This window comes from Nuphar pumila, chromosome 11 (genome assembly GCF_984573655.1).
Source record: "Nuphar pumila chromosome 11, dmNupPumi1.hap1.1, whole genome shotgun sequence".
Classification (NCBI taxonomy): Eukaryota; Viridiplantae; Streptophyta; class Magnoliopsida; order Nymphaeales; family Nymphaeaceae; genus Nuphar; species Nuphar pumila.
Genome location: NC_143259.1, coordinates 85,654,266 through 85,726,354, shown reverse-complemented (window position 1 = coordinate 85,726,354; position 72,089 = coordinate 85,654,266). Strand labels below are relative to the sequence as shown.

The following is a 72,089-nucleotide window of genomic DNA, read 5'->3' as shown; positions in this document are numbered from 1 at the left end:
CTTCAGGTTAAGGGATAAACCTGAATCATTCTTTTTCTAAATTCTCTTCAAAAATGTCTATTCTATTTCCCCTTTAGGATAAGGGATAATCCTGAAACCCCGACCATTCTTCTTGCTTCGATCTCTAAATATTTTAAATAGGCCGATCTCCTTCCCGACTCTCAGTTGGAAAACCTAGTGCTCGCACTGGTTATTTTGCTAAAGATTTTAAATCTAAAGATCAAGTTCAGTCCTCGTACTGGTTGTCTTTCAAAAGTCTCAATCTTAAATCAGGTCGTTAAATGATTAAATGAAATGTCCCAGCTACTTCGCTGGTCGTTAAATGATTAAATGAAATGTCCCAGCTACTTCGCTGGTCAGTAAATGATTAAATAAAATGTCCCAGCTACTTCGCTGGTCGTTAAATGATTAAATGAAATGTCCCAGCTACTTCGCTGGTCAGTAAATGATTAAATAAAATGTCCCAGCTACTTTGTTGGTCGTTAAATGATTAAATGAACTGTCCCAGCTACTTCGCTGGTCGTTAAATGAAATGTTCCAACTCCTTCGTTGGTCGTTAAATGAAAGGTCCCAGTTTTTTCTGGTCATTAAATGAAATGTCCCAACTACTTCGTTGGTCGTTAAATGAAATATCCCAGCTACTTCGCTGGTCGCTAAATGAAAGGTTCCAGCTACTTTGCTGGTCGTTAAATGAAAGGTCCCAGTTTTTACTGCTCGTTAAATGAAAGGTTCCAGCTACTTCGCCGGTCGTTAAATGAAAGGTCCCAGTTTTTACTGGTCATTAAATGAAATGTCCCAGCTACTCGTTGGTCGTTAAATGAAATGTTCCAAACTACTTCGCTGGTCGTTAAATGAAATGTCCCAACTACTTCGTTGGTCGTTAAATGAAATGTCCCAGCTACTTCGCTGGTCGTTAAATGAAAGGTTCCAGCTCCTTTGCTGGTCGTTAAATGAAAGGTCCCAGTTTTTACTGGTCGTTAAATGAAAGGTTCCAGCTACTTTGCTGGTCGTTAAATGAAAGGTCCCAGTTTTTACTGGTCGTTAAATGAAAGGTTCCAGCTCCTTCGCTGGTCGCTAAATGAGAGGTCCCAGTTCACTGGTCAGAATGTCCAAAATCATAAATTGCAACTAAAGGTCGTATCAAAATCTATATTGAGTGATTATTTCACAAAGAATTCATGAAAAAATTGCCAATTTGCTAAAAGTATTTGTTGACTCCAATATTCTTAAATGCACAAAAGAATCACCTCAGATTACCTCTAGTATTTCTTTCCAAAAAGGTGAAACTTTTTGCGAAAAGAGATAAAATTCAAATCTTTTCCCTGTTTGATCAACCAAAAGGATGAAAGAAATATCCTCAGTATGATTGGCGAAAGAAGTATTCGATGACATTGAAAAGCCGGAAGCGAATTGATATTGATCATAGCTATGGTGCATGTTTAAAGACGATTTTCTGGCAATTAGACAGTGGAAATATCCCGAGCCATAAAAGAATCCACTTAATCCATATCACCTTATCCAGTTTAAAGCTGTAATCAAATATCGGCAAAAGGGATCTCTCAATTGTCGTCAAGATGAAGGCGAATTAAGCGAGTAGACCCCTGGGGCCAAAGAAGATTTGAAACATCTCCAAGATGATGGAATTTGTGACGGATCCTTCCAGGGAAAGTTCGGATCACCGTCGAGATGAAGGCGGATGTGATGGACCTACCGAAAAACCCTAAATGATATTTGATTTCAGCTATCATCTAAAGACCTTTTGAGCCACCATCATATATAATCCCTGAGAAAATGAAGGACCGAAGCATCTCCGAGATAAAGGAGTTTGTGACGTACCCTTCCCTGAAAAAAGAGAGAAAAGTCAGGACATCTCCAAAATGAAGGATGATGTAAAAAGCCCGAAAAAGCCCAATGACTCAAAAAGAGTGCAAGAAGATCATCATGAGAAAACACTCAGATATCAAACTGCCTAAATTGCCAGAAGTCATCTTTTCTTATGCGAAATTCTTTTATCAATATCCTTTCACTACTTGTTTTTATGAAATTAAGAATGTTTCTTCTCCTCTCATATCAGGGAAATGGATAACCTCCTTGAAGAAAATCATCAGAGATAAAATTCTGAATTTGACTCTTAAAAACCAAAGAGTTAACCTCGATGGAGGAAATACTCTAGGTAAAAGAGGGAATATCTTTTGTACACATATGCACATTTTCAAGCGTTGAAGCCAACTATAAATTTATCTTATTGGCAAAATTTTCTAGACATTCTATGAAATAAATATTCAACATCCATTTGGATGCAACCTAGAGTTGTTTACATTCTCCGTCTTTCGCTTGTCGAGAGACTCGCCTTCTCCTTGATAAAAGGATTGCCTTCCCCGTCTTTCGCTTTGTCGAGAGACTTGCCTTCTCCTTTCTAAAAAGGATTGCCTTCCCCGTCTTTCGCTTTGTCGAGAGACTTGCCTTCTCCTTGATAAAAGGATTGCCTTCCTCGTCTTTTTCTTTGTCGAGAGACTTGCCTTCTCCTTTCTAAAAAGGATTGCCTTCCCCGTCTTTCACTTTGTCGAAAGACTCGCCTTCTTCTTGATAAAAGGATCGCCTTCTCCGTCTTTTTGCGTTGTCAAAAGATTTGCCTTTCTCCTTGATTAAATAATTGCCTTCTTTGTCTTTCGCTCTGTCGAGAGACTCGCCTTCTCCTTGATAAAAGGATTGCCTTCCTCGTCTTTCGCTTTGTCGAGAGACTCGCCTTCTCCTTGATGAAAGGATTGCCTTCCCCCGTCTCTTGCATTGTCAAAAGATTTGCCTTTCTCCTTGATTAAATGATCACCTTCCTCGTCTTTCGCTTTGTCGAGAGACCTGCCTTCTCCTTGTTAAAAGGATTACCTTCTTCATATCTTACATTTCGCCTTCTCCTTACCAAAAGGATTGCCTTCTTCATATTTCACTTTTTGCCAAAAGGATTGTCTCCTTCATATTTCACATCTTGCCTTCTCCTTGTTAAAAGGCTAACCTTCTTCATATCTTACATTTTACCTTCTCCTTACTATTGCCATCTTCATATTTTACCTTCTCCTTGCTAAAAGGATTGCCATCTTCATCGCCATCTGCATATTTTCGCTCTCACCTTCTCCTGTCCAAAGGATTTGTCTTGTTCCATCTTTTGCCTTGTCAAGATATTCGTCTCCTTGATAAGAGGTTCGCCTTATTCATCTTTTACCCCATCGAAAGATTCGCTTCCTGTTACCTTATTCATCCTTCATTTTGTCTCACATCTCCTTACTATCTCTCACATTCCAGAAGAGTTGCATCATTCAGTTGAAGTATCTCTCTTGTCCCATCAAGGTTTTGAGAAATCCGTATGGTTGTTCCCACTCAGGTTAAGGGTGAAAACCTGTACTTCCTGCGAGAGGTCATTAAATTCAAAAGCCGATTTCAGTCTCAGCAATGAGACACCCAAGTTCATCCCTTTTTCAAGCTTTAAGGAACCCCATTTCCTTCCTCCTTTCGCAAACCCCTTTCGGATTTGTTCGTCCAAACTCCGAAGGTCCCATCATGGTCTCTTCACTCGAGGATTCTGTATGGTCGTCCCTTTCAGGTTAAGGGTTAAGCCTGAACCTCGTACCTTGAGGTATCTTCCTTCTTCAGGTTTGGGTTAAACCCGAGTCTCGTTTCGACGAGGTGTTTCTTCCTCCAGTCCCATCAGGGTTCCTCTCATCAAGGAATCCATGCTTTGTATATCCATCCATAATAAAATCCTACTTGAGCTTCATCTCATGAGGCATTTTCTCTCATAAATGTCCCATCAAGGTCCTCATATATTCCCTTCCCCATACAGGTTATTTTGAGATATCTTCGTCCCATCCAGGTTAAGGGCTAAACCTGAGTCATTCCACAAGGCTGATCTTGTCTCGCCCACAAGACTCGATCAAACTTCTTATCTTTCATCATTTCGGGATCATCACCCAAAGTCCCACCACGATTTTCTCATTTCTATTATTCAGTCATATCATTTTCGAGGATTTCGTCTCCCCCAAGCCATTCAAGGATAAAGTTTTAAAACCTGAAAAACCATATCTTTCAAATAAATTCTTCCACACCCAGTTCAGATCTGCTGACTGGGGCATTTTCAAAATTTGGAGTGTTATCTTTGGCACTAAGCTCGGCTTTCAACCAGCTTAATAGCAAAGAGGGGCATCTGTGAACACCCCAAATTTTTCAAAATCTTTTAAATATTCCCTTTTTGCCCATAAATTCATTTTTGGAGCAAATGAGTCATTTTAAATCTAAATTCCAGTTCGTTTCTCAGGCTTTACTGAAATTAAATTTTCTTCTATATGTCTGACTTAATTTCGGATCTGGATCCATTATCCAAATCCAAATCTGAGTCTCATTACCCAAATTTTAAATTAAAATTAAAGAAAATACCAAAAATAGTTTTTTTTAGCTCGGATAATCCATCCGATATCCGTTTGGATCCATCACATTGTATTTCTCGATTCGAGTGTCAAAACTCGAACATTTTCTCAAAACCTGGGTTCAAACCCATTCTTCTGAAGAAACTTTCCCCGAAATAACCCTGATCTTTCAGAAAAACCTTTCTCTTATGAACATTTTGAAATTTTGTAAAATTAGTATTAATTTTCTTAGTTTTAGTGTTTTTTTTTTTTTTACAAATATATGTTTAAAAAGAAAAGAACAAAAAAATAAGAAAATAAAAAATCCAAAATATTCAAAAACTATGCAATTTACCTTCCTTTTTAAACCTTTTTTTTTTAAAAAAACCCTCTCTTGAAACCCCTTTTTGAAAACAAAACCATTTTTAAAAAAAAAAAAAAATTATGAAAAGAAAACCCCTGTAGGGAATTTCAGAAAAATTACAACGGCCACTCCCATCGCCTCTTCTTCCCCACCGAGTGACCATCCATCCACAACCGAACCTCCATCGACCCTTAATCTCTAACAACTCGAGTCGGCTTCTTCTTTAAGAAGGGGTCGCCTGTGCCTCTTCAAGGGGTCGTCTTCTACCCCTCCACATTCTCCTCTCCATCGGCATCCAACATCGCCCCTCCATCCGAGTCCATCATTCTCGATCGCCTCTCCTTCCTCCTTCAGAATTCCTTCAATATCAGGTAAGAGTTTATTCTTTTCGATTCTTCATGGAAACTTCTTCTAAGTCTCATCCATCTGTTGTTTTCATTTTTTTTTTTTAGCAAAATCGTGCGATTGATCTGCATGTAGCAGAATCGATTCACTCCTTTGCAACAGTAAATGGGACTCTCATACTCCCAACATTCTTTTTTTCTTTTACATCTCATCGTATTTCTTCAGGATCACGATTAGCTTCTGAGCTCGTTTTGTTTTTTTCTTTTTTTCATTATTTTCTTAAGCTTGACACCCATTTCTTTGATTATCAAATCTTTGTTTATAGTTTAAATTTTCCTTTAGATCCTCTGTTTACACTTTTTTTTTTCCTTCTTGTTTCTCTTCTTTCTTTGATTCTGAATGGTTTTCTCATGATCATATGATTTGCTGATTAGTCATCTATGTACTTTATCTTGTTGTTTTTTTTTTTTTATTTGAACTTTTATTTTTGCATATGTTCGATCCCCTTTTGATAGAAAATTTCGCTGTCTTCAATTTATGTGGCATTCAGTATCGTGTTTTAGTTTCATTGCTAAGAAATAATCCACTTGAAGGTCCAATTTATCATCCCTAAAACCCTATTTCCTTCTATATGTTGATGTATTCAGAGAGGGGTTCAGGACCTGTGCGTCAATTTGATGTCCACAGGGGAATGGGCCCGATTTAAACAGGAAAGTCGCTGCATATTGCCTCCTCTGAGACCCAGCCCACTCCATCAATCGGGATAGTTTACACTTATAGTGATACCATCAGTTGGGAATTGAGGATGTCCGGTAATGGTATCTCCAGTTTACCTGGATTTCGAAAAGCAAAATCATCAGCTCCATAACACTCTTTCTCACAATGGGTAGATTTGAATATCTGTTCATAGTGGGTCTGATAATCCCACCTTAGCGTCATGACCATGGTTGTGAATGTATATTACCCATCCATTGAATCCCATTTTCATAATTTTTATCATGCTTTGGTTTTATATACAGAATGTATAAATCCCTCAAGTTGGATATTAATTCATCGTATCCTTTATTAGCTTCTGATTTAGTGTTTTTACAACATTTTTGCTTCATTAGCATCCCTGGGTATGCATCTTATTATTAATCGCCACACTTTGATTCATGCTTTGATTAAGTGTTGTACATATAGGGTAAATATATTCCAAACACCTCTGCTAAATTAGATCACCTTCAGGATATGAAGTGGTTCAACTCATATCAGAGTTAGCCACATCCACACCTATACCCGAGTATTGGTAAGGACTGACTCTGATATCCTGCACTCCAGATGGTTTTTCTTATTCTTGTCAATAAAATCAGGGGAATCAATTATCTTCTTGAAATATCAGTATTGCTTCCTAGAAAATAATTCGTAAAAACTCACTCATGACCATGTACCCAGAGCATGGGATGTAGTTGATATCTGTAAGACTTTCTCTGAGATTAGTGAGAGTAGTTCAGTTTTATTTAATGTTATGATATTTGCACTATGTTCCAGTCATAATATTTGTAGGATCTAGCTAACTGGATCTTTATATTATTACATTCAATACATATCCTGCTACTGTGCATATGTCTGCATATCACTTTTGTCACTCTCATGAGCTGTGCAAAACCATTAAAAAGGGGTTCGAATCCGAAAGGCCAATAAGAGAAAAGTTCTAAGCCCTGGCTGTGATAAAAAAAAAAATTCAGATTTGTCCGCTTTGCTGGAGCCTGAGAGAAAACCTTTTGATCAATTCATCTTCGGATATCGCTGCCAAGTCAATTGAGTCCATACCTTGCCATAGGTGCGTTGATAGCTCCAATCTTGTTATTATTATCATATTTTTTTTTTCTCTTCTTTCTTCTTCTCTTTGAGTGTAGTCGTATACAGATATAGTCAATATGAAGTGGTCATCTATTCCACCACCTTTTACAAAGCATTCTGTGTAATCACAACATAACAGGGACTGTTTACTCTTGCCTTGCACAAACCACCTCATTTAGCCTTATTCACATCTATACATAATTCGCATCCAATCCCAAATATCCATTTCCACTATATTCTTCCCATTGACTGTGTATATATCTCCAATTCACCCTCCCTGTTTCAATCTCCTGCTATACCGCTCAATGGCATGACCATCTTTCATTGAACATTATAGAACGTTGCTGCTTCACTCACAGTCTTGCCTCCATCGGTTACAGCTCCCCCCTTTACTTCACCATGGGCCACTTGCCATTTGACTGCTGCAGTGAGGTTCTGTTCCTGCACTCACACAGCCTTCCCTCCCTACCATTCCTTGTACACTTTCCTTGCTTCTGTCCCGCATATCTTGCATCACTCACATTGCCATCACCATCAACATTGCCATCACTCTCACCTGCACCTTGCACTACACAAGTACACGTGCATAGCATATCACTGTGCACCTTTCTGCAATGCTGTGCATTTCTCACTGCCAAACCCACACCATCTTCAGCATGCTCACCACACAGTCGTGGGTTGCTTCACATCTCCACTTATGTCAATCACCTATTTTAGCATCTCCAGCTTCCCCCACATAGCCATTTTGTTGGCAACCTCATTTGCCCAACACAACCTCCATTTTCTTCAATGTAGCACCCATCATCCTTCATCAATACCGCCAGTCCCTTCACATCTACACATTCACCCAGGCTGTCATCTTCCATGTTTTACTGTTTATGCCTTGTTGCACAGCATATCTCCTTTTTATCTATATACAACCCTTCATTATTTTTCAATTCCCTGCATCAATGTATAAATCCTAGCCGCATGTACACACAACCACCTCCATCATTTTGACCATAGTTTTAGCATCACACACCCTTGCAGCATCACCATCCCCTTACACTTTACTGTTTGATTTCTCTGCACCCATGCCACATCAGTCTATCCAATGTATATCCCAAATTCCTCCCATTGCAATATATCACTTCCAATGCAAAACCAAATGATGTATATCTATATCTATATCTATATATATATATATATATATGCATGTATATATGTATATAGATACATATCAGCTCCATCTTTCCATAATTTAGACCTTAAAAACCTTGGTATGTGAGCATTTTTTTTGCCATTAATGTTCATGTGATATGTGCAAATTTGCCTCTATTTTTATACTAACCAAGTGTTTTGCAGGAAATATGTTGAATATATCATCATTAGGAGTTATAAATTCAATTTTGGTGTGTTGTAATAGTTAGAGCTTAATGAAAAATTATATTTTCAGTTTTAGCTAGAATGAATGAGCATTGTAGATATCATGAATTACTTGTTTTTCATGCATCTTTACCTTTATTTTTCAAATTCTCACATTGGTGAAACACGAATGGCACGTGCACCATTTCGTAAGAGGTAAATCAATCCTAAGTTGATGATCCACATCAATGGCCATAGTCAGGGTGTGGACAAAACTTAGGATTTTTATCTTTTACGAAATAACACCGGATCCACACTGGATCCATTTTCAAAATTCATCATATTTTCCTTAAATATCTTCTTCTTTTATTAGAATTTAACTTAAAATTAATTCAAAATATATACCAATGGCCATAGTCAGGGTATATTGAGAGTTAATTTCATTTTAAATTCTATAAAAGCACCAAATGTGTTTTATTCTTCACCTGAATTTAAATATAGATTATCATATAATACATTCAATGACCATAGTCAGGGATATATTATATCTTCAGTCTTATTTTAATTCATTTAAAGAATGGAATAGCTTTTCAAAATCCCATTTCAAAAATTTAAATTCATTCATCATTTAGATAGAATTGCATCATATTTTTAAATTCTTTTTCATAAATCCAAGTAATTCTTTTCTTCATTTCTCAGATCAAATCCCATTCATAAATTCAAATTCAACTCTATTTCTCAAAAGAATTCAAGAATCCAATTTCAAGGTCCCATTTGACTTTGAAACTTCAGAATCATCTTGTATTTCAAATTCCAAATTCTAAATCCAATTTAACTTTGAAATTCATTTGTATGTTCAAGATCCAAATTCTAAAATTCATTTTCCAAGTTCAACTTAAACTTGGAAGTTCTTGATTCATCTTCTGAATTTAACTCCAAATCCATTTTAGGATCCAGGATTCAACACTCATATTTGATCTCAGACTTCAGATCCAATTCCTCTTTAGGATCCAGAGTCCAACTCCACTTTTGGATCTCAGACTTCAGATCCAATTCCTCTTTAGGATCCAGAGTCCAACTCCACTTTTGGATCTCAGACTTCAGATCCAATTCTCCTTTAGGATCCAGACTCCACTTTCACTTTGGATCTCAGAACACACATCCAAATCCATGTTAGGATCCAGAATCCAACTCTACATTGGATCTCAGACTTCAGATCCAAATCCATGTTAGGATCCAGAATCCAATTCTACATTGGATCTCAGACTTCAGATCCAAATCCATCTTAGGATCCAGAACCCAATTCTACATTTGGATCTCAGACTTCAGATCCAAATCCATCTTAGGATCCAGAACCCAAATTTTTATCGGATCTCAGATTTCAGATTTTAAATCCATCTTTAGATCCAATTCCATTCCCAATTTTATATTTCAAATCCAATTCCATTTTCGGATCTAATCTGAATCTCTTAAATCCATTTCTATTTCTTAAATACCATTTGATTTTCTCAGTCCATTCCAATTTCAAACTTCAAAATCTAAATTCAATTCCATCTCAAGTGTTCATTTCCCTTCCTAAATTTAAGTTCAAAACTCAAAGTCCATTTCTGACTTTGAAACTTCATTTCCTTTCATTTCAAAACTTCAGATCATTCTTTCTCAAAGCCAAGATCTATTCTTCCAAACTCTAAATTACTTCAAAGACTTAGAACTTCTCTGATCTATCTCAAGTTATAAGTTGGATTCAATCATTTCTTCACTCGCTTATCAAGTTTATCTCAGAAATACTTGGAAATTTCTAAATCAAATTTCAAAAGAGCATACATCCTTGCATTGCACAAGCATGATTCTTTGTGCATTTAGATCTTTAGGATAAATTCTTAGATGATATTTAGGCAAAGCAAAAGGCATAGATTCGATCCTTGGTTCGATTACCCCTGGTAAAGGTGCCAGGAACGGTCGAATCTCGTACCGACGAGCGAATCCCGTCTCTCCATTTTTCCCGCAATATTTTAAAACGTTGGCGAGTTAAAATTCTAAATATCTTTCAAATCAAGGTCAAGTGAAAACCCGCAAAAGAGTTCCTCTTCTCTCTCTCTTTCTTTCTTTTCTCTTCTCTCTTTCTTTTCTTTCTTTTATTCTTCTCCCTTCAAAAAGGAGGAAAATAAGAGGTTAGAAAAGGAAAAGAGAAGGAAGAGAGAGAAAACCATAAGAGAGGAAAAAATTTACGATGATCACAGTGCCTATTGCACACTAAGTTGAGAAATGTGCATACACTGAGTTCACCCCGAGTGTGGGTAGCGGTTTTTGAAAATCTCTTGTGGTGTAATGACTTGCACATAAAAATAAACAAGAATGAAAAATATGCACACATAACCTAAATGGGGGATTCTGGGTATACCTGAAAGACGATATATGTTACCGGTTTCTCAGGATACTGGGTATACTTGAAAATGATATATGTTACTGTTTTCCAGGGCTCTGGGTATATCTGAAAGATGGTATATGTTATCGGCCCCAAGGTCTACCTTAGAGAGGGTAGATGGTACAAGCTCCGTGGGACAATTTTATTTTTGTGAGAGCTAGGTGTCTCACTTGGTCCCCAGTCCTCAGGTTAGGGGGCCAGGACTACCAATGCGTCCTAGGTGGTAGATCCAAGTTTTCTACAGAAGTTACAAGGTGCATCCCAATTCTAGTTCTAGCCATTGGGGAGTACTCTCTTGATCGTGAACCATCCACTTTGGACCTTCGTATGGCTAGTCATAAGGGGTATTAATTGGAAAAGCATAATAAACCACTGTGTGGTCTCGGTCCGCTATGATGTCGAATGTCTGTCTGTACCCACAGGGTAATTAACAAGAGAAACATAAAGTCATTACACTTTGAGAGTCTTCAAATATTGACACTTGATGTTGCATTTGTATGATTATGATTCACTCATGTGATGCATAGCTTAGAAATGTTTTCCTTTACAAGCAAAATATGATAATCTAAATGTGATTCATTCATATGATGTGTCGTTCATTGATGTCTTTATTTTATGTAATAGATCATGAAATGTTTGAATTGAGTGAATTGTACATTCAACGCTTGTTTAAATACTGGTTATTGCTTGTCTAAATGTGTAGCACATATACTTGTACACATAACACTGAGCACATTCATATAGATAGTATGCTTCTTACTCAGATAGGGAAGTCTGACCTCTTTTGAATTAATATTTTCAGGAAAAAGATAAAGATGGGCAATTACGGTCGTCGCTGCGGACAGTGCCATGAGACCATATCTTCTGCGGATGTCTTGAGGAACTTTGACTTTAATAAATTCATTAAGTTTGTAATTTATGACTTGTAAGATTCCAATGCAAGAGTTTATTTCGCCAAATGTTATTGAGTTTGTGCTCTTACTTGTAACCTGCCCAAATGAATTGACTGGTGATTTAATAAAACATTTCTGTTGTTGTAAAAAAAAAAATTATTCTAATATTTTTTAGTAAAATATTTGGGGCGTTACACCAGGGAACTGTATAACCTATCAACATGAACCTTTACCTTCAGATTTCATCATATCACAAGTTTTGAATGAAGCTAGACCACACCTTTCCAATTTCAAGTCCTAATTTTCTTACATTAATAATAGGCATTGATATATTGAGCAATGACAAACAAAGAAAATCTAATAAAAAAAATTAGCACCTGAATTTACACTTTCCATCCATTAGTAACTAGAATAAATCTCATTGATTAAAAGACATGGACGTCACTTAAGAAGGAACGAGACAGCGATATCCAATTGGACAAGAACATATGACATAAATCACCAACATTAATGAAGATAAATCAATGTTAGTTCGTTGTATATCATCCACCAAAACTAGTTTAAAGTTTAACCACGAAGAATAGGAGGAGCCAACACAACTATCATCCCAACTACAATCCAATTTCAGCAGGTTGGATGAGACACCTCAAGAGTTTTAGAATGCTAACCAAATGATCTGAGAACTCGTCTTCAAAACCAAAAATTTTCAATTAAAAACAAAGATGGTTATCAAGTATCCTAGAATTAAGGACAACCAACATCAAAAAAGTTCAAGAATGATTACCATACAGTTCAATCTGAAACCCCAAAAAGAAAAAAAATATTTTTTCCACAGAAACAAAGCTATAATCATGGAAACTTAACAATGCAAGAATCAAACAAATTCAAGAAATGCACCACCAACAAATCACAAGCGTATACATGCCCACAAAAGAAACAATTTTTTTGGTAAAAAAATAAAAGGAAGGCTAAACGAAACGAGATCTGAGATAAATTATAGGGAGAGAATTTCTTTACCTGGTTCTTTCCGGCGGTGATTTCGAGCTTGAGCTCCTGAACGATGCTCTTGCTCTCGAGGTCCCAGATCTTCACGCTGTCCTCAGTGGTGGCGCAAAGCCAGTACCTGTTGGGGATGAAGCAGAGGGCATGGATGCTACTGCCAGCGTCGAGCGAGTAGAGTCGTTTCCCCTCGGCAAGGTCCTAGTGGAGGGTGACCCCATCCTTGCCATTGCTGACACAGAGCGATCCGTCATGGGAGACAATGACAGTGTTGACGTAACTGGTGTGTCTGGCGAGGGTTCACCTGAGCTTACAATTGGTGAGGTTCCAGACCTTGATAGTCTTATCCCAAGAGCCAAAGACGATGGTGGGGGTGAAGGTGTTGGGGGAGAATCGAACACAGCTGACCCAGTTGGTGTGGCTGTCGGCATCCTGGATGGTGTACTTGCACTCACTGAGTGTGTTCTAGAGCCTAATGGTGCGGTCGCAGGAGGCTAAGACTATCTGGCGATTGTCGAGGGAGAAGATGGCAGAGAGGATGTCCTTGGAGTGGCCGAAGAAGCAGCGGGTGGTGGCGCCGGTGTCGAGGGAGAGGATGTCCCACCCGCCGCTTCATCGACACATGGTGGTGAGAGAGATGGAGTGAGGGAAGAAGGGGGAGGTGAAGGAGAGAAATCGAGTGGTGGGTGGCGGTTGCGTACAAGGGATGAAACAAAAAGGGAAAGAAATGGGCGCACATTAGGGTTTTACGGGGGGGGTTTATCGAAAAGTAGTGATGGAAACATTCCATCTCAAACGGGGTCACTAATTAGCGATAGCGTAGCGTCAAAAAAAATTTGTCGCACATCCATCGCAAAGTTGCGATGGAGTTTGAGACAGAATGTTTCCGTCGCTAATTAGTGACGAATTTTAAGATAGAATTTTCCATCGCTAATTTCGCAACTAATTCCAATTTTAGGGACGACTGGTTTTCTCTAGCTAATCCGTCGCAAATTCGTGATGGATTATTTCTATTGCAAATTTCCATCGCTAATAATGTTTTTCTTGTAGTGTAATTTCCATCAGCATCCTAAGCTCCTTCTACTAAAATCAAGTCCAATCACAATCATATTGGATTATCAATGATTACTTACCATACATGGGGGACCATATTCTTTATGCATGTGATCAGGTACCAGCATATCTACTTTTGTTTCACTTCCGTAAAAGCATAACAGTTTCAATATTGCATAATAAGTGTAAAAATGCATGACCTTGCTTCAGTATCTATGATCACTTCACCAAGAGAGCCTTCCATTTTTTTAGAAGGTTGGAAAAGTATTGTTCCAAGTCTCGTAATTAGAAAGGTTTTGTTCCTACTTCCTCTATGCCCCTTATCAAGTTGGTGCTAAAGAGCTCAAAAGGACAGAAGGCAGTCCCATGGCAAAAACTGAGATGCTTAATGTGATCCCTAAGTAGCATGCTCTTCTCTTCTCTGTAATCATATTTCTTGCTGGGAAGGAAAAATCTTTAGGCTATTTTCTTACTCTAGAAATGTGAAAATTAAAGGATGGACTGGATAAAAATAATTATAGGAATTTGAAAGAACTTCAAAGAGGATGAAAATCTCGTATTTTGATTCTCTTGTCCACTGAGAGGCCGAACACTGTATTTATAATCATAAAGAGTTCTACAATATAACAAAGTTTTACTTTTACAAGATTTGTAATACATTATTCTAGAACACCTATGAATTATCATTTTTTATAATTCTATAAAAAAATGATAACTCCTATTCTATCAAAAACGATAATGCCAGTTTCATGAGACTCCTGATTGAGTAGATGCATTTGAGTTATCTTGAACACCTTTTATTGTTTTAAGACTCTGAGAATTCGTGGAAGCTTTATCCTTATTATGCCTTTGCTAGCTCAATGTAGAGTCAACAACGTTGCGCTTGTCACATATAAAAACAAACCTCGAAAACATAAGAGGTTTAGTGAGATCGTCAGCCAGTTTGTCAAAGGAGGAGATAAACTAAAGTTGAAGATGACCCTTTTGCACATGATCCCGAACAAAATGAAAATTAATTTCAACATGTTTGGTACGAGTATGAAAAACCAGATTTGCTGTGAGATATAAGGCTCCAATATTATCACACTAGAGAATGGGTGGAGAAGTAGGGACAACGCCAAGCTCAGTGAGAAGAGACTTGAGCCAAAGAAGATTAGATGCAGCACAAGCAAGAGACTTGTATTTGGCTTAAGTGTTGGATTGAGCTATAGTCCGCTGCTTGCAAGAAGACCAAGAAACCAAAATTAGAACCTAGAAAGACAACAAAACCACTTGTTGACTTGCGGTCATCAAGGCTTCCAGCCCAGTCAGGATCAGAGAAGGCACTGAGCTAAAGAGAAGAAGACCATGAGAGGAATAAGCCATGGTGAATGGTATCCTTGATATAGCGAAGGATGCAATGATGACAGACCAATGCGTGATCATGGGCTAATGCATGAATTGGAAAACCTTGTTGACTGTAAAGGCAATGTCAGGCCTTGTGATAGTGAGATATTGAAGACTACCCATAATGCAGCGATATAAAGTAGAATCATGAAAAAGAGGAGTATCACCTTTAGATAGCCGAGTAGAGACACTCAGAGGAGTAGAAATCAACTTCATATTAGTCATAGATGCACAACAGAGTAGAGTAAGTGCGTATGTGCACTGGCAGAGAAGAAGCTCTGATGAAGCATAATGGACTTCAATGCCCAAAAATAATTTAATCTTCCAAGATCTTTAATGGAAAAAGCAAGACTGAGGCGCTAAATTAACTGCTTGATGGAAACGGTGGAATTGCAGGTGATTATGATATCATCAATATAAACTAGTAAATAAATAACCAAATCGAGATCATGGTAAATAAATAATGAAGCATAAAAAAGAGAGACCATTTAAACATGTTGACGAAAAGACGAGTCTGCTTGAGACCATACAAGGCCCAATCAAGTTTGCATACATGCTGAGGAAAAGAGGAGTCTTCAAAACGAGGAGGTTGTGCCATATAAACATCTTCAGATAAGAGACCATTTAAAAAGGCATTATTAAAGTTCAATTGGTGTATTGGCCAATCTGACGAGACTGCAAGAACAAGAACAACATAGATGGTGGTGGGCTTCACTATGGGACTGAAAGTCTTAAAGAAATTGATGTCTTCCTCTTGATGGAAACCCTTAGCAACGAGACAGGCCTTGTAACGAGCCACAGAGCCATTAGCATGTTATTTAATTCAAAAAACCCATTTGGATCCAATGATATTATAGTGAGGCAGAGGAGGAACAAGGTGACAAGTGTGATTTTTTTGGAGTGCATTAAACTCTTCTTCCATAACTGTGCACCATTTGGGGTCAAGATTAGTCAGTTTAAACGAAGTAGGTTTGGGTGTGAGTAGGACAGTGCTAAAGCAAGCAAGAGGTAGGGGATAGTGGGTGGTGGTGAAGACATGGGGTTTAAGAGAGTTGGTCATAGAACGAGTGATCATAGGGTGGGTATGGTTAGACGGGCAACTCACGATGGAGTCAAGAAAAGGGGAATTAGAGGACACTGTCAAGGAGAAATCAGTTGGATCAGGAGCAAAAATGTGGCTCACAGGAGAAGAAAGATCATGCAAAGTAGGGGGATAGATATATCAGAAGGGATCATCGGTTAAGGAGGAGGTGGTGGAAGAGTATCAAGAGGGGGTAGGGCAACAGGAGGAGAAAGGCCCCACTCGAAAAGACTAGGCGATGGTGAACGAGCAGACGGAGAAACGGGTCCAAAAACATACTCATTAAAGTAAACATGATGAGAGATATAGAGGCGGAGTTGAGAGGGGCCGAAACAAAGGTAGCCTTTATGGCGAGAGGCATAACCAAGAAAAATACAGGGAGTAGTCTTTGGTTAGAATTTTGAGGTACGATAGGGTGTTAACAAGGGGTATCAACGGGCACCAAAGACACAAAGATGGTGATAGTTAGGGGGTTTATGAAAGAGAAGTTCATACGGGGTCTTACAATTAAGTACTAGGGTGGGTACCCAGTTAATGATGTAAATGGAAGTGTGAAAAACATCGACTCAGAAGGTATATGACAACGAGAAAGTATGTAACAAACTAAGCCTTGTTTCAATGACATGTCAATGTTTGACCTCAACAAGCCCTTTTGTTTTGGGGTACGCGGGCACAAAAAATGATGGAGTATGCCATGGTCCCATAAAAAACTTTCAAAATCATGACTGATAAATCCACCTCCATTATCAGTTTAAAAAGTCGATGGAGAATTGAAGTTGCTTTTTAGTGACATGCTTGAAAGACTTAAAACACTCAAACACTTGTGACTTAGTATGCAGTGGAAAAAGCCATGAGAAATGAGAAAAATCATCCACCATGATAAGATAAAAGTGAAAACCTTCACGTGAAGCGACTGGAGTAGGCCCCCAGACATCGGCGTGTAAAAGTTCAAGTGGAGATGTTGTAAAAGAGCAAGAGTGACCAAAAGGAAGTTTATGAGCTTTGCTAGTAAGACAACTCTCACACACTTTTATTTTGTTATTTTTATTAACAGAAACAGAATGATGAGAGTTTAAGTAAGAAACAATCTTCTTATTTGCATGCCCAAGACGTTTGTGCCATATGTCAAAAGAAGTCATTCTGTTTGCATATGTCGCCACCTGCATATGATCATCAAATTTGATTAGATATAGTCCCGCGTTGGATTTTGGTCTCCTGCGATGAATCTTGCCTGTCTCTCGATCCTTGACAAGAAATTAAAAAGGGGTGAATTAAAAAATACAATCATTATCTTTATTAAACTAACCCACAGATAAAAGGTTCTTTGTAATAGAAGGAACATGAAGAACATTCTTTAAATCAAATGAAGAGCTATGAGCTTTCAGAATAAGATTACTAGTGTGCGAGATGGGAAGCATTGGTTGATATTTTGGAAGTGATATTTTTAAAACAATCTTTTTCAATAAAATCTTTGGAAAATCGTCAACCAAAAGTAAATAACCGACTTTCCATGAAGTGGTAAGTACGGGTCGAATCCACAGGGAACGGGAGTTACTCAAATATTTCTAAGAAATTCAATTTATTAATCAAGAAACACTAGTTACAATTACAATGCTAAAACAATTACAAATTAACACTACAATTAATTAGAAAAGCTTTTCAGTCTTCTGTTGCATGCCAAGGGTATTTCTGTCTTTTCGCCAATTCTCAATTCTCAGACTTGGACAAGAATCCCTGGAAAATGGTTATGCTTTTCAACCTAAAAACACAGGAAAATACAAAGTTAGTAACTAATTCGAATAAATCAAAATAGAAATGAAACTAAACCTAATTTTCAAGAATTTCACAAAATAAATCCTAATTACAAGACAATAATCAAATAAAATATGAAACTAATTCTAAAATTACCTAATCTAAGTCTAACAATGCTGGATGATGTAGATGCAACACTTAAAATGCAGAAACTGATGAAAACAGACCGAAAATGCCTAAAAGAATGAAATTACCAATCTACCCCTAAACAGTGCAAAATAGACTTTTGACAGTTCTTTAAAAACTAACTGTTTGACAGAGCAAACGAGGTCCAATTTTCCCAAAATTTGTTCTATTATGTAAATGACAGATTCAAGAATCTGATAGTTTTTACATAATTAAAAAATGATATCTGGAACTCCAGATATAAGCGTTTCAAAACTGGGAAAAATCAGGATATCGCTGGTCCCAAAATTTTAAAATCCGAAAAAGCGGTTTTCACAAAACGCTTAAAAATCAGACCAAACCAACTCGGATCAAGCTGAAATTTGGTCTGAAGATAGTTAACACACCAACAAAGTGAATAGAAAAATAATATTTGGAAAACTCGAAATTTTTGCACATGAAATGATGACAGTGCGACAGGGAAAAAATCGGGTTTTGATTTCAATGCACTATTCACTTTATAAGTCTATTTTAAACACTAAAAATGCAATCCAACCCTAATGCAATCTAAATGACACTGAATGACAGTTAATATGCAGTTGATGAATGCAATTATGTTAAATGAATGGAGAAATAAACACAAGATGCAATTTATGACTAACACTAAGTTACGCTAATTATCCAATGCAACTAATTTAATCAATGATGCAAACCTGATTACAGAAATTAAAAGATGCAGTTAATACAAACTAACTACAGCTTAACTACATGAACTACTAACATCAAACATAATGAGAAAATACACCTTAAATAAACACTAACTTCTAAAACCTAACCAAATCAATTAAGTGAATCACTAAACTAACTTATACTAAAGCTAATATAGATTAAAACTAAATGTAACTAAACCACTAAAGACCAAAGGGAGTGCGGGTTTAGAGTTGGGATGGAATCAAGTTCACGCCTCACACAGATGATCCAACTGGGTCGACCTACTTAGACACTGCCTAATTTAAAAACCTAAAAATTAAAACCAAATTAAAATATCCTAATGACCTAATTACTAACTTATAGTTAATACACTTAACTAAAGTAATTAAACCTAATGTCAATGTAGACTTAACTAAAAAGATTTAATGTTAATGTTTATCTAAGTCAATAACACAAAGTAGACAATGGAGTGACTAATTAATCAAATCCGAATTGACAAGTGGAGAGCCTCCAAATTCGTCCAACTCAAAAAGGGTTACTCTCATTAGCAATCTTCAAAACCAAATTGGAAACCTTGAATAGTTTAAATCGTCCCGCCCAAAATAGTCTACATTAATTGACCTTGCCTTAAAAGCAATCAAACAATCTTAAATATCTATCCCAAATCCTTGAAAACTTTTTAAGAAAGGAATTTGAAATTCAAGATTAGTTTCCAAAAACGTATACAGGATAGAAGGCTCTATCCTTAGTGGGCTTGAAAAGCACTTTAGGAAACTATAAAAGAAGAAACCGTCCAACCCAAAATAGTCCACACGATTTCCTTGATTTCCAAAAAGAAAGCAATTAAATCCCTTCCAAAAATCGTGTGGAACAATTGTGGCAAGTTAATTTTTGAAATGCCTACTTATTTCCACTTTTGAAAAATTAGATCCTTGCTCACTTTGCTGGAAAATAAAACTTCTAAAAACTTCTTTGGATTGAATCAAGAAGGTCAATAGTTACCATCCACGAATTTGAAGCAATCTCACTTATCAAGAAACGTTTTTGACTAATACCCTTAATACAATGAATCTAGACACTAAATTAAATTACCTAACCAAATAAAACTTACTAAAAATTTCAATAAAAATGTCTAATACAACCAAGCTCTGATGCAATGCACCTAGACACAATAAAAACTTTCTAAATGCATAAACTTCCTACCAAACACTGCATAGAGCTCTAATGGCTGACGCCCCACCTTGGGGAAGACGACTAACTAAACCACTACAATCAAAGTTTTAATTAACACAAATAACGAATACAAAAATTAACCAAACCTCACCACGATAATGATACATCTAAATCAACAATTGAATAGAACTAACAAATTATACTAATGACAGCATAAACAAACTATTTAACATGCTGGAAATCATAGAACACATAACCAATACATCATCTACACGCCTAAACAAGAACATAAAATAGTTGAAATTAACTAACACGAAATTTACCACAAAATAAATCTCTACCTTAACTAATTATTAATCACAAATTAGGCTAATATACTAAAATGAAACTAAATGGAGAATCCTATAACCGGCTGGACAACACCTAAAACAAAGAAAACAATAAAACTCAAATTTTTAATTTTTCAATTACTATAACACACAAAACAGTAAAACACCAAAACGATATTTAGAAAGACCCGAATACGATGAACGTGACTAACACAACTTTACGAGACTGTCAAACTGCAAAGCAAACAGCAAACTACACGACTTACACAATGGACTCACACGCACTTAACCAAATTCAAACCTTCATTCAACGATTTTGGCAAAAACATTCACACGACACATAAGGAATCAAACCTCACCTAAAACGAAATTAAATGACACTGGAAACAAATGAGTAAACTCAAATCACGCAGTAAAACCACAAAAAATTTACAGACCCTAGACTTATTAAAACCCAAAGATCAGTTAGACTCAATCTAGCCGATTTTTCTTTTCTTTTTAATTGAAACAATAAGCAATCAGACCCAACAACTAAATTAAATCAAAATGCTATTTTTTAAATATGTTTTTCTGTAAAAGCAACACACTGAAACACAATGGATAGAAAATAAAATCGACTAGAATAACCTCTAGCCGATTTACACGTTTTGAGTGAAAAACGATGGAAATCAATACTCGAACACAAAAACAAGGAAACAAGATCTACCGTGCTGGTCTATGCACGAATGCTATTCTAAGGTTGAAACAATAAAAATAAAGAAAACACACAGAAAATAACAAAAGAAACACAAGCACACACGATTTAGGCTTTAACTAGAAGAAATAAGAGAAGAAGACCTACCTCAAGGGCGATCCGACGATCGTGGGGGAGAAGAGAGCGGACAATGGCCTTGGCTTGACATCCCGAACTGTTCGAGAATGCTGGAATATCACCACGAGCAGGGTATCTATAGCTGCAACACGTTGGAGATCCACCAAAGATGGAACAGGTGCCGATTCGCGATCGGAGGGCTCAGAAAACCAGATGGAGGTAGGACCGGCTCATCTTGTTGGGGTGTTTCGCACTTCCAAGCAAGATTAATGGTCTCCACCTCTGCTACACCTGCAAAAACACAACAAATGGTGATTAAACACAGCAAGGAAGATAAAGAACTGAATAAAAATGAATCGGGAGATTGAATAATGCTTGATTTCCAAGCAAAAACCAATCTTCAATGGAGAATGAGGTGGAATGAGAGGTTGGAAGGGGGCTGGAGTTAGATTCACTGTTTGAGGTGCCAATCCCAATGCCAAAGACGTCTAGGGCTCTTCTAAAAAGTATATTTATACTTTTTGTGTATTTTCAAAAACCATGTTATAATAAAAGTTTTTACCCTACGCCACTTTCTGGGGGGTTTTCTTCAAATTGTTTTCTAAATGGGTATGGATATGCGTGTGTGTTGGATTTGGGCTTTCTAAAGGTCGATCCAAAGTACAAATAGCCTAATTGGGTCAGATATGGATTCAATCCACCTCGAAATATATGCCCGAACACTGAAATAACCATAACTCTCTCATTTTAACTCTGATTTCTTTGAAATTCGAACCACAACCCCTTACTATCAAAATGCATCTAAACATGAGTTTAAAACCTTAATCTCACTACAAAATACATGAATAACTTGTTAACATGATGTGCATTTCATGCATCATCAAATACCCCCATGCTTGAATGTTTGTTAGTCCCTTAACAAACCACTAACTATGCTATGCAACAGAGGCAAGAAATGCTAGACATGTATGCATGAAAAACTAACTCACTTTCGTAGGAATCACGGTTGCATTTAGCTTATGAAACAAGCCCTTTAAACCCCTGGGTTACCCCAGTGGACGAGTAAGGTCTCGTGAGGATTTGCAAAGATGCTACCCACAAACATCAATGAAATGCAGGAATGATTTTTTTAAACATAGTAAGCAGTTAAGAAAATAGTTGAAACAAATATTTCATGTAATGGGCATTCTCAAAACAACTTCAGAAATCTCATGCCACCACAATAAAAATCTTTTTCCTTCACTTTTCTAAATTTGTAGCTATCTATGATTTTTCTCAGAAAGTCAAGTACTATCATGTTTTACTCATTTATCCTCACTTGTATATTTTCTGCATAGTAACGCACACATATTTCTAAGCAATGAACTTTTTCTCATTCAGCACATTCTTTTTCTTCTGATTTTAAATTTTTCACCCTTTTTTTTTTCAATTTTCTCTCTTGAACATTCTTCTCACATGAGCATTATTTCAAATATACAGTTTTCGTGACCCGTGTAGCGTGCTTTGGGCCAGTGACTCTCAGGCCAGACGACCTTAGGGCACTAGATACAGAGTATCCCTCGGACTTAATTGCTCGAGTCACTAGACCTTCTATTCTAATAGTTTACGTATAGTCTTCCTCTCATCATGTGCAATGTCTCTATCTCTTAGGCTTTCTATGCAGTCCATGTATTCAGAGAATTTTTTTTTACATGGGGCTTAAAAAGTTTCTAAACTGTTAGATTATGCCAAAAACAATCATATATGCTATAAACTTGTTCTCAAATGCCTACTTTAGCTACCAGACATTCTAAAAAAAAATATTTAGTGTGCATCTAAACCACCCCCCCCATGCTTGAATGAAACTGTCCCTAGTGGCATACAAAATATATAAAAATGCAATGCAAATGCACACTAAAAGACAGGAAAATAAATATGGGAGAAAGGATAAATACAATCTGATCTGTGTTGGGCTTCTGAAGTTCAATTGACTTGACTTTTTCATCTGATTAATGAATTCTTTGAAAGTTCTGCCCTGTACCTGCTAACTGATACATTAAATGTTAAATGCAACCTGCATAAACCAAAAACAGATGTCAGCACATATGGAATGAAATACTGAAATAAAAGCAACTACTGTAATGAAAAACAAACTAATGTACATATGATACATCCCTCTGGTCGAATCCTCATGCCTTCGTGAGATGCACTATCTCACACTCACCATTCTGCAAGGAATCTGAAATATAGGGTTTCAGTCTTTGCCCATTAACCTTGAATGTACCTTGGGTCATAGGATCGAATATTGTCACTGCTTCATGCAGAAACACTTCTTTCACAATGTACGGTCTTGTCCATCTCAATCTCAATTTCCCTGGGAATAAACGCAAACGAGAAATGTATAGCCAAACTTTCTGCTTCGGCTCAAACACTTTTCTGACAATGTGCTTATCATGAAATGCTTTAGTGTGAGCTTTGTATAACTTGGCATTCTCATATGCATCATTCCTGAGTTTCTATAATTCTGAGAGTTGCAGTGCTCTAGCTTTGCCAGCCTGGGCGAGGTCAAAATTCAACTTCTTGATGGCCCAATACGCTCTATGCTCCAGCTCGACAGAATGATGGCATGCTTTCCCGAATACAAGGCGATACGGGGACATGCCAATGGGAGTCTTAAATGCAGTCCTATATCCCCACAATGCATCATCTAAGCGTTGGGACCAATCCTTGCGGTCCGGGCGAACTGTCTTCTCTAGAATCCGCTTAATCTCCCTATTAGACACCTCTACCTGTCCACTGGTCTGCGGATGATACGGCGTGGTGAATCTATGATTAATAGAATATCTTCTCAGCAGAGAAGCTATCTGTGCATTCCTAAAATGCTTGCCACCATCGCTAATCATCGAACGTGGCACTCCAAAACGACTGAAAATGTTGTGCTTAATGAACTTAAGCACCACTCTATGATCATTGGTCTTGGTTGCCACAGCCTCGACCGACTTGGACACATAATCAACCGCCACAAGAATGCATAAAATTCCGAATGAAGGCGGAAATGGTCCCATGAAATCAATGCCCCAAACATCAAAAATCTCGACAATCAAAATCGGAAGCAAGGGCATCATGTCCCTCTTGGACATGTTCCCAATCTGCTGACATCTAATACATCTCCTACAGAACTCATGCGCATCCCTGTGGAGTGTTGGCCAATAAAATCCAGACTGCAAAACCTTTGCAACCGTCTTCCTACTGCTAAAATGTCCTCCACAGGCTAAAGAATGGGAAAAACTCAAAATGGACTCGTACTCCTCCTCCGGAACACATCTCCTAATGATCTGGTCTGCGCAATATCTGAACAACTCTGGTTCATCCCAATAATAGTGCCTCACTTGAGATAGGAATCTCTCGCGCTCATTCTTGTTCCAATGCTCAGGTATTTGTCTCGAAACCAGATAGTTCCCAATATCCGCAAACTAGGGTAACTGCGATGTCCTGACTGACATGATTTGCTTGTCGGGGAAAGAATCACTGATCGACCTCTGATCCTGCGTGGTCTCCACGATCAGTCTAGAAAGGTGATCTGCTACTACATTCTTGCTTTCTTTCTTATCTCGAATCTCGAGATCAAACTTCTATAGTAGCAGAACCCAACGAATGAGTCTCAGTTTGGTGTCTTTCTTATTCAACAAATACTTCAATGCAACATGATCATAATAGACAACCACCTTCGAACCGAGCAAATAGGACCTAAACTTGTCCAATGCGAATACTACAACAAGTAGCTCCTTCTCTGTCGTGGTATAATTCATCTGAACATCAGACAAAGTTCTACTTGCGTAGTAAATCATATAGGGCTTCCTATCAATCCGCTGTCCTAATATAGCCCCCATAGCATAGTTAGAAGCATCACACATAATCTCAAATGGGAGTGTCCAATCCAGAGGTCTCAGAATGGGCGCAGTAATCAAGGACTATTTGAGAATCTCAAAGGCCTTCATGCAATCCTCGCTAAAAACAAAGGGCTGGTCCTTCTCCAATAAAGTACAAAGCGGTCGAGAGATTTTGCTGAAATCTTTTATGAACCGCCTATAAAATTCTGCATGCCCTAAAAATGACCTAATCTGCCTCACAGTGGTAGGTGAAGTCAAATAAGAAATGGATTTCACCTTCGCTCTGTCAACCTCAATGCCTCTCTTGGACACAATGTGTCCAAGCACAATCCCCTCCTGGACCATAAAATGGCTCTTTTCCCAACTCAGGACAAGATTTGTCTCTGCACACCTACTCAGTACTCGAGTAACTTTTTGGAGGCAATCTTCAAATGAAGAGCCATACACCGAAAAATCGTCCATGAAAACCTCCATGACATCATCTATCATATCTGAGAAGATAGCAAGCATGCACCTCTTAAAAGTGGCTGGGGAATTGCAGAGCCCGAACGGCATACGTCTGAATGCGAAGGTGCCATATGGACATGTAAATGTCGTCTTCTTCTGGTCGTCAGGATGGACAACTACCTGGTTGTATCTTGAGTATCCGTCTAAAAAGCAATAGTAGCTCTATCCTGCGAGTCTCTCTAATATCTGATCAATGAACGACAACGGGAAATGATCTTTCCTAGTTGCCACGTTCAGCTTCCTATAATCGATGCAGACTCGCCATCCTGTAGTGGCCCTCATCGGAATTCTTTCACCCTTCTCGTTCTCCACAACAATGAGTCCTGATTTCTTCGGTACAACCTGAATCGGACTGACCCACTGGCTATCAGAAATAGGGTAAATAATTCCAGCATTCAACCACTTCACCACCGCATTCTTCACCACCTCCTTCATATTGGGATTTAACCTTCTCTGCATATCCCTCACTGGCTTAACTTCCTCATTGCAATGGATTCTATGCATGCAAAATGAAGGATCAATCCCCTTCAAATCAGCCACTCCCCAGCCAATCGCTGCCTTGTGCTCTCGAAGAATAGTCAGTAATCTCTGCTCCTGCTCCTTAGTGAGCAGTGACGAGATGATCACAGGCAGGGTCTTATCACCTCCGAGGTATGCATACTTGAGTGAATCCGGTAAGGGTTTCAACTCAAGTTTCGGAGGAGACTCGATCGAAGATTTGGCGGGGTTCTCCGCAAGTCGTGGGAGAGGCTCAATGATAGCTCTCCAAGGTGGGAACTCTAACGACACCCTAGACACATCTACACTAACGGTACAACTATTCTTCTCTATATGATACAAATCTAAGGAATCCTCATTAATATATAAATCAGTCTGCTCCTCCAATAATTCCTATGCAATATCTACATGAAAGCAGTCCATATTTCCTGCTAGACCCATCGCGGCATTAAAAATATTTAGCTTAACCTTCCTGTTGCCGAATGAGAGATTCATGGCTCCGGTCCTACAGTTGATACATGCATTGGCAGTCGCCAAGAATGGACTGCCCAAAATAATCGGAGTCTGGTGCTGGCTATCCACTCCTTCCATATCGAGGATGATGAAATCGACGAGGAAATAAAAGTCATCCACCTTCACTAGCACGTCCTCCAAAGACACCTCTCGGTACCTTGAAAAAATGATTTGCCAGCTGAAGTGTAATCGGAGTCGATCTCATCTCTCCTAGCCCGAAAGAATCAGAGAAATATCCGGGCAGAATGTTCACGCTTGCTTAAAGATCGAGCAAAGCGCGTTCTATCCGGATGTTCCCTATAGTACAAGCAATGATCGGGGCTCCAGGGTCCTCGAGCTTTGGTGGTGTCTGATGCTGAAGTATTGAACTCACCTGCTCAGTCAAATGGACCCTGTTAGGAACTCTCTCTCTGGATTTTCACTTCTGCGTACATAGTTCATTTAGAAATTTGGCATAAGCCGGCACCTGCTGGATCGCATCGAGCAAAGGCAAGTTGATCTGCACATGCTTGAAAATGTCAAGCATGTCCTGGATCTTCGTGCTCTGCTTCCCTCTAAATCCGGGAGACTCTAATGCTTTGGGATAGGGTGGTGGGGGAATATACATGGCTGGCTCCTCCTCTTTGTGAGAAGGCTCACTCCTATCCTTTTTCTGAACTGAGGATGATAATGATGATGAAGGTGAAGGTGATGATGATGATGATGGGGATGATAATGATGGCTGAGCCGAGGAAGATGGAACACTGGTCTTTGGCTCATCGATCCTCTCTCTACTCTCTCTGGTCTCGATGTGATACTCACGTCCACTCCTCAGGGCCATAACAGATTTGGCCTGCTGCTGTGACTCAACATGAAACAGGCCTCCAGTCATCTGGTCCTTGCCCTTCGGGTTCATGATAGCCTGACTCGACAATGTACCCTCGGGTCTCCTACTAATAGCCTCTGCTAACTGTCCCATTTGCGACTCTAGCTTCGCAATGGACTGCGTATGTGAGCTCAAGATCTAGCTACACTTCTCGAAGGAATTCTGATTAGAGGTTTTCACCTCTTGAAATGCCTGGAGAAGTCTCTCCTCAAAAGATGTCTGTGGGGCAGACTCCTGCGGAATCGGGGGAGGAAATGAAGAAGAAGACTGAGAATAACTTGGCCTCGGAAATGTCTGGGTAAATGATGGCGGTCGAGCTGGCTGAGAGGATGTAGGCATCTGCATGGAAGACTGTGGATTCTTCCATGAAAAATTGGGATGGTTACGCCAACCCGGATTATATGTAGATGAGAATGGGTTGTGCACTTGACAAAGGTGCAGGCACCTCAAGTCTACATGATAGTACACTTGACTCTGTTCCCGTAGAGGGAATGCAGTTTAATAATGAAGAAGCTGAATACAAATTTTACAATGATTATGCTTTAAAAGTTGGCTTCAGTGTTAGATGGTATTCTTGGGCAAAAAATGCACAAGGTGTCGTGGTAAGAAAGGCATATGTTTGTTCTAAGCAAGGTTGAAAGAAGTCAAGTGAAAATCCAACAACGAGCAAGCTAGATTCAAGATGTGGTTGTCCAGCGAGAATGGTGTTAAGAAGACTTCTGAATGAGAAATATGTAGTTCGCACTTTAATCAATGATGATAACCATGAATTAGCTGCTTCATTTACGACTCCTATGTTAAGGTCACATCGTAAAGTAACTGAAGCGCATGCTGCAATTGCTGAAATAGCTGATAGCGCCAGCATTTTACCAAAGAAGACATATAATTTCTGCACGCACGCAGATGATGGTCGCGAGAATGTACCATTCACACCTATGGATCTAAGAAACCACTTGAGAAGGAAGAGGTCAAAAAACATGAAGAATGGAGGAATATGTTCTTTGGTTGATTACCTACAAAAAAAATCAAACATTGACCCTGGTTTCTTTAGTGCAATGCAACTGGATGAAGATGGGTATGCTGTGAATATGTTTTGGGTAGATTCAAAGTCAAGAGTGGATTATGAAAGCTTCAATGATGTACTTGTTTTTTATATGACAGTGAAGATTAATACGGAACAATGGTCATTTGTGCAGTTTGTCGGAGTGAACCATCACTCACAGAGTTGCATATTAGGCGACACTTTTTGTATGACCAGACCAAGAAAACCTTTGAGCGGTTGTTCAGAGTATTTACACAGGCAATGAATGGGAAGCACCCTGGGGCTGTACTTACAGATGGTGATCATGCAATTGCAGCTGCAGTGTCTCATGTATGGCCATATGCACATCATCGCCTATGTTTGTGGCATATCTTTTAAAATGCAACAAAGAACATAAGACACATTTTTAATCAGAAGACAGAGTTTGACAAAAAGTTTAGACAGTGTGTACTTGAGAGCATAGACGAGGTCACCTTTATGTTTGATTAGGAGCAAATGATTCAGATGTACGACCTTGAAGGCTGTGTGTAGTTACAACATTTATATGCAAGCAAAGAGAAGTGGTCATTGTCATATGGAAGATAATACTTTTGTGTAGGTATGATAAGCACACAAAGAGTTGAATCTATGCATGCCACACTGAAAAAAACTTTGTATTCATATTTAACAATATTTCATTTCATGGAATAGTATGAATTATTTGTAGACAGTCTTAGACAGAATGAGCTTGAACAAGATTGGAAATGCTTCAACACCTTCCCTGTAACTTTGGGCATGAAAATATTGACACAACCTGCAGATCTGTATATACTAACTGTATTTGAATGGACTAAGAAGGAGGTTATACTGGTCATGAATTGCAACATAGAAAGACATATGCAATATGAGAATATGCACAAATACCATATTGTATGGGAGGGCGAAGAACATCAAAAAAGGCAAAAAGCACATGTTACGTACAATGTTGACAACAGAACAGTTGAATATACGTGCAAAATGTTTGAATTCAAATGTATTTTATGTCGTCACGCATTAAATGTATTTAATAAAGAGAAGATAAGGGAAATACCTGCGTCATATATAATGCAAAGATGGACAAGACAAGCAAAGATTGAACTGCTAGATACAAATAATGTGAGTCCATCTAGTGTTGATGAGAAGTGCCAGATAGCCTACCATTACCAAAAACTATGTAGGTCACTTATGCATGTTGCAGATTTGGCATCGAAAAGCGAAGAAGCCTATGTATATATGAGAAAAGTGTTAAGAAAATTACTTAAAAAAGTGCAGTTAATTTACCATAAGTTTGTTGCAGCTCGTGAAGACCAATCTAAGAAAATAGGATCGAACAACGTAGATGAAAATCATGCTTCCCCTGACCCTTGTGAGAAGTTGTGCCAAAGCGTAAATATCATCTTCGACAAGTCAGGAGTAAATGTTGTAGATTATGATGGAAATATTCACCTAGCAAAGGGTATCAAAAGGAAACCTACCTCTGATCGCAGTCGTCGGAGGACAAAGGGTGCACTGGAATTGGTTGGCAAGAAAATGTCTAAGAAACAACCAACCCCTAAGCAACCAAGCCCTTTGCATGAACAGGTATGTAATACAATATATTTCTTCCCATGTAAATTGTATTACGTGCAACCTATCAATATCTAACTTGTGTAATTTTCAACATGCAACAATACTATATAAACGTGCACTACAATGTTAGAACCTGCAATCCACCCGACCTGTTTGAGTGGAACGATAGCATGAGTTTGACAAGTCTTTTGGTATGAAACAATTTTGGGAGAATGTTTGCATTTCTTGTTGAACTTAATGTAGTGTTTGATATTGTTCTGTTTCATAACAGACTCTGTTCAATTTAAAAGTGAGCATCGCAACACAGAAATCGTGTGTGGATTCTTCAACTACAAAATAGTTGTAGCATTTAACTTTCATATCTTACAAATCGTTGTAATGTTTAGCATTCTATAATTCTTTGTTGTAGTTCTATAATTCTTTGTTGTAAATCGATAATTCTTTGTTGTAAATCAAGAATTCTGTGTCGTAATATTATAATTCTTTGTTGTAATTCTACAATAGAAATCATACTACAAATATCATAAAAATCGATATACGAAAATTCAGCATAATAGCTTATAATCTGATATTAACAAACAAAACCATATCTCATAAATTGATACTCGAAAACACATAATATCTTACAAATCGATATACGACAATTTAGCATAATATATTACAAATCGGTATACGGCAATTCAGCATAATATCCTACAAATCGATGTACGACAATTCAACAAAATATATTACAAATCGATAGTAACAAACAAAACAATATCTTACAAATCGACAGTAGAAAATACATAATTTCTTATAAATTGATATACGATAATTTAGCATAATATATTATAAATTTGTATACGGAAATTCAGCATAATATCTTACAAATTGATATACGACAATTCAGCATATTATCCTACAAATCGATATACGGCAATTCAACAAGATATATTACAAATTGATAGTAACAAACAAAACAATATCTCACAAATCGAGAATAGAAAATACATAATATCTCATAAATCGATATACTCGAAAACACATAATATCTTACAAATCGATATACGACAATTCAGCATAATATATTACAAATCGGTATAAGGCAATTCAACATAATATTCTATAAATCGATATACGACAATTCAACAAAATATATTACAAATTGATAGTAACAAACAAAACAATATCTCACAAATCAATAGTAGAAAACACATAACACATAATATCTTACAAATTGATATACCGCAATTCAACATAATATATTACAAATCGGTATACGACAATTCAACATAATATCTTACAAATCGATATACGGCAATTCAGCATATTATCATACAAATCGATATACGGCAATTCCGCAAAATATATTACAAATCGATAGTAACAAACAAAACAATATCTCACAAATCGATAATAGTAAACACATAATGTCTCAAAAATCGATATACAAAAATTCAACATAATATATTACAAATCGATATTAACAAACAAAACAATATCTCACAAATCGATAATAGAAAACACATAATATCTTACAAATCAATATACAACAATTCAACATAATATATTATAAATCGGTATGTGGCAATTCAGCATAATATCCTATAAATCGATATACGACAATTCAACAAAATATATTACAAATCGATAGTAACAAACAAAATAGTATCTCACAAATCGATAATAGAAAACACAAAATATCTTACAAATCGATATACGACAATTCAGCATAATATATTACAAATCGATAGTAACCAACAAAACAATATCTCACAAATCGATAATAAAAAACACAAAATATCTTACAAATCGATATATGACAATTCAACATAATATATTACAAATCGATATTAACAAATAAAATAATATCTCACAAATCGACAATAGAAAATACATAATATCTTACAAATCAATATACGGCAATTCAACAAAATATATTACAAATTGATAGTAACAAACAAAACAATATCTCACAAATCAATAATAGAAAACACAAAATATCTTACAAATCGATATACGGAAATTTAGCATAATATATTATAAATCGATATTAAGCAATTCATGTGAGGTGTAGTGAATTAGAACATGTTCTGCTCAATACATTTGTTCATCTACGTGGTTTTTAGTTTGTAGTGTATCGTCAACCTTTTCTATCTTTTGCTTTATCTAATGTTCAGTTTGAGACAGAGGAAAGATGATGAGTTTGAATACAAAGTGACATTAACACGATCGCGGGTAAGAATCGAGGAACCTTCATCTTCGCCACCCTCTATTTCTCTATTGTCTTATCGTAACACACCAACATCGTCGAAGAAACCCATGCTGGAATCGTTCACTATCAGCATCTCTTCTCTGCTTGCCATATCGCTAATTCTTTGTTGTAAATCGATAATTATTTGTTGTAATTCTATAATTCTTTGTTGTAAATCGATAATTCTTTATTGTAATGTTATAATTCTTTGTTGTAATTCTACAATAGAAATCATACTATAAATATCATAAAAATCGACACTAGAAAACACATAATATCTTACAAATCGATATACATCAATTGAGCATAATATATTACAAATCGATACGGAAATTCAACATAATAGCTTACAAACTGATATTAACAAACAGAACCATATCTCACAAATCGATACTAAAAAACACATATTATCTTACAAATCGATATATGGTAATTCAGCATAATATATTAAAAATCGATATTAAGCAATTCAGCATAATATCTTATAAATCGATATACGGCAATTCAGCATAATATATTACAAATCAATATTAACAACCAAAAGAATATCTCATAAATCGATACTAGAAAACACATATTATCTTACAAATCGATATACGACAATTCAACATAATATATTACAAATCGGTATACGTCAATTCAGCATAATATCCTACAAATCAATATACGGCAATTCAACATAATATATTATAAATTGATATTAACAAACAAAACAATATCTCACAAAATGACACTAGAAAACACATAATATCTTACAAATTGATATACAACAATTCAGCATAATATATTACAAATTGATATTAACAAACAAAACAATATCTCACAAAATGACACTAGAAAACACATAATATCTTACAAATCGATATACAATAAATCAACATAATATATTATAAATCGATTTTAACAACCAAAATAATATCTCATAAATCGACACTAGAAAACACATAATATATTACAAATCGATATACGACAATTCAGCATAATATGTTACAAATCGATAGTAACAAATAGAACAATATCTCACAAATCGACACTAGAAAACACATAGTATCTTACAAATTGATATACGAAAATTCAGCATAATATATTATAAATCGATATTAATAAACAAAATAATATGTCACAAAAATCGATATAATATCTTATAAATTATAAGATGTGTCAATTTATAAGATATTTGTATTATGATTTTGAAACATGTACCTGCGAAATTTACATTATTGCGATTTGGGTGCTTGAGGTGGCGATTTGTGTATTCAACACACGTATGCCAGGTTTGTAATTTTGGTTTATGGATCAATGTGAATTTTGTACATAGTCTTACAAAATTTGTTACAAACGTTTGTACACCAAAAATTTGGAAATTGAAAGTTGAACCTAAAATTGCTATCTCTCTCTCAGCAGTAGAACGTAACCCTCTTCACGTTATCCTTGAGAACAGATAGACGTTTAAAATGACTTTCTGTTACTCCTAGGGGCCTCGCGTCCTTCGTAGCTTTCTAGGTAATCTTGCAGTATGGGTTTTTGTATCTTTCTCAACTAGAAAATCCTTTAATTTTTTGTATAGTTTTGTGCGGAATCCTGATATATCATCCTGAAAAAAAAAAACCCGAAAGTCAGACCAATATAAAAATGTAGTCACCAATAATATAGGATGATAAAACATGTTTAAGTGTACAGTATATAGCGATGAATTTTGGTGCTCGTCCATAGTATATTGCTTCAATATACTTCATTACAAAGACGCCACAATCGACGCCATTATTTTGTAAAGGAGCACCCTCTGCACGTGAAGCCTCCATGGGCCAATGTCGACACCCAACATGTCTCTGAAAAATACAACATGTGGTTTATGCAAAAGCAAGTAAATTCTAGGCCACGGTACAAGATACAGTAATCTTAAAAATAGAAACTTACCAAATGCACAATGTCACGGTCTACACCAATGTCATAGTCCAAGGAGTTGTATAGCCATATTTTTTGTTCTCGTACATCCAACACGTATAAGACCCAATACTTTTTCGATTGCCACAATGTAGGAATCAATATCTGCAAATCGATTATAAAATATCTTAAAAAATGGATATGGAAATGCATACTGATGCCATAAAAATCAATGTTAAGAATCAGAACAAGATCTTAAATATATTTAATATCTTACAAATCGATATGGTCACAAACCTTTTTACTTAAACAAAAGTCTGCCATTTGGTCATCGTTACCTCAGTATTGTATTCCGCCTAGAAATCCAGCCGTGTATGGCATTTGGTGGACAATACTCTGTTGAACGAAAGAGTAATAATAGTAAGTTTAAACCATAAAGGTACATTAGTAAATAAAAAAAGAAAATAAAAAGATAAGATAACCGATATACCATAAAATAAGGGGTGACAACGCGGACCAACATGGTTGTTCCCTTGCTTTGAATATACATGACGAAATCGTGTATAGTCTGTTTACAAAAAATATGCACTTATTAATATACATACCCATGGCATACGTAAATGTATAACTGATAGTGGTTTCATACGTATAAAATTACTGATAGTGTGTCCTTCTGCAAATTCATCTCACATCCAGTTGATGTTCTCTTCGAGCACTTTGCCGAGTTTTCTGGCACCTTGTTTTGTAGATGTTACACTAAAATTAGCTGAATATTCAGTAAAATAACTGTAGCATTATATTAAGTAAATAAACTATAAACGACCTTATGAAGATGAAGCAGGTTATAGGAATCAAAGGTACTCTTTTTGTGGACATTCGACTGAATCGTAGCATCCTTCTTCGACATCAATACAACTTTTGCAACGAAGGTGGTTATAGGAAACATTCATTTTTCTGTTCGTTGCTCACGAAGCAGGTTATAGGAAAGACTTCTTTTCTTCTTTAAATGAAACGTTGCCTGTTCCATGCTCTTAAAGGAAACGGCTTGTATTCTTTGCAGAACACGATGCTTCATTCATTTATTCTTCACGTCATTTCATATCCTGCCAGTTTTCAAAAATCATGTAAAAAGAATATTAACAAACAAATAAATTATATTATTCATTAATTAGTATCATCGAAACGATGTTAGTACATGTAAATGAATGACACGTCGCATAACATCAGTAGCGTGTCAGATGACGTCTCCCTAAACTCTAGACCCTAAGCCCTAAACTAATGTTATACGACGTTCCTTGCAACTAAAGGAAACACTATAAATAATAAACCCTAAACCAGTAATCGCTTAATGATTGAACAAACCTAAGTACAAATCGTAGTAACTTCATAATCACTAAACATAGTAAGCGCTATTACAGGAATCGCTATACAAATTAAAACTCAAAACTAGTAATCGCTATAGGATTTAACAAACGAAAGTACAAATCGTGGTAACATCATAATCGCTATACCTATTAATCGCTCTACTAAGTAATCACTATCATAGGAAATGCTATAAGTAATAAAACCTAAACCAGTAATCGCTATACGATTTAGCAATAGTAAGTACAAATCATGGTAGCTTCATAGTCGCTATACCGAGTAATCGCTATTATAGGAATCACTATACATAATAAACTCAAAACTAGTAATCGCTATACGATTTAGCAAACATAAGTACAAATCATGGTAACTTCATAATCACTATACCTATTAATCGCTAAACTAAGTAATCGCTATCACAGGAAACGCTATAAATAATAAACCCTAAACCAGTAATCGCTATATGATTTGGCAAACATAAGTATAAATAATGGTATCTTCATAATCGCTATACCGAGTAATCGACATATTAAGTAATCGCTATCACAAGAAACGCTGTAAGGAATAAACCCTAAGCTAGTAATCGCTATACGATTTAGCAAACATAAGTAAAAATCGTGGTAACCTCATAATCACTATACATAGTAAGCACTATACAGAGTAATCGCTATCACAGGAATCACGATACATAATAAACCCTAAGCCAGTAAGTGTTATACGTAAGTACAAATCATGAAAGAATTATATAATTACAAACCTAAGTTTATGTAGTCTTGTCGATTTTTCAGTGGCACTTTTGTGTTACACTTATTAAGGTTACATAATTACAACAAAGAATGACAGAATTACAACATAGAATTATCGGGATACACAAATCACATATGTTTATTCACTTGCACTTGACGACTCAGATGAACATAGAAATCGTCTCTTTCTTGGACTTGGTGGAGTCTCTTTATTCGGTAGCGTCTTCGTTCCCTTGATCTTATAAAACCCACTGGTAATCATCTCAACCAGTGACCCAATTTGTTACTCAAATTCTGCACATCCTTCAGTAACTCCTTATTCTCACTCTCCAACATCGCTAATCTTTGGTCGATGTGAACACCTCAAAATTTTCAAAAATTACTAAAAATTCTCTTTTTGCCCCTGGCCTCCATTTTCTAAATAATTGAGTCAGTTTTGATGTAAATTCTATTTATTTCTTGGATTCACTGAAATCCAAATCTATTTTCTATATCTGACCCAAATTTGGATCCGGATCTGACATCAAAATCCGACTCTGAGCCCTGTTATCCAATTTTCAATCTGAAATTATAAAAGTATAAAATAATTTTATGAATGGCTCAGACAGTCCATCCAGTACCCATTTGGATCCACTGCTCTATATTCCTCGATTCGAGGTCCAAAATTTGAATATTTTCTCAAAACTCTGGATCCAGACCCATTTTCTGAAGAAATTCCCAAAGATCAACCCTGTATTATCAGAAAACCAGTCTTTTGTAAAAATTCCAAGTTTTATAAAATATTTCAAAAGCCATTATTTTTCCCATAATTTTATAAAGTTTTTATTTAAAAAACACAAAAAAAATATAGAAAATATAAAGAAAAGAACAAAAAAATAAAAATAGAAAAAGAAAATACAAAAAATGGTTTAGAAACCCCTTTTTGAAAGCATTTTTTTAGTTGAAACCACCGTTTAAGAAAACTTTTTGAAAATGACCACTATTTTGAAAATTTTCAAAACTGAGAAGGACCCAATTGATAACATTCCTAATGGTCTCTCGTTATAAAGAGAGACCGCAGGGGGCGGGGGGGGGGGGGGGGTCCTTCATCCATCAATCCTGCAATCCATCGATCGCCCCTCTCGAATCATCCATTAGCACCATCTCTTCTCAACTGATCCCCCTTTCCTTCATTCCTTCTTCTTCTTCTTCATATTCCTATTTCCTCTGGTTCTCCTCAAGTAACAGAGAGAGATCAGCTACCTCTGCAATCGCAGGAACTCCACTGGTTTAAGCAGCCTTTTGGTTCATGGTTCATTGGAGATTATGTTTGTGAAGATGGAGGCTTGTATGTGGCAACTCCAGTTGATCCTGTTTTTATTTTGATGCCTATTTTTGAGGAAGCTCGAATGAAGAGGGGTGATGATCTTGGAAAATTTAGGAATCTAGTTGAGATTTTGTTTGTTGATGGATATCCAACATACTCTCATCTGCTATCTATCATGGAAGAATCCATGCAAATAGTTTATGAAATAAAAGCGAGCCATGATTGGAATCTAGAAAACCCTCTGGTGTACCTTGTCACCACTGCACTCTCTTCATTACAACACCTTTATGTTTACAACACCCGTCATTTCACCTTACTGCGCCTAATACCCACAGTTGTTGAAGTGTTCCACTTACAACGCCATCCCTATGTCATTGCTGGGTGCAAAATCTACAATTGTAAAGCTTGATTATGATATACTGGAAGAGATTGGGGTTCCCAATATCAAGGTCGTTATTATATCACTACATTCTTATTCTCAATCAAGCTGGACGAGTGTTGTGTTTGACATCTTCCCATATGCCCAAGACTCATACATTTCTTCTGTTGGCTTGAGTGTACTAAGGGCCTCTTTGGTAGCTGCGGTCATACAACAATTGAAGCTACAACTGACACCAAATATGTTTGAAGTCCCATCTTTCTTTCAGGTGCTGAAATTCCCTAGAGGAATGACTATTGCTCCATAGTAAAATGTGTTCCTTCTTCAGAAAGTGCAGGTCCTTTCTAAACTTCACCTTGAATAAAATTCTATGCGCCAATTCCAAGGGAATTTTGGTGCTTTGAAGAGCCAACTGGAGTCAAGGCTGCATCTCAGATAGCATGAGGCTATGTTCATGAGATTGACATATCGGAATGCTTCCACATTCACAGCCACTCTCACCACTTACTTCACAGTCATCGCACAACATCCGCTCCATCTTGTATCTAATGTTCATCTATATCCATCTTCATTCGATTTTGTCATTTGCAATACTGTTGGTTTTAGCCTCATGTGCATATGTCAATTGGCTGCATCATCTTCATCTGAACATTATTTCCCTCATACCAAGGTTTTTCCCATTACATTCTTAATTCGGTATGTTCAGTTTTCTTCCCTTCATTTGAATCATTAACCATGGTTATATTCCCCATTGCATTCATTCATCTGTTAGCATCTACACCATCACATTAAAACATCATTCAACATAGTCATCCTTGATTACTGTTCATTTGTGCATTTGTGGTTAGTTTAGCTCAAAAACCTTTGGTGATGATTCGATAATCTGGAATAAATCAAATCAGTCTTTGTCATAATGGTTTTGATCTTGTTGTTTTCTGTTAAGGCCATGACGACCTCCCTGCTAAGGTAAGATATAATTTATGGGTGTTGCTTACCCTGTTGAAGCATGATAGTTTTGAGCCTCTCTGTTCAATGCTGCATAAGTATCATGTGAAGCATCATGATGAGATTCATAATCACGGAAAAAAATAAGAATTGATTGAATGCCATCAAATGGCTGTGAAAGAATGAATATGAGCTGGAAGTTGGGGATGTAGATGTTGTTGCCCTATTTGACTAGAAAGCCATTATTGATCTCATTGAAAAGAGATTCATGGTCACAGGCTTCTACACTTGATGTACAGGTGGCGCAAGTTCAAATATCAGTGAATGTCATCCAAGAGAAGAGGGGGACAATGGTGGACATTGAATAGTCCAATCATCTTCACCTGCAATCCATTTTCCATTAATCATCCACTGCATTGTAGGCACTTGTTGTTTTCACAACAATAGCACATCTACTATTGCATATGTCACATTTTCCTGTTACACCCATTGTCCTTCATTGCATCTCCTTCACTACTATATCACCCTTCCCCCCCTGTCATGCCTATCGATACACATGCCTACAGCAGTGCTTGGCACTGTTGTAACCTCTTACATTCTTACAGCAGTGCCCATGCACTGTTGTGTTTTCCCCTGTTAATATTCACAACAGTGCTTAGGCACTGCTGTGGTTCCATCTTAGGCACCCGCAGAGGTGCTAATCATCTCCAGTACCTATGTTGCAACACAACACTAATCTTCCTATCATCCTTCAGCCCACCTGTGCATTACTTGCACCTGCTGGAGCCCCCTTCATAGCACCTCTAGCAGCAAGTCATCACCTTCACATTTGTCACTGAATATTATACAACACCATCACTTGCATTGTTGTATTCATCACACAACACCTGTCATCTCCACTTCACTGGTGCACATCACCCATCCACCTCACTAACTGTACTCATCCACTACCATTGCAACTCCCCCCATTCACTTACAACAATGCTTAGCATTGCTATAACGCTCATTCACTTACAACAATGCTTAGCATTGTTGTAATACTCATTCACTACAGTAATGCTTAGCATTGTTGTAGCATTCCACGCATACAGCTCCAACCCATCACAACACTCTCAGCACTCTTACCACAGCAATACAACCCCTATCTCACCATTCGTTGCACCTCCACAAACACTTCACTGGATATATTCATTGCATATCAACATCCTGTTGCACTTTCACATCTTCCCCTGCATATTATACATTTATTATCTTTATATTTGCATTTCCCATAGCATATCACATATGCATTTTAGACATTCATTCCCTCATTTAATACATTCCAATGCATATGTTTTCTCATCCATGATGCATTCATTAGCTTAAAGCATAGGTATGAGCATGCCATCATTTGCATCTTAAACCTAAAAAAATGATATTTCTTTCTATATTCATCTTTTATCTTGTGCCAACTTGAATTTTGCAAGAATTAGGTAGAAATTGATTTTTCCTTCTTAGTTTAGGAACTTGAATTTCAATTCAAGTCAAAACTTGTAATAGCTAGATGATAATGAGAATTCTTTACTTTTCAGTAGTAGAATAGAATATATGAGCATGTAAATTCCTCATGAACTATCTATTTCATATTATTTTTCTTTTATTTTCGAAAATCAACAATGGTGAAACACAAATGGCACGTGCACCATTCTAATAAGAGGTAATTAATCCTAAGTAAACGATTTGCATTTGTGGTCATAGTCAAAATGTGAACAATACTCAAGATTTTTATCTTTTATGGAATAACATTTGACGTTCACTTAGGTCTCTTTTGAAAATCATCATATTTTCTAAAATTTTCTTCCTTTATCAGAATTTGACATGTAAATTAACTTAAAATATATTCATGGCCATAGTCAGGATATATTGAGGGCTAATTTCATTTCAGATTCTATAAAGGCACCAAAAAATTATTTTATTCTTTATCTGAATTCAAATACAGATTATATTATAATACATCTATGACCATAGTCATGAATGTATTATAATATAAATCTTATTTCAATTCTCCTAAATAATGAAATATGCTTTTTAAATCAAATTTTCAAATTCTTTCAAATCATTCATCATTTAGGATAGAATTGCATTCTTTTTTTCATATTATTTCAAATCATCTTCCAAAATCCAAGTGATTTTGAAATAAACTTTCAAAAAACTTAGTTTTATTTTCTAAATTCTCAAATCAATCTTCAATTCTTATTTATAAATTCAAATTCATCTTTTTATTCTCAATTCTATCTTATTTCAAAATTCAAACTTCAATATTCCAATTTCAAAGTTTAATTCAACTTTGAGATTTCAAGTTCATTTCCAAGATTCAAAATTCAATTTCAAAAATCAATTCAATATTCTAAATCAAATTTAAAAGTTCAATTCAACTTTAGAATTTTCAAATTCATCTCCAAGTTCAAAATTCAATTCCCAAACCAGATCAAATTTCAGAGTTCATTTCAACTATGAAATTCCAAATTCATTTCCAAGTTCAAAATTCAATTTCCAAACCAGATCAAATTTCAGAGTTCAATTCAACTTTGAAATTCCAAATTCATTCCCAAGTTCAAAATTCAATTTCCAAACCAAATCAAATTTCAGAGTTCAATTCAACTTTGAAATTCCAAATTCATTTCTGAGTTCAAAATTCAATTTCAAAATCAATTCAATATTCCAAATCAAATTTCAAATTTCAAAGTTTAATTCAACTTTGAAATTCCAAATTCATTTTCAAGTTCAAAATTCAATTTTAAAATCAATTCAATGTTCCAAATCAAAATTCAAAGTTCAATTCAACTTTGAAATTCCAAGATTCATCTCCTGATTTCAAAAATTCAAGTTTAAAAAACAAGTTTTATTCTCTATTCGCTATTTTGAATTCCAAAACCTCCAAGTTCTATCTAAGTTTGAGTTTGATTCTCAATTCAATTCATTTTTGAAATCCAAAATCAAAGTTTTGATATTGATTCTAAATCTCAAAAATTGGTTTTCTCTAAATTCAAGGCAGATTTCAAGGTCAATTCAGGATTCTGAAATCCAATTTCATCCTTAAAATTCCATCTTGATTTCCCAAATCCAATTCCAATTTCAAATTCTATTTCCAATTCCGGAATTCAATTCTATTTCTATATCCCATCTTGATTTTCAACTCCTAACCCATTTTCTAATCCCTGATTATTCCAAGACTTAGAACTTCAAGTCTCTTCTTTCAAATCTATTTCAAGTCCGAAGTCTAGATTCAAAGTTTAACTTTTTCAAATCGATTTCAACTTTGTAAACCATTTTCTTCAAAATGTTTTCAAACTTATTTCAAAATCACTTGGAAAATCCCAAAATCTCTGAATCATTCTTCTCAAAAAGCATACATCTTTGCATTTGCATTGCACCAGCATGATTCTTTGTGCATTTTTAGGATTTCAGAATAATTACTTAGGCAAAGCAAAAGGCATAAGTTCGATCATTGGTTCAATTACCCCTGGTAAAGGCTCTAGGAACGGTTGATCCTCGTACCGACGAGCAAATCCAATCTCTCATTTTTTCTCACAAATTTTCAAAAATGAAGGCAAGTAATTTCAAAATATTTTTAAAGGTCAAGTGAGACCTTGCAAAAAAGTTTATCTCTTCTTTCTTTCTCTTCTCTCTTCTTTCTATCTTTTATCTCCTTCAAAAAGGGAAAGAGGCTAGAAAGGAAAGAGAAGAAAGATGAAAAGTAAAAAAGAGAAAATTTTGCAATGATCACAGTTTTAGTGACCGTGATGGGACCCATCTTCGTTCGTCAAATTTATGCCTTTGCTTTACTTAAAATTGTCTAAATCTTTATTCTACAAATATCAGCTTCATTTTCATGCAAACCTTAGGAGCCTAGACTATGTCCCAACTGACATTAATGCATATAAGATTTAAGTATGGTTTGGTAGGACCATATTGAGGAGATTTATCCATGCTGACTTAGACTTAGGTCTGAAATACAACTCTCCCCAATTATAGGGATTGAATGCAAACAATGTACGCAAGTGTATGCTTCTTTATTATTTAACTCTATCTCTTTAGGGCTTTGCATTAGAGCTATCTGATTTCTTGCATGTGAACATATTTTTCAAAAATATCCCTACCTATATTGTCCCGGTCTTCACGTTGCTGGGTTGTCTCACTGAACCATAGTTCGGGAGAGAACCTCACAACTGGACAACTTATTTGGGTTAACACCCCCCTACCACGTACTTATGTGCCATAGTCCGAAGTATATTGGTAGGCACTCAAGGATGTTGGGAAGCCATTACCTTAGAACTGGAGAAATATTTCTATGCCACGTACTTCGAGCTTCGGCTTGAGTATATCGGCGTACCTTGATTGGAATCAGATGATCTGAACAATAGAGTTAGGATTAAGGTCCTACAAGCCTTTTCAAATATTGCATTTAGAGTCAGCTTTTAGAGAGTGTTGTTTGTGCATCCTTGTTTCTACAACTTTGATTCTGTGATGCTTGCTTATTTCTTATATATTTTTCAGAAACCCTGGATATTTATTTCAAAAATTCTTCAATTTCTCAAAATCCAGGTTGTATATTCCTCTTTCTTTATCTTTTTCATAAAATTTTTAAACCCTAGACATTTTTCAAGATTTTCTTATATTTCTCAATATCTAGGTATATATTTCTCTTTTCATAAAATGGTTTTCTAAAAAACTCTAGATATCCGTTTTGAAGTCTTCTTCTATTTTTCAAAAGTCCAGATGTATTTTTCTTTTTCTTCTTTTGATTTCCTCAATTCTTTCTGATCCTGCCTGCGATTCTTCAAATTTTACATCTTTGTCATCCTTTATCAAACTTTTTCTTCTTCATATCTTCTAATATATCTTCCAATTCTATTCGATTTTTTTGCCTTCTCACGTAAAATCTCTTTAGTCAAGAGATATCCTTTTCAAAATAACATTTTCCTTTATAATCTAGTTGTTTATTCTTCCCCACGGAGGAACAACGCAATTGTCACAAATTTTGTGAAGACCCGATCCTTGGTACTAGAATATCATTTTTTTGTCAACCTGATTCCTTCTTTTGTCAAAATTTCTCCCAAAATTCTTTTTTCTAAACATCCCATTTTCGAGTTCTCCTGTTTTTTCTCAAATAGACTTCTTTAAATATTATTCTTCCTTCCCAATTATACTGGGGCATTTATCTTTTATTTTATGAAAATTCATTTTTCAAAAACCCTGTACGTAAGCAGGATCAAATAAAATCTTTCGTCAACAATTTCTCATCAATTCTTCATCAATTTCCAATAATTCTCATCAATCCTTCTTCCCCTTCAAGTTAAGGGATAAACCTGAACCTCGGCCTTCGAGGTATCTCCTTCTTTCTGCTCAGGTTAAGGGATAAACCTGAATCATTTTCCATGATTTCCTCAAAATTTATCCTCAGTTTTTTATTTCCCTTTCAGGTTAAGGGATAAACCTGAACCTCGGCCTTCGAGGTATTTCCTTCGCTCCCCGTTCAGGATAAGGGGTTAATCATGAAAACCAGGCCACATACAGTTAACTATGATGATCTATCAAAATTCAGAACTTTCATCAATCTTTCCTCATTTTTTCTCTATTTCTATCAATCTTCCATCAATTTCTCTCGCTTTTTCATCAGTTCTTCTCAGTTCTATTCATCCACGTTCAGGATAAGGGGTTAATCTTGAAAATTGAACCACATACAACTAACTATGATGGTCCATTCAAATCCTAAATTTTCCATCTTCTAAATTCGAACCTCAGGTTTACTCTCTTCAAAATTCCTTCTTCCCCTTCAGGTTAAGGGATAAACCTGAGCTTCCCATTCAGAATAAGAGATAATCCTGAAACCATTCATAGAAGCAGCGCAACCCTCTATAATGGTCCTTCAAATCCAGTTTCTCACAACTGGTCGGGATTTTTAAATCCAGTTTCTCACAACTGGTCGGGATTTTCAAATCCAGTTTCTCATAACTAGTCGGCATTTTAAAATCCAGTGTTTTTATACTGGTCAGGATTTTCAAATCCAGTTTCTCATAACTGGTCGGGATTTTCAAAATCCAGTGTTTTTACACTGGTTGGGATTTTCAAATCTAGTTTCTCATAACTGGTGGAGATTTCAAAATCTAGTGTTTTCACAATGGTCAGGATTTTCAAATCCAGTTTCTCATAACTGGTCAGGATTTCAAAATCCAGTTTTTCATAACTGGTGAGGATTTTTGAATCCAGTTTCTCACAATTGGTCAGGATTTTTAAAATCCAGTGTTTTGACACTAGTCAGGATTTTCAAATCTAGTTTCTCACAACTGGTCGGGATTTTCAAAAATCCAGTGTTTTTACACTGGTCAGGATTTTTAAATTCAGTTTCTCACAACTAGTCAGGATTTTCAAAAATCTAGTGTTTTTACACTGGTCGGGATTTTAAAAAATCCAGTGTTTTTTTACACTGGTCAGAATTTTCAAATCCAGTTTCTCATAACTGGACAAGATTTCAAAATCCATTGTTTTCACACTAGTCGGGATTTTCAAAATCCATTTTCTCATAACTGGTCGGGATTTCAAAATCCAGTTTTTTTATAACTGGTCAGGATTTTCAAAATCCAGCTTTTATAACTGGTCGGGATTTTAAAAAATCCAGTGTTTTTACACTGGTCAGGATTTTCAAATCCAGTTTCTCATAACTGGTCGAGATTTTCAAAATCTAGTGTTGTTACACTAGTTGGGATTTTCAAATCCAGTTTCTCATAACTGGTTGGGATTTGAAAATCCAGTGTTTTCACACTGGTCAGGATTTTCAAATCTAGTTTCTCACAACTAGTCACGATTTTCAAAAATCCAGTGTTTTTACACTGGTTGAGATTTGCAAAATCCAGTGGTTTTACACTAGTCGAGATTTTTAAATCCTGTTTCTCATAACTGGTCGGGATTTTTAAAATCCAGTGTTGTTACACTGGTCAAGATTTTCAAATCCAGTTTCTCATAACTGGTCAGGATTTCAAAATCCAGTGTTTTCACACTGGTCAGAATTTTCAAATCAAGTTTCTCACACTGGTCGGGATTTTCAAAAATCCAGTGTTTTTACATTGGTCGGGATTTTTAAAATCCAGTGTGTTTACACTAGTCAAGATTTTCAAATCCAGTTTCTCACAACTGGTCGGGATTTTTAAAATCCAGTGTTTTTACACTGGTCGGGAATTTTAAATCCAGTTTCTCATAACTGGTCAGGATTTCAAAATCTAGTGTTTTCACACTGGTCTGGATTTTCAAATCCAATTTTTCATAACTGGTCGAGATTTCAAAATCCAATTTTTCATAACTAGTTGGGATTTTTAAATCCAGTTTCTCACAACTGGTCGGGATTTTCAAGTCCAGTTTCTCACAACTGGTCGAGATTTTCAAAATCTAGTGTTTTTACACTGGTCAAGATTTTCAAATCCAGTTTCTCACAACTGGTCGGGATTTTAAAAAATCTAGTGTTTTTACACTGATCGAGATTTTCAAAATTAAGTGTTTTTTTACACTAGTCAGGATTTTCAAATCCAGTTTCTCATAACTGGTTGGGATTTTAAAATCCAGCATTTTCACACTGGTCGAGATTTTCAAAATCCAGTTTCTCATAACTGGTCAGGATTTCAAAATCCAGTTTTTTATAACTGTTAGGAATTTTTAAAATCCAGTTTTTATAACTGGTCGAGATTTTTAAAAATCTAGTGTTTTTACACTGGTCGAGATTTTCAAAATCCAGTGTTTTTACACTGGTCGGGATTTTTAAAATCCAGTGTTGTTACATTGGTCGGGATTTTGAAATCCAGTTTCTCATAACTGGTCAGGATTTCAAAATTCAGTCCTTTCACATTGGTCAGGATTTTTAAATCCAGTATCTCACAACTAGTTAAGATTTTTAAAATCTAGTGTTTTTACACTGGCTGGGATTTTCAAATCTAGTTTCTCACAACTAATTAGAATTTTCAAAAATCCAGTGTTTTTACACTGGTCGGGAATTTCTAAATCCAGTGTTTTTTTACACTGGCTGGGATATTCAAAATCCAGTGTTTTTTTCCACTGGTCGGGATTTGCAAATCTAGTTTTTCATAATTGTTCAGGATTTTCAGAATCCAGTTTCTCATAACTGGTCGGATTTCAAAATCCAGTTTTTTTTATAAATGGTCGGGATTTTCAAAATCTAATTTTTATAACTGGTCAGGATTTTCAAAATCCAGTGTTTTTTTTATACTGATCGAGATTTTCATAATTGAGTGTCTTTACACTGGTCAAGATTTTCAAAATCCAATGTGCTTCACTGGCCAGGATTTCAAAATTCAGTTTCCATAACTGGTCGGGATTATTAAAATCTAGTTATCACTGGTCGGGAATTCTAAAAATCTGACTTTCATATCATTCCTTTTAAATTTCTCCTCAAGGTCTTATCAGATTGATATTGAGTGATTATTTCACAAAGGATTCTCAAAAACTTTGCCAATTTGCTAAAAATATTTGTTGATTCCAATATTTTACTGCACAAGAGAATCACCTCATATTACCTTTAGTATTCTTTCCAAAAGGTGAAGCTTTTTTTAAAAAAGAGCAAAATTCAAACCTTTTTCCCTATTGATCAACCAAAAGACTGTAAGAAATATCTTTGGTATGATTAGCGAAAGAAACATTCAATGATGTTGAAAAGCCATAAGCGAATCAATATTGATCATAGCTATGGCGCATGTTTAAGGATGATTTTCTGGCAATCAGGCAGTGGAAATATCCTAAGCGATAAAAAGAATCCACCCAATCTCCTCAGTCATTTAAGCTGCAATTAAATATCTGCAAAAGGGATCTCTCAACCATTGTCAAGTTGAAGACTGGTGGATAAGTTACACCCCCGGGTTCAAAGAAGATTTGGACCATCTCCAAGATGAAAGAGTTGATGATGGAACCTTCCAGAAAAAGTTTAGATCACCGCCAAGTTGAAGGTGGATGCGATGAACCTCCCGACAAACCCTAAAAGATATTTGATTTCGGATATCATCAAGAGATTTTTGACCAATGAGCCAATATCATCAGTATAATTCCTGAGACAAAGAAGGATCAGAGCATCTCCAAGTTGAAGGAGTTTGTGATGTACCCTTCTCAGAAAAAAAGAAAAGTCAAGACATCTCCAAAATGAAGGATGATGTAATAAATTTCTGGCCAAAAACCCAAGAAAGCTTAATGTCTCAAAAAAAGTGCAAAAAGATTATCATGAAAAAACCCCTAGATATCAAATTGCCAAAATTACTAGAAATCATCTTTTCTTATACGAAATTCTTTCATCAATATCTTTTCATTGCTTGCTTTTATGAAATTGAGAATATTTCTTTTCTTTTCATATCAGAGAAATGGATAGCCTCCTTGAAGAAAATCATTAGCACTAAAATTCAAATTTGACTCTTGAATCCAGAGAGTTAACCTCATTTGGAAGGAATACTCTAGGTAAAAAGAGGAAATATCTTTTGCACATACGTGCACATTTTCAAGCCTTTTGAGTCAACACCAATTTCGTCTTATTGGCAAAATTTTCTGGTTATCCAAAAATGAAATAAATACTCAATACCTATTTTGATGCAACCTAACAGGGTTTACATTTTCAAAAAAAAAAGTTGCCTCGCTCCTCAAGGTATTTTCACCCGCTCAGGATAAGGGTTAAACCTGAATTTTCTGCAAAAAGGTCATTTGTTTTAAAAGTTGATTTAGTCTCAGCAATGAGACACCCAAGATCATCTCTTTTTAATCTTTAGGGAGCCCCCTTTCTTCCTTTTGCAAACCCCTCTCAGATTTGTTGTCCAAACTCTGAAAGTCCCATCATAGTTTCTTCATTCGAGGATTCTGTATGGTCGTCCCCTTTAGGTTAAGGGTTAAGCATGAACCTCATTTTCTATGAGATATCATCTTTTTCAGGTTAAGGGTTAAGCCTGAACCTCATTTTTTCATGAGGTATCATCCCTTTCAGGTTAAGGGTTAAGCCTGAACCTCATTTTTTCATGAAGTATCATCCCTTTTAGGTTAAGGGTTAAGCCCGAATCTCATTTTTCCATGAGGTATCGTCCCTTTCAGGTTAAGACTGAACCTTGTTTTTCCATGAGATTTCATCCCTTTCAGGTTAAGGGTTAAGCCTGAACCTCGCTCCTCGAGGTATCATCCCTTTCAGGTTAAGGGTTAAGTTTGAACATCATTTTTCTATGAGGTATCATCCGTTCAGGTTAGGGTTAAACTTGAGCCTCATTTCGATGAGGTTCCTCATTTCGATGAGGTTCCTCATTTCGATGAGGTATTTCCCACAGTCCCATCATGGTTTTTCCCATCGTGGAATCCATGCTCTTCATATCCATTCAGAAAAGGATCAGTACTTGAGCTTCATCTCATGAGGCATTTTTCAAAAATGTCCCATCAGAATCTTCTTGTACTCCTTCCCCATTCAGGTAAGAAAAAAACCTAAAAATTCATCTTGAGATATCTTCATCCCATCCAGGTTAAGGGCTAAACCTGAATCATTCTAAAAAGCATATTTTGTCTTAGTCATGAGACCTAATCAAAATTCCTATTTTCACCATTTCCGGTGTGGTGCCCCAAACCCCGACCTTGGAAAAATCCTTTGAATTTTTGAGGAAATTTTTGTTTTTGAAATGGTTTTATGCTAAACAGTGTAAAGCAAGGGAAAATGGGTAACTTAAGTAACGAGGCCGCAAGTCTGAGCGGGCCACAGGTAAGTATGCATATCCATCAAGTTTCAAAATATACATCCTAAAGTTTAATTACAAAATGAGACAAAAGTATAACAAATCTAACAGTCTCTCCAAACAGGGGGATCATCCCCTAAAACCCCAAAACCAAATAAGAGTAGGATCTGCAGCTAAGTGTGGGTCCCCAAGCCTCCACAGTGTGTCATCGCATCGCCGTTGTACCTATTCATCACCTGCATCCCCCATAAAATAGGGTCAACACTCTTGCGAGGTGGTGAAGAAACAACATCATATCTATAATTCTCAAGGAAGAAGCATGTATATAATATGGAACATGTGAAACAATAGATGCATGTGCCTGTGTCAAGTAAGTGCACATGTAACAAGTGCAAACAAGCTAAAGATGTGAACAGGAAACTGAGCAACTACTAACCACAAGTAGCTAAGAAACAATAAAGAAATAGAACAAGTGCAGTAAGCGAGGTAGCAAGTAAAGAACTACTAAGGTACGTTAGCTGTGATTGGTTAGTAATTAAGTTCTTCTAATTACTCCTTCGGGTACGCGAAGGAACCTCGTATTCTGTGAGCCATGCACCCGGCATCTGTTATTCAATTTTTAATATGGTAACCGAGGCTGCTACAGACCGAGTAAACCTCATGTGGGCAACACACAACTGAGAGAAATCCTCGCATAGGTAAGGATTGCAATCCATACTACTGCAGTAGTGAGGTGTCTTAAAAGATCACCTCAACCTCCCTAACTCTGAGTGACTGGAGGTCAAAGGACGCTACAACTTCTGTCAAAACACGTATCATAGTAACGACTAGTCACTCTGGGTTGTACCATCCACCCTCTCTAAGGTGGACCATTTTGTGAATGGGGCGTGGTAGGTTTATCATTCTTAGGCTCATCTATCAAGTCATACCTCCCTTCGAGGTATTTATGCCTCATGGTCCCTGCGGGGTACGCAAATGAGGTCTTAGCCTGCCCATCCATGGGCTCAACCTCACACGGCTAACAAGAGCACATCGTTCGTGAAAGCGATTATAACACCATTTTATCTTTCTCATTACTAGGGTATAGACATACGTGAGCTCATTCACGAACAAGAGGCCATCGCCCAAATACTCCAACTGAGTCCAAAAACCACAACAGTGTGCTACTCATACCCTATAGTGTTTTAGTTTTTGTGTCATTCTTTACATTACATGTATAATGTTCACTCCGTGCACCCATCAATGCCTCAAGCACGAGACCAAAATGTATTTTTTTGAGGTATGTACTAAGTAGTACAAGTGTCAAGATGTGCTATGTGCAGATGCAAACTAAGACCCACAAAATCTCAAGTCAATTGCACAATTATAAAACAGAGGCAAAGATACATATGCATATCTTAGGAAAACACATTTCAATTACATGAGAATGTGCAAGTGAGTGTACAATTCCACAATTTCAAGAGATATGCAATTCAAGAGCATACGTAAACACAATTGCAAGTACATTGAGCTGAAAAAGTAATGCAAGCTTCTAATTACAATTTCAAGTAGTTAGAACTTCAAATGTCAATATTTGGCAATTCTCGCATAGCGAGCCCACTTTCGTAGAAACGATTTATGATTTTGGTACACTCATGTGTTGAGATTGAAATCTTGAATATTCCCATTCGTATGGGAATTATATTCGCATTTCCAAGGTGGATCACCGCACTTGTAGGAGAAACGATGTAAATATGTCATGAGGACAAATATATGTATATGCATCACTGGGTTACTAATGTTTGCAAAACATCTTGCTCTGATGCTGACAAAGTGGAACCAATTCCATAAGGGGATTCGTGAATTCGACACACTTACGTGTCGAGAATGAAATCTAGGATATTCCCAACTTATGGGAATCACATTGGCATTACCACGGTCGGTTGTCGTGCTCACGGAAACCAATGTTGTTAGAGTGATGATTTTGATAAAGTCGTCGAACAATTAAGTCGGAGGAAAAACTATATGTACGTGTGGGAAGTGTAAAGCTCACTTGACAAGTCATACCGAAACTACCAAATGAGGACCTCGGAGAACCACGGGGTTTACTCCGGACCCAAACTCCAGCTCGGCTACCCGAATAACCGATACAAGGCATGAAGTCTCGACATGACTGAATTGCTAAGTTGGGACTAGAAGGCTCACAGGTCATACACTTGAACAAGGCACAATTGTGCTAAGTGTACAGCTGGGTTCGTTGGATAGCAGACTCACACATTCCAACCTCTACTTGGTTTCAGTTACCCTTAATTTCTTCCTCTTCTTTTTTTTTTTGCTATATATATATATATATATATATATATATATATATATATATATATATATATATATATATATATATATATATATATATATATATATATATATATATATATATATATGTGTGTGTGTGTGTGTGTGTGTGTGTGTGTGTGTTTACCAATCTAATGGGTTACTCTGAGAGCTGGCTGCACTCGTGTAGCGAACAACAAGGGGTTAAACCCAATCTGGTCTGAACCTACAAGCTCATTCGCCTAGCTCCGACCAAAAGGGATATATATACATATATATGTATGTGTTTACCAATCTAATGGGTTACTCTGGGAGCTGGCTGCACTCGTGTAGCGAACAACAAGGGGTTAAACCCAATCTGGTCTGAACCTACAAGCTCATTCGCCTAGCTCCGACCAAAAGGGATGGAGCTGCAAGGATGGAGCGATGCAGTCCGGGCATTCCAACCCAAGGCAAGACTGAACTCCAAGGGTCAACAGTGGCATTGGACTGAACATCAGGGTTCAGTCCATGCACTGCACTCGAGCTGCAGTTCAGACTAGAGCCTATCAGGCCTAGCTAACTCATCCGGGTGTGATTGCACCCGACACTCAAGCCCACACCCTTACAGGGGCATAAGGGTGAATCATGGAGGTAAAGAAGGTCGGGTCTGGTCCTCTGGACCAGACCATGTGTAAACACCCCAAATTTTCTTTCACCTCCCACAACATTTCCAAGCAGTCAATCACAGCCTGTCCTCTGAGATCTTTAGAGGGCAACATGGTCAATTTCTGAGCCTGGACCCTGCAAAAGTCTGAATTTCATCTAAAAATCTCAAAAATTTTGTGTGTTGTTTCAAACCTTCACTTTCAGTAGCAAATTTTCAAAGTCTTATTCATAACAGGAGACTGAAATCTCCAATTCCTGGTTCAAAATTGCATTCCCCGAAACATGTCTCTCATATCATCGAACAACATCTCACTGCATAGCATGTCATTTCAAGGTCCAGAACTTGTGATTTTAAAATTCTCAATCCAGATTTGAATTTCAAACTCTTTTGAAATCAATTTCCAACCCCTAGGCCTTCAAAATTGCCACCTTTTCCCATTTTAAACCCCAGAACCCTAAATTTCAAAATGTTTTCTCACGAAAACAATCTGGATAATTTTCAATATTGATTTTCAAATTCTGTCAGCTGGACCGGCTCTGCCTGAAGAAGGGGACGAATATTTGAAATTAGAATTTTTATTCCAAATATGCAAAAGAACTTCAAATTTTGTAAAATCTCCTTAATTAACCTATTTTTACACTGGTCTTTCAAAATTCCCATTTTTACACTGGTCTTTCAAAATCCCAGTTTTCACACTGGTTTTTCAAATTCCAGTTTTACACTGGTCTTCCAAATCCCAGTTTTTACGCTGGTCTTTCAAAATCCCAGTTTTTACACTGGTCTTTCAAAACCCCAGTTTTTATGCTGGTCTTTCAAAATTCCAATTTTTACACTTGTCTTTCGAAATTCCAGTTTTACACTGGTCTTTCAAAATCCCAGTTTTTATACTGATCTTTCAAAATTCCAATGCTTACATTGGTCCTTTAAAATTCCAATTTCTCAATTTGGTCCTTCAAATTCCAATTTTACACTGGTCCTTCAAAATTCCAGTTTTTACACTGGTCCTTCAAATTCCAATTGGTCCTTCAAAATTCTGATGTTTACATTGGTCCTTCAAAATTCCAATTTTCTCAAATTGGTCCTTAGAAATTCCAATTTTACGCTAGTCCTTTAAAATTCTAGTTTTACACTGGTCCTTCAAATTCCAATGTTTACATTGGTACTTCAAAATTCCAATTTTCTCAAATTGGTCCTTTAAATTCCAGTTTTACGATGGTCCTTCAAAATTCCAGTTTTACACTTGTCCTTCAAATTCCAATTGGTCGTTCAAAATTCCAATATTTACATTGGTCCTTCAAAATTCCAATTTTCTCAATTTGGTCCTTCAAAATTTTAATGTTTACATTGGTCCTTCAAAATTCCAATTTTCATAAATTGGTCCTTGAAATTTTAGTTTTATACTGATCCGAATTCCAATTGGTCCTTCAAAATTTCAATGCTTACATTGGTCCTTCAAAATTCCATTTTTTCTTAAAACTGGTCCTTCAAATTCGAATTGCTCCTTCAAAATTCCAGTTTTTACATGGGTCCTTTAAAATTTCGATTTTCTTAAATTGGTCCTTCAAAATTCCAATTGGTCCTTCAAAATCCCAATGTTTACATTGGTCCTTCAAAATTCTAATTTTCTCAAATTGGTCCTTCAAATTCCAGTTTTTATATTGGTCTTTCGAAATTCCAGTTTTACACTGGTCCTTCAAATTCCAATTGGTCCTTCAAATTTCAGTTTTTACACTGGTCCTTCAAAATTTCAATGTCTACATTGGTCCTTCAAATTCCAATTGGTCCTTCAAAATTCTAGTTCTTACACTGGTCCTTCAAATTTTCAATGTTTACACTGGTCCTTCAAAATTCCATTTTTTCTCAAATTGGTCCTTCAAATTCCAATATTTACATCAGTCCTTTAAAATTATAATTTTCTCTAATTGGTGCTTCAAACTCCAGTTTAACACTGGTCCTTTACCAAAATCCTTCCCTAAAACTCCAGTTTAACACTGGTCCTTTACCAAAATCCTTTTCCAAAATCTTTTACCAAAAATCCTTTACCAAAACCCTTTTTACCCAAATCCATTTAGTCGGTCCTGCCAAATCCAGTTTTTACTGGTCGAGTTTTTCAAAGTCTAAAAGTCTTACATTATTTCTTCTGAGTTTTAACCCAAGGTCCTATCAAAATCTATATTGAGTGATTATTTCACAAAGGATTCTTGAAAACTTTGCCAATTTGCTAAAAATATGTGTTGATTCTAATATTTTACTACACAAAAGAATTACCTCAGATTACCTCTAGTATTCTTTTCAAAAGGATGAAGCTTTTTGCGAAAATGGATAAAATTCAAATCTTTTCTCTGTTGATCAACCAAAAGGATGTAAGAAATATCCTTGGTATGATTAGCGAAGGAAATATTTAATGATGTTGAAAAGCTAGAAATGAATTGATATTGATCATCATTATGGCACATGTTTAAAGACGACTTTCTGGCAATCAGGCAGTGGAAATATCCTGAGCGATAAAAAGAATCCACTCAATCCATATCTCCTAAGTCATTTAAGTTGTAATCAAATATCTGCAAAAGGGATCTCCCAATCGAGTTGAAGGCTGGTGGATGAGTTTAGACCCCCAGGGCCAAAGAAGATTTGGATCATCTCCAAGATAAATGAGTTTGTGACGGATCCTTCCAGGGAAAGTTCAGATCACCGTCAAGATGAAGGAGAATGTGATGAACCTCCCGACAAACCCTAAAAGATATTTGGTTTCTGCTATCATCTAAAGATTTTTAACCAATGAGCCAATATCATCAATATAATTCCTGAGACAAAGAAGGATCAGAGCATCTCCAAGATGAAGGAGTTTGTGACGTACCCTTCCCAGAAAAAAAGAAAAGTCAGGACATCTCTAAAATGAAGAATGATGTAATAAACTTCTCGCCAAAAACCCAAGAAAGCTCAATGTCTCAAAAAGAGTGTCAAAAAGGATCATTATGGGAAAATCCCCAGGATATCAAACTGCCAAAATTGCCAAAAATCATCTTTTCTTATGCGAAATTCTTCCATCAATATCTTTTCACTGCTTGCTTTTATGAAATTAAGGGTATTTTTTCTCTTTTCATATCAAGGAAATGGGTAACTTCCTTGAAAAAACTCAACAACATAAATTTTTAAATTTGACTCTCGAATCCGAGAAGTTAACCTCATTTTGGAGGAAATACTCTAGGTAAAAAGAGGGAATATCTTTCACACATACGTGCACGCTTTCAAGCATTTGAATCAATTACAATTTCATCTTATTGGCAAAATTTTTGGGTTATCCAAAAATAAAATAAATGCTCAATATCTATTTTGATGCAACTTAGTGTTGTTTATATTTTTCAAAGAGAGTTACCTCATTCTGGTGAGGTATTTCTCTCAGTCTCATCATGGTCTTCCCCATCAAAGAATCCATGCTTTGTGTATCCATTCAAATAAGGATTATACCTGAACCTCGTCTCATGAGGTATTTTTCAAAAATGTCTCATCGTGGTTTTTCAAATATCTTCGTCCCATCCTGGTTAAGGGCTAAACCTGAGTCTTTTCAAAAATTCTTATTTTTGTCTCAGGCATGAGACTTCTTCAAAATCTCTCATTTTTACCATTTCGAGATATTCATCCCAAAGTCCCATCATGATTTCCTCATTTTCTTCTGTCCAAATTATTTTCATTCTCGAGGATTTTGTTTCTTCCCAAAACCTTTAGAATAAGGTATCAAACCTGAGAATAATGTTTTACAATAACAATTCTTTCACACCCAATTCAGACTGCCTAACTAGGGCATTTTTAGAAAAATTTGGTGTGTTCTTTTTGTTGCCAAGCTCGGCTTTCAACCGGCTTAGCAGCAAAGAGGGGCATCTATGAACACCTCAAATTTTCCAAAAAATCTAAAAATTCCCTTTTTTCCCCTGACCTCACATCTTCTGAATAATTGGGTCAACTTCTGATAAAAAATCCATTCATTTCTCAGATTCATTGGAATCTAGATTCAATTTTTTTTTTTGACCCAATTTCTGATCCAAATCGGATATCCGGATCCAATTCTGATCCTGGATCTCTTATTTTTCAAAAAATCAATTCTTTGAATTTTATCAAATGTTTTATCTAGATCCAATCTCAATTCGAGATCCAAAATCCATATTTTCTCAAAATCTTGGATCCAAATCCATTTCGCGGGTCATTTTCTGAAATAAATCATGTATTTTATAAAAAAGCCCTATTTCAGAAAAACTTACAATTTCAAAACGAATATTTTAGAAAAATCCTTTTAAAACCTCATTTGGGTCCCGCTTGTTAAAAGTTCTCATATTTCCCTTATACTTTTGGGGTTTTCTTTCAAAATTAGAAAAATTAGCATATTCTCTATTCATAACCAAAAACCCCTTTTGAAAAAACTCTTTTTTTGAAAACCTTCTTTTGAATTTTTTGAAAAATATAGGGGACCCCTATTATAAAAGCCATAACGGTTTTCCGTTATAAAAATAAGCCGAAGGCTCCCCTCATTCTCACTGCGTTTCACCCCTCTACCTTCGATCAAGGATCGCTTCATCCGATCCCCTTTTTCCCTCTGCCTCTTCTTCTCCTTCATCGCATCTTCACCTCCCCATGTGCTCCTTCCTCCTTCAAAATCGCCTTCTCCCCTCCATATTTCTCATCAGATTTTTTCCCTTCCCCTCCTCCTCTTCTCCAATAGTAAAGGGATTCCACGATAGAACAAAGAAGGAGTTCCCTCCTTTAGAAGCCTTGCAAAACCACAGTAAGTACCCTCCTTCTTTCACCCTTTTATTTTGATTTCCTGATTTTCCTGCTATTATTCCCTTAAAGCACATTTGGTAACATCGGATTGCCTATGGCAATATCGATCTACCTCAGTGCAATATCAACGGAGTTCCGCGAATTCCAACATTTTTTATTGATTTTTTTTTTGTATTTTTACATGATTTCCATGCTTTGATCTTCCATTTTTGCATTCTTAATCTAGTTTGAGACCTGCGCTTTATCCATTCTTCTTTTTACAGCATCATCATTCGATTTACATACTCATCACAGGATTCTTATCCTTTATATTTGTTTTGATTGTTTAGATTGTCTATTACATTTAGTTTCCTTGTTTATATTTTGATTTTCTACTTTAGATCATGTTTGATTGACCTATTGATTACATTCTGTTCATCTCATTCACCGTATTGTGTTTTCTTTATGTATGTATTTAATGGTTCATCGCACCCGAGATTTTTCTCGGTTCAATCCCCCTCGATCTACCCATTTATATTATATCTTCTTCTTTCCACCATTCAGCATTTGCGATTTTATGATTCATATTTTTTTTTTCAGCATATGATTCATTAGTCTTCTGAGTTGCTATAAGATGCTTTTTTGTTTCATCGTGAATACATCTCTGGAGCTATAGGGAAAATTTTAAATCAGCACCCGTTGATGATTTAAAATCCCTTCCTTCATTTGATTCCATCGCTTAGCAGTCATGTGTTTCATCATGATTCAGTTCAACGATTTGTGGGTATTTTGCCTGTTGAATTCATCGATTTGTGCATATCATTTTATTTAAGCACCTTCAACATTTATAACTGTAACATCATCATTCTCTACAAATAGTTAGAATGCAGATTATAGTGGATTTTCATGCAGCGTCAGTTCATTCACAATACCCTATTGCATCCTCTGCATCAACATTTTTTTTTGTTAGCACACACTCCTTTTATTCCCTATTAATCACCTATAGGCCTCACAATACATGACTATACATGTGTATTCACTATACAATCCCCTGACCACCTACCTTATCACCTTCCTGCAACTGCCCACACTCCTTAATACCCTACTCATCTCCTGTCCAACTTCAAGGTTACACAGGCACAAGGAAACATTTCACAGTTAGAGGAAGATATAACTTGACTGGAGGCTGAAATTTAGAAGTTTTCACAGGAAAAGTTGTGTTATGAAGCTCAGCTACTGAGGAATAATGCACTTATTCGACAAGCACTATCTTTGATCTCACAAATTTTATTATCATGTTTATGGTAAGTTCCTCATAGGTAAGAAGCCATTATATAAAAACAAAGATGGTGGAAGTCGTGAACTGTTGGATGCCCGAGAGACATTTTTTACTCTGCAACAACAACATTCTTTGGAGAACATTAGCTCGGCCTTAAATACCTGATCCCCAGGCATAGGAATGCATGGAGGAAAATTTCAAAGAAAAGAATGAAGGGGTGTATTGGAAGTTCCTGAATTTCTCGATCGATGATGGTATCTCTTTGTTGGATGAGAGTCTTAATAAAATTCTTGAGCTTAGAGAAATCGAAGCAGAGATGTCAAAACACTGAAGGGTCACACAGTCCTTACCTATCACATTTATCCCTGCCACTCCAGCCCCATTTCCATCCAATGAACATTTGAGTATATTTGCAGGTACCAACATTGGCTAGCAATACGTGGTGTGCATTTCCGAGCATTCATAACTGGAAGCATCGATTGACTGTGTAAATTTGATTTACAATGGCTCATGTGCTGTAAATAATATGTCAAAAGCACATTGGTGAGTGAGAGTGTTGTTATACAACATTAACGAATTAGTGTTGTGAATATTAGTGCAGGATGGATGTTACCAAAAGACATTTTACTGAAGTCATTACTTTTCATTTACAAAAGCCAAAGTCAATACATTACTGCTGAAAACATCAGCTAAGTACTATCAGTGCAAAGGTTGATTGTTATTGGTTGACTGTTATCAGCAATATGGTCTTATGCTAAAATCACTTTTGAAGTTGCATTCTTGTAGTGCAATTCCCTTTCTTGCATAAATGGCAACATCTTCTCACTGCATACATATTGCTACATTCACTGTCACTCACCCATACTCAACACCTATATCAGGTACATAGTGAATTTAATGTTGGCACGCTCTACACCTGTATATTCATCACACAAATGCCCACAGTATGCTACTTGAACTCTCATTGTATATCACTTAGCATACTCAGTTGCACTCAGCTCCATTTGCACTCTGTTGCATTTCCCCACACCATGCTTCACCCTTTTTCACAATGAGACTCACTTGCTGCAACTACAGTAAATTTTTGCACCCAGCCACACCTTACATGTTTCAGCACCTACAGCCACTTACTACACTTAGCATACCTCATTTCCAACACCCACAACATCCATATCCTACATAGCATACTTAATGTTATCCCTTTCTAGTATACCCCTCCTTTATACTTCCAACATTTCCATTACAGCCCCATTCCTCTTTATGCTACCTTCAACCACATCCACCTATTACACTTCCCACTTTATCACACATCTACAGCCATACTCATACCTGTACACAGTCCCTCCCTCACCACTTCCAACATTTGCAATAATAGCTTCATGCATTTATACCCATCTTTATCTGTTACACCCCTGCTACTTGCCTCCCTTCATGCATTTCCAACCCATCACTGCATTCTCAGCATTCTTATCATGTCACCACATTCATCTCCTGTACAAAATTTGTGCACACTTCTTCACTGCAGCTATGCTCCACCTTTCAGCATCCACCTCCACTTGCACAGCCTCTCACAAGCATCTTCATAGCTTCAGCCTCCTTCCCTATCACTTCTCACCATACCGCTATGCACCACCTTATCTGCCACCTCCATTATCCATCGTACATCACTTACTATATGCATCCATCAACCACCAGCACTACACACTATCCTCTGCATCTATCACCCTGCTACATCCACCTTGCACTGTACATATTTTCTGCAAACACCTTCACTAATAGTGCACATGCCCACCGCACCTCCATTACATGTTGCTACCTTCATCCTACACCATTGTCACCCACTGCTCTTCACTACTTCTTCACCATCCATTTCCTTGCACATACCTCATCACACACTTGCTGAAATATTTCCAGGGTAGTATGCTCCTTTTGAACATAGGTGCATTATGCTCACATGAGCATCTTTCACTTGCATAAGGCATCACACCTTAGGCAAATGCAAGCAGATTCACATTTCACCTAAGGCATTGCATTTCTCTCTCTCTCATGTGGATACTCATGTACATTTTAACACTTATCTTGCTGGTAGCTTAGGATATTATATGTGCATTTCATCATTAGTTTAGTGTATAAAACATATTCCAACCTACATTCTCTCACTAGCTCAAGGCCTTACATACACATTTTAATAGTCATCTTCTGATTAACTTAGGATATCATACATACTTTCCCATATATATTTTTACATATCTGTTTGGGTTTTCATATGACATCCTTTTTTTTTTCATATGCTTTCTACTGTATTTTTGCTTCATACTAACCCTGTTTTATAGAAAATATGTAGAAATTGTTGAATCTCTTTCTTAGATCAGGGATTTTTACTTCAAATTCAAATTTCAATGTTGTAGTAATTAGATATTAATGAGAATTTTATATTTCCAGCTTAGAATAGAATGTATGAGCATATATTTTTCATAGAATTACATGTTTCATCTCATTTTCTCTTTTATTTTAAAAATTCACGAATGGGGGAACATGAATGACACATGCACCATTCTAATAGGAGGTAACTAATCCTAAGCAAATGACTCACATTGATGGCCATAGTCAAAATATGAACAATGCTTAAGGTTTTTATCTTTTATGGAATAACATTAGATCCACACTGGATCTCTTTAAAAAATCATCATATTTTCTGAATTTTTCTTTCTTTATCAGAGTTTAACCTGAAATTAACTCAAAATATATATCAATGGCCATAGTCAGGATATATTGAGAGTTAATTTCATTTCAAACTCTATAAAGGCACCAAAATGTGTTTTACTCTTCATCTGAATTTAAATATAGATTATCCTATAATACATTTTATGACCATAGTCAGAAATGTATTATATCTTTAAACTTATTTTAATTAATTTAATGAATGAAATATGCTTTTCAATATCCAATTTTCAAAATTCTTTAATTCATTCATCATTTACTATAGAATTACATCATATGTTTTAAATTATTTGAAATTTTCTTCAAAAACCCAAGTGATTTTGAGATAATTTTTCAAATCAATCTTCAATTCTTATTCAAGTTCATCTTCCTATTCTCAATTCTATCTTATTTTTCAAAATTCAATTTTCCAATTTCAAAGTTCAATTTAACTTTGAAATTTCAAATTCATCTCTAAATTCAAAATTCAATTTCCAATTTAAATCAAATTTCAAAGTTCAATGCAACTTTGAAATTCCAAATTCATTGTCAGGATTTAATTTCAAATTCAATTCAATATTCCAGATCGTATTTCAAAGTTCAATTCAAACTTTGGAAATTCCAGATTCATCTTCTGATTTCAAAATTCAAGTTTAAAATCAAGTTTATTCTTTAATTTTCACACTCTCCAGAATTCTATCTAAAGATTGAGTCTTGATTCTCAATTCAATTCATTTATCCAAAATCAAGGTTTTGAGATTAATTCTGAATCTCAAAATTTGATTTTCCCTAAATGTAAGTCCACTTTCAAGATCAATTAGGATTTCTCAAATCCAAAACCATATTCAAGTTCTATCTGAATTTCTTGAATCCAAATCCAAATTCCATCTGGGTTCTCAAAATCTAGATCCATCTTCCAATTCCATATTGGATTCTAGATTTCAAATCCAATTCTATATTGGATTCCAGATTCAAAAGCCAATTCTATCTTGGATTCCGGATTTCAAATCCCATTCCATTTAGGACTCCAGACTTAAAATTCAATTTCATCTTGGATTCCAGATTCAAAACTCAATTCTATCTTGGATTTCGGATTTCAAATTCCATTCCATCTAGGACTCCAGACTTCAAATCTAATTCCATATTGGATTCTAGATTTAAAATCCAATTCCATCTTAGATTCCAGATTTTGGATCCAATTCCATCTAGGATTTCAGATTTCAAATCCAATTCTATCTTGGATTCTAGATTGCAAAATCCAATTCCATCTTGGATTCCAGATTTTGGATCCAATCCCATCTAGGATTCCAGATTTCAAATCCAATTTCATCTAGGATTCCAGATTTCAAATCCAATTCTATCTAGGATTCCAGATTTCAAATCCAATTTCATCTTGGATTCAAATTTTCAATCCAATTTTCCAATTTGATTTCCATTTTTAAACTCATTTCCATTCTCAAATCTCATATGGATTTCAAGATTCCAATTTCAATTTCTATTTTCCAAAAACCACTTTTAAATTTATTCCTCCAAGTCTAAATTCAATTTCCAAATCAAAAATTCCTATTTCAGGTTCTGAATTCAAAACTCAAGACCAAGATCCCTTTTCAAAATTGATTCTTGAAAATCGATCCAAATTCAAAGTTCATCCTGACTTTGAAATTTCATTCTTCAAAATTCTAAATTCGAATTCCAATTCTCCTTTTCTCTTCATCCAAGATTTATTCCAAGACTTAAAATTTCAAATTCTCTTCTTCCAGATCCATTTTTCAAAGTTCTAAGTTAGATTCAAAAGCTAACTTTTACAAACCAATTTCAAATCCTTTTGAATCATTTTTTCAAGTATCTTCAAATTTATTTAAAAAATCACTTGGATAAATCCCAAAAGTTCTAAAATTATTCTTCTCAAAAGCATACATCTTTGCATTTGCATTGCACAAGCATCATTCTTTGTGCATTTTAGACTTAGAATAAATTCTTAGACAATATTTAGGCAAAGAAAAAGGCATAAGTTTGATCCTTCGTTCAATTACCCCAAGTAAACGCGCCAGGAACGATCGAACCTCGTACCGACGAGCAAATCCCATCTCTCCATTTTCCCGTAAATTTTTAAAAATGGAGGCGAGTAATTTCAAAACATTTTCAAAATTTAGGTCAAGTGAGACCTTTACAAAAGAGTTTCTCTCTCTTCTTTCTTTTCTCTCTTCTTTTCTATCTTTTATTCCCCTTTAAAAAGGGAATAAAAGCTAGAAAGGCAAAGAGAAGAAAAAGAGGGACACAAGAGGAAAATTTTTGCAATGATCATAGAAGTGGCGACCGAGATGGGACTCATCTTCGTCCGGTCAAATTTGTGCCTTTTTCTTTGCTTTAATATTGTCTAAGTCTTTATTCTTCAAATTCAACTTCATTTCCATACAAACCTTAGGAGTCTAGACTCTGTCCCAGCTGACATAAAGCATATAGGATTTATGTATGGTTTGGTAGGACCATATTGAGGAGATTATCCATGTTCACTTAGACTTAGGTCTGAAATACAACTCTCCTCAATTTTAGGGATTGAATGCAAACAATGTATGCAAGTGTATGCTTCTTATTTTCAAAATTCTATCTCTTTTTGAACTTGCATTAGAAACATCTGGTTTATTGCATGTTGAACATGTTTTAAAAAAATCCCTACCTATATCGTCCTGGTCTTCATGTTGTTGGGCTATCTCACTGAACCATAGTTTGGGAGAGAGCCTCACAACTGGACCACTTATTTGGGTTAACGCCCCCCTACCATGTACTTAAGGGCCATAGCCCGAAGTATATCGATAGGTGCTCAAGGATGTTGGGAAGCCATTACCTTAGAACCAGAAATTTTTTTATGTCACGTACTTCAAGCTTTGGCTTGAGTATACCGACATATCTTGATTGAAATCAGATGATCTAAATCTTAGAGTTAGGATTAAGGTCCTACCAGCCATTTCAAATATTGCATTTAGAGTCAGCTTTAGGGAGTGTTGTTTGTGCATCCTTGTTTGTACAGTGTTATCATCGCAAAATTTTTTGCTTTTGCAAGTCAAACTGACTTTTGAAAATAACTCGCCTCCGTTTTTAAAATGCGGGATAATTCCGAAGAATGGGACTCGCCTGTCGGTACGAGGTTCAACCGTTCCTGGCGCCTTTACCAGGGGTAATCGAACCAAGGATCAATTGTGTGCTTAGCTTTGCTCAACTTGTCTAAATCATGTTCTATTTTCCTAAATGCACAAAGAATCAGGCATGTGCTATGAATTTCTGAAAATGCATATTTGAAAACATGATGTTTGATTTAAATATTGAAAAATGTTTAGAGATTCTTGGAAAAGACGACACTTGGAAAATCATGAGCTTAGTGAGAGAATATTTCTGAGGAAAGTGAAAATCGATTTTTGAAGAAATCTTGAAGTTTTGTGAAAATCGATTCTGAGGAATTTCAAATAACTTTGAAAAACTTGATCTCTTTGAATTAGAACTTGGAAATTGAAGCTATAACTTGGAAAATTGAATTTTGAACTTTGAAAATGCTTGAAATATCATTTGAAAAACTTAGAGTTTTGAGAAAATTGATTTTAGAATAAGACTTAGAACTTTTGAGAAAATTGATTTCTCTGAATTGAAATTGAAATTTGCAAATGAATGAAGTGAATGAATATGGATTCGAAAGACTTGATTTTGAGGAATTGAGAAAATCCGTTTGTAGTTTTGAGAAATACAGTGCATTTTGAAGTTAGCCTAAGAGTGTAGGCTGAATATGGCTAATACGAAGATTACAAATCTGGGTATCATTCGTATTCTGACTATGGCTATAAATACAAATTCCACCAAGTTTGTCAACTCCATAAGAGCTAGTGCACGTGTCATTCGTGTAGACCATAGTGAATTTATAATATGTACATGAATAATGCATTCATCAGATATTAAAATTTGCAGAATTAAACTATATGCAATGCATCCTATTCGATGCAGGAATTGAAATTCTTATTCCAAATTTACATTTAATTTACATCACTAATTGAATTGAAATGACTAAAAAATAAAGGAAAGTAAAGTCTTCAATATCCCTGCAAAACTAGAAAAACTGGTTAGTGAAAATATGTTGGCTTTTCTAGATTTATATAGTAATATCTAGAAATTACTGGATTTTGCTAGACATAAGTCATTTTTCATATGATTCCCTTATATAAACTTAATAAAATATGAAATAAGATGGAATAAATATGAAAATAGAATTTGAAATTTCGAAATTGGGGTCAAAATGACCAAAATGCCCCTGATAGCAAGACTATGACCTTGAAATCAGGGTTTTCAGAAAGATATTTTGTAAAATACAACTTTTGAAATATAAATAATGATAAATTAACTCAAATATGATATGACATGATTAAAAATGAGAAAATTAGGGTTTTGAATTTCGAAATTGAGGTCAAATTACCAAAATGCCCCTGATAGCAAGACTATGGCCTTGAAATCAGGGTTTTCTAAAATAGATTTTACTAAAAACTTGGGATTTATGATTGAAATAAACACAAAATCAAACATGAAACATCTTAACATGATTCTAAACATGAACAAACCCTAAAAACATGAAATTATACACAAAAATTAAGAAATATCACAAATATCATGATTTTGGCAGTGTTTTTGGATCTTTCAGGTACCCTGTTTCGCAATTTGATCTATTCAAACATCAAATGAATTCCAAATTTCATAAAAATTGTCACCTACACTTATTATAACCTTAAAATTAGATTGCAATTGCAGAAACATATTTTTATAATTATTCCAACTCAAAAATTGCATTAAAACCCTAAAATAAGCAATTTTTACCCTTGGTTACAGACCAGTTGCAATGTTAGACCTGAATCAGGGGTCAAATGTCCATGAATTTTTTTGAAATTTTATAGAGCGAAACTAGACAAAAAAACGAAAATTTTCTTTTTTACAGATCGTAAAAACCATCTCCGGTTAGGGACAAACCCTTCCGACAATTTGAACTAAAATATAACAAATCTAACAGGGGTTAAAACAGCTACTTCGGATTGAAAATACAAAAATAAATAGCAAAATTAATAAAAAATTTCTGATATTTTAGCCGTGAACAGTAAACAGAAAAACAATAAAACTCCTTTTTTACATATCATGAATCAGATCTGTGGTTTGAGATCTATGATCATTACACGTCAGATTAGGGTTTTGGTAAACCCTAACGAGTTTTAACTTTTAAATCTGATTCTCTGACAGTGGAAAAATACCAAACAGATATAAAAAATTGTCCAAATTTCACAGTAAATAGATCATATCAATATGATACCATTGAATTTTACGGATCTTGAATCGAATATCGGATGAGGAAAATAACACAACTGCAAGTTACCTATTGAATTTTAACAACGATTTTAAAGATTGAAAATCACGGTTTAAGGTCTGATTTTTCTGACAAGGTTCCCGAATCCCAAAACATTCGAATTTTTTACATTATTTTACTGACATATCCATGTATTACATATTAAAAAATAAAAAATTTACAGTGAGTACCTCAATACCAAAATAACATGTTATTTGCTGATTCAAGCTTAAAACACACAGAAATTTGATAAAACCTAATAAATCATGATTTAACTAATGAAAATAATAATAAAAATTACTAAACAGTAAAACGAAATTAATTTATATGCTAAAATACATGTAATAAACATAAATAAGTAAAAAAAATAAATAAACACATGGAATCATTGGCTGGAATTTGATTTTACCTTAAAAAACATGGATTTGACCCATTTAACGAGTAAATCGCATGTTTTAATGGTTAAGAACATGAAAACCCATGCTACAATCGATTCTAACGGATTAGAATCCCTGAAAAAACATCCAAACAGAGTTAGATCATCTTATTGAACCTCTCTTGAGGTTCTTGGACTTGAATCCATGGTTAAATCCATGAAATAGAAGGCACCAATGGCTAAATTCATGTTTAAACTAATAAAAGCATTAAATAAAACCAAAAAATTTAGAAAGTTTCTTACCTTGAGGTTGCAGCAATGGAGGAAGGGCTGGAGAGAAGAGAGAAGCTCCAAGAATCCTCAATGAGAGAGCTTGAAAAATTGTCCCCCCTATAGCCTCTTTTTATAATAAAAAATTAGGTTAAAAATCACACTTTTGAAAATTTTGGACTCTCTAAGGGGGGGGGGGGGGGCAATTTTTGGGTGGAGTTACCTATATGCCCTTGACCTAATTAACTCTAATTGACACCTAATTGAACTCCTAACTAATCCTTAAGACCCCCAAATGTGGTGCCACTTGGCATTTTCCACATTTGGTTTTTAAAGTTTTAACTAAAACCTTTAAAAACAATGATTTAAAACTAAATTTTAAAATGCATTTTCAAAAGGGATTTGGACTCTTCTAATTTTCTAAAATCAACCAAGATACTGACTAACCCTAGTCTAACCCTGACTTTCTCAAATGTGGCGCCACCTCAAGTGGACCCCACTTGAATTTTCAAAAACGATTTTAAAATTTGAAATTGAGAGAATTTTCAAAAGATTTCCAAAAGTAAACTTGAAATCAAAAGTTTTGAAATGGCATAGAGTTCTAACTGGGTCAGAACTCCTCTGGATATGGCATCAACTGAGTGGACCCCACATCAGAGTTTTGAAAATTTGAAATAAATACTGAAAATGGCTTTGAAAAGGGGTTAAAATCAATAATTGAAATTCAAAGTTTTGAAAGTAGAGTCTCAAGCGAACTGGAACTCCGGGTTAGAGTCCTGGATTTTTAGGACTCTGTGATTTTGGTTTTTAAAAGCCAAATGAAGGAGTTTTTGAAAAGATTTCATCGAAAATGGTGAAACAAGTCAGAAAATACAGTCAAGGTTAGACTTCTAACTCAATCAGAACTCTGAAATAGAGTCCTGAATTAACTAGACTCTACAAAATGACCTAATTTTTGAAAAACAAATGAAAATAAATGAAAATAAATAAAAATAGAAGTAAAAACAGACTCTATAACAGACTTCTGACTGGACTAGGACTCTGGGACAGAGTCCTGATTGGACTGAAACTCTAGATTTTTTTGGTATTTTCTGAAAAACAACTGAAAGAACTTGTGAAAACAGTGAAAGCAATAACAAATATTGAAATAAAACAGAGTTCTGATTCAACTGAGACTCTGAGAACAGAGTCCTAATTGAACTAGGACTCTCCAATTTTTGGATTTTCTGAGAAAACAAATGAGAGAATTTAAAAAAAAACAGTTAAAAACATGATGAAATTGAAGTTTTGGTTCAGAGTCCTGATCTGATTAGGACTCTGAGAAAGAGTCCTGATTCGATCAGAACTCTAAGAATATTTTGGTTTTTTGATAAGTAAATGATGAAATTTAAGCAAAGCTTTTGAAAACCAGTGAAAATGAAGTGAGAAAATGAACTTCGAATAGAGTCCTGATTCGATCAGGACTCTAGGGTAGAGTATGATGGTCTAGATGGGGACGATAACCTGAAGAATCTTCCTCGCAAGTTTCTCAAATTTGACGAGACTGGCAACCCTAAAGCCCATCTGGCCACATTTTATGCAGAGTGCAGCCGTTTCAGAAAAGATAACAGGGCTCTGTTCATCTGTTTTCCCTGCAGTTTAGAGGGTGTAGCAGCCAGGTGATATGCTGACCACATCAATCCTATCGAACTACAAGAGTTCGATAAGGTAGTAAATTTGTTTATTGAGCGCTTCTTATTCAACACTGAAGCTTCACCTACGCTCAATCACCTTTACAACTTAAAGCAGAATGAGACTGAAAGAGCGAGAGAATTCATCCACAGGTGGAGAAGCGCCTGCAACAAGATGAAAGTTCTCATTCCAGAGGAGCATGCATTGCAAATAATCCTCAGCAATTTCTCTCAGCCCCTGAGAAGCCTCATTGCCACTTCTCCAGCAAAATCCTTTATCAAATTGATTGAGCGAGCCGAATGGCTCGAGGCAGGAATAGAAAGCGGGCTTTACGAGGGCATGCCTCTGGCCAAAAGTATCCAAGACCAGAAAAAGAAAGCGCAGTTCACTCATGCAGCTCATACCTCTGGCAATGATCATGACAGCAGCAGAGGAAACAAAAATGACAGCAAGAATGGCTGGAACCACAACACGACTCAAGGGAAAAAGTCTTTCAAGCAGAATGACAAGCCGTCTCAGTCTAACTTTTCACAAAAAGAAAAGATAAAGCGCGAAGGTTGGAGTAATGATCGTGAGTTCACTCCTCTGAAGCAAACGCTCGAAGAAGCCCTTGAATTCATGCTGGCCAAGGGATTGGTTAAACTCCCAAAAGTCGCGGATCCTCCCACGGTCATGGGAAGGTTCACAAATCAGTTCTGCAAGTTCCATCGAGCAGTGGGGCATGACATCGATCACTGCTTCGTCTTCAAAAATATTGTTCAAGATTGCGTCGACAAGAGTCTCTTTGTTGAAGACGAAGAGGAAGACGAGCTAGCCGTCATGACCAAGTCTCTCCTGGGCTACTCAGAAGATTGAAGATGCCAGAATTCTCCTACTTTTCTCCCCTTTTACCAGTCACCTTGTAGGGGGCCAATCAGCCCAGTCCATTTGTGACTTTTTGGTCAAAATACTTGTAAATATTTCAGTTCTTTGTTATCAGTTTTGCTCATCAATAGAATGTCAATTTTCCTTTATCACAATACTTCCTTCCTCTGCCACATAGGGGCATTTGCTTTTGAAAATCTATATTTCAAAAATCTCTTCATCGGCTTCTATTAAAACCACATTTTTTCTGTTCTTCTCAGAATGCGGGACCAATCCTGACATCATTCACGAGAGAAATGATATTAACTATGAGGGTTTTTCGAAAATCATGAAATTTTGAAAGCCTTTATAAACAAAAAGTTCAAATATTCTTTTATCCAAGTTTTGTCAAAGATCAACCCTCGTGTTGATCGTATTTTCCAAAAAATAGGTTTTGAACCATTGCATTGAAAAATCAACCCTCGTGTTGATCATGTTTTCCAAAATAGGTTTTTGAACCATTGCATTAAAAGATCAATCCTTGCATTGATCTTATCTTCCAAAAATGGGTTTTAAGTCATTATATTCAAAGATCAACCCCTGTGTTGGTCTTATCTTCCAAGATTGGTTTTTAAACATTATCTTCAAAGATCAACCCTTGTATTGATCTTATTATCAGTTTCGAACTGTTGTTTTTTTTAGAAATCAGATCTATTGTTGATCTTCTTCTTCAAAAATAGGTTTTCAAACCATTGCCTTCAAAAATTGACTCTCATGATGATCTTTCATGTTTGTTTTAAAGGATCAGATCTCACGCTGATCATTCTTCTTGTGGTGGATTTTCTTCCAAAAAATGATTTCTCACTTATCTTTTAAATAAACAATTTTCTTTCAAAGATCTCATATGCAGGCAGGATCAGAAAAACTCCTTTTTCTTAAATCTTATAAATTTTCAGTTAAATTTGATATCTTCATCAGTTTTATTCATTTTATTCACATTTTTATCAAGTTTACATCAAATTTTATCAATTTTTCCTCAATTCTATTAAATTTTATCAAAATCCTATTACCCTTTCAGGTGAAGGGATAAACCTGACCCTCGTTGTCCGAGGTGTTCCCATTCAGGATAAGGGAAAATCTTGAGACCCCTCGTAGGAGCAATAACGCTACCTATGAGGATTCTTTTGTAAATACAAGTTTTGCCAATCTTTATTGATTTTCTAGATTTATATCAATTCGCCTTCACTAAATTTTCTTAAATTCTATTCTTTCTCCCATTCAGGATAAGAGATAATCCTGAGATCTCTCGTAGGGACAACAATGCTACCTATGAGAATTCTTTTTGCAAATACAAGTTTTATCGATCTTTATTGATTTCTAATTCTATTCTTTTCTTTTCTTTTTTTTCCCTTTCAGGTTAAGGGATAAACCTGACGCCTCTTTTCCATGAGGTATTTTCTAAATCTTGTTACCCTTTCAGGTTAAGGGATAAACCTGACCCTCGTTGTCCGAGGTGTTCCCATTCAGGATAAGGGATAATTCTGAAACCCCTCGTAGGAACAATAACGCTACCTATGAGGATTCTTTTGTAAATACAAGTTTCGTCAACCTTTATTGATTTTCTAAATTTATATCAATTTCTCTTCATTTATTTTCCTTAAATTCTATTCCTTTTCCCATTCAGGGTAAGGGATAATCCTGAAACCCCTCGTAGGAGCCACAACGCTACCTATGAGGATTCTTTTGTAAATACAAGTTTTGTCAATCTTTGTTGATTTTCTAGATTTATATCAATTTTCCTTCATTAAATCTCTTTAAATTCTATTCTTTTTCCCATTCAGGATAAGGGAAAATCCTGAGACCCCTCATAAGAACACTAGTGCTACCTGTGAGAATTCTTTTCCAAAATAAATTTTCAATAAATTTCTTCTCCATTCTTATAAATTTTATTCTTTTTCCCCTTTCAGGTTAAGGGATAAACCTGAATCATTCTTCTCTAGATTTTCATCAAATGTCTATTTTATTTTCTCTTCAGGATAAGGAGAAATCCTGAAAGCACCGATAATCATTCTTGCTCAATTCTCAAGTATCTTAGAATGTCGGTGTCCCTTTTTCCTTCAAATCTCCGTCAGAAAACCCAGTACTCATACTGGGGCATTTTTGAAAAATCCAGTACTCATACAGGTAAGCCTAGCGCTCGTGCTAGTGTCTGGCTAACCGATCAGTTAGCCTCTCAGGATCAGACTTTGCACTAACCCTTCATCAAAAAATCAAAGCTCCAAATCCAATTTTGACCTTCGGGTTATTCAAATTTCAATTTCAAGCCTTCAGGTCA

At 35.9% G+C, this 72,089-nt stretch overlaps 1 pseudogene; it reads right to left on the bottom strand.

Moving 5' to 3' along the window:
- Positions 1–12,377: 12,377 nt before the first annotated feature.
- LOC149822461 (small ribosomal subunit protein RACK1 pseudogene) lies at positions 12,378–59,911 on the bottom strand (annotated as a pseudogene).
- Positions 59,912–72,089: the final 12,178 nt, after the last annotated feature.